This window comes from Schistocerca serialis, chromosome 5, assembly GCF_023864345.2.
Source record: "Schistocerca serialis cubense isolate TAMUIC-IGC-003099 chromosome 5, iqSchSeri2.2, whole genome shotgun sequence".
Taxonomy (NCBI): Eukaryota; Metazoa; Arthropoda; class Insecta; order Orthoptera; family Acrididae; genus Schistocerca; species Schistocerca serialis.
Window position 1 is genome coordinate 189,312,834 of NC_064642.1, and position 72,089 is coordinate 189,384,922.

Genomic DNA, 72,089 nt, shown 5'->3' on the forward strand with positions numbered 1-72,089 from the left:
TTGCATAGTCTCTAATTGATCTGGTCCTCTTGTTGCATATTTCTACATGGTATCTCTCACAAGACTGTCCATATAGTGTACACTTGCAAAGGTTTGACGGTTCGTGGTATGTTGTATTTGCACAAATTTCATGGTGGAATCCATGTACTGTGAGTCTTGTAAGTACGTGCCTCATCTCAAAATTTGCTGCTGTCCAAGTGCAGTCGATCATGGCCCCGAATCCATAGAATTCTGTTGGTACTTCCTCTCTTTTCTTGAGTAGTGATCTTAGTAGGTTCTCTGATGCTGATGTGTTGGGAAGTAAGAACCTTGTCCTTAGATCCTCTATGAGGAAAGATTCTTGGGTGAGAAGGTAGATTAATCTTGATCTTGTGGTTTTTGCTACCCATAATGCTCTTTTGATATAGGTTGCTTTTACTTTTTCCAAGGTTTCTAAGCTATTTTCATTTAGGTGTATCCATATGATTTCTATCTCATAAGCCAGTATCGGTATTATTTTTGATTTGAAGAGTGCCATAGCTGTGTCTAGATTTAATGTTCTGATGGAACTTATTTCGTTTATCACTCTGATGGCCTGTGTCGCTTTCTCTGTTGTGTGTTTAGTGAAGCACTTTGCGGATGGCTGGAGTGTTATCCCTAGATATTTGTAATCTTTTGTGATAGACATTTGCTTTCCTTGTAGTACAATTCTTGTCATTTTTGGGATTTGCCCGCCTGGTCTGAATACCATCATTTCCGTCTTGTCAGTGTTGATTACGAACTTGTGTTTTGTGCAACATTTTTCCACGTCTTCTTAGTCTCCTGTAGTTTCTTTAAGTTTTTTGAGCCTATCACAATGTCGTCCCCATAGGCGTATGCAATATAATGAGAAAAGTATTAAATTTTTTTTCAAACAAGAGTCCAATTGTTATTTTCAGTCCATCATTTATATATAACTCGCTGTCCATTTCACCACTGTAGTTCCTGTTCTCCTAGTTAAGTTTTTCCTCTAATAGCAGGTCCATAGGTATTCCCTTTACATAGTTCCTTTTAGCTGGTGAGTTCTTTATCTACACAGGTAGTTGACCTGAAATTATTATATAGGATTTACTCTTCAGTTCAGTATAAGTTCCTATACAAATATTCAGTGTAATATTCTGTCACCAAGAATGATCAAACACTAGTAGAATGACATAAAAGAAACAATATGAAAGATTATAATAGTCTAACAATCATTCATATTCAATAAAAATTCTATATATTACAACACATATTAAATTTCTCATTTTCTAACATTACTTTAAAAAAAAAATCTTGTTTGTGACATGTCTTAAGCAAGCTTTTATTATCCATAGGCCTTCAACATTCTAATGTGAAAGTAATTGGAATTTTTACTCTACTGTAATATGGCATGATAGTGTATAAATAAATTTGGAAATTGATTTCAAAGTTATTCAACCGGATACAGTTTACTACATTAACATGGAAATTTGTGACAAAGAAAAGTATTACCAGACAGCATTTAAGAAAACAATTTCTTGTTGATCTGTATTGAAGAGCATGAGGACATGGTACAATTATAGACACTGCAACATGGGAGGAGCAATACCTCAAAATATCTTAATGGAAAAGAAAGATAGAAATAGGTACTACTGGAGAGTTCAGTGTAGCCCCCTCTCATCAGCAGACGAAGAAAAATAGAATAGAATCACTGACAGGCAGTAGGATAAGAAATAAAAGTGGAGGGCTCAAAAAATATAACTGAGAGCAGAATATCAACAGCCACCCACCAATATAAAACACAACGCAGACATGGCAGAACGGACGACTGTGATAATCCCCCTACAGTAGCTTAAGAAACCCATCACTGATATATGTTGTCTATCCCAATATTCACCCCCGCAATACACATCCAATCTAACTGTAGCATAAAAACCTACAATATGACATGTACAAAGGAAGAAAAGTGCTCAGAGCTACACTGAGTCTTACAAAAACAGAAGAAATATTATTGTAACAAGTAAGAATAAGATATGTCATATCAAAAGTTTGCATATACTTCTCTTAATTTCATCAACATAATATGCAAAATATCAAAACTAAGAAAAATGAAAATTGTTAGTATCTATGTGTTGCCTCTATAGGCAGACAGAATGGTTCACCAATAATACACAAAAGAATGATCTAATTCCACAGTGTGGAAAGTTCTTCTCAATTTCCCATATGCCAACTGTCAAGTGGCCAAATAGGCAGGCATAGCCTGTCCATAATATTCTAATTTCAGTCTTTTCATAATGTGTCCAAGCACAAACTCCAGTGAGTTCCAACATATAGGCCCAGAAAATGTAATAACAGCAACAAAGTATTTTCAGCATAAATGACATCAGCACATGAAGAAAACAGTCACAAATTTAAGCATGTATACATAATAGGCTCTTCCATAAACATTATGTTACCAAAATGAGTAATTGTTCATGACTCCACTGCTTACCACACATAACGTCCTTAACAAGTCACACTACTAATACTTCAAGAGTATTTTTAAACAATAGTAAGCACAAAATATGAATGTCAAAATGTTCATCAAAATGTCTAATAACTAATGTGAGTAAACTACAACTAAAATAGCACATGTCCTACCACACAAAGAAAATAAAATGCAGAAGCAACCATCAAAATATTTTATTATATCTAGGCATATATTCAATGAATAGTACGTATATTACATGTGTACATGGTTCATAAAGCAAAATCATTTTGCACTTCCTTTCAAAAATAATTAAGCTTCAGTACCATATATAGTTTCCATATCACATGATAGGAAACAAACTTCATAAACAATATAAAATGTGAAAATTTTCCTTGTATTCCATGTTATTGAGATTTGCAAATTTCATTCCAGGTATCAGACTTACGAGGTTTCAATTTAGTTACATTCCTCTAACCAAATAATTTCCTAGACTTTGGATAGATCAATCTGTAATCATTTGGGTGAAGATTTTCTTTCGCCTCAAACAGTCCTATATAAATGGCAAAAAATTTCTTTAATTCTGAAGTAATAAGTTTAGATTTTTCTTTCATTTTAACCAAAACTAAATCACCAATATTAAAGTGCGAAAACCTGCCTTTTGCATCGCGTTTTTTCTTTCTATTATCTGCTTGTTTTTTCATGGTGTCTTTTACAATTTGTTCTCTCTCCTGAGGTGACAAAATCTGACAAACTGGAAAATCTATGTGTTCAGTAATAAAGCTAGTAGGTCTTTTGTTAAACATAATTTCGAATGGTGAAAAGCCAGTGGACGTATGTTGCAAACTGTTCATTATGTCTTCGAAATCATTTACATATTCAATCCAATTTACATGGTGCTTACTACAATATGTTCTGCACAACCTCCCTATCTCTCCCATGTACCTCTCTGCTGGATTACTGGATGGGTGATAAACTGAAATCAAAAAATGTTTTATGTTTGCATTTTCAACAAAATGTTTCCATGCTTTTGATGTAAATTTTGAGCCATTGTCTGACGAGATTGCTTGTGGAGTACCTACCTTATTGAAATAATCACTGGTTAATTTGGATGTAATCTGTTTACTTGTGGCTTTCCTTAATGGATGCAATTTGATGAATTTTGAGAATATGTCAACAATCACAAAGATATAACTGTAACGTCCTTTTGACTTGGGGAGGGGTCTGTAAATGTCGCAAGCTGTCAGCTCTAAATTTTTGCTGGGCAAAATATTTTGCGTCCTCCCTCTGCATGTTTGATTACTCACCCTTACTCTTTGGTATCGGTCACAGGCTGATAATTTTTTCTTCACTCTTCTGGCAATATTATAAAGGTAGATGTTTTCCTGAATCTTTTGTATGCATTTGTCAGAACCACAACGTCCAAAGCTCTCATGTATATACTTAACTAATGTTTCTATGTGCTGCTCAGGCCAACATAATTTCCAGTCATCCAAATCAGGTCTTAATCTTCTGAACAGAATCCCTTTGTGTACCTTATAATAATCATCTACCTTTTGCTTAACTCCCAAATAACTTTTTACCAATTTCCAATTTTCATCATGATTTTGGTGTCTCCTAATACCATTACAAATTTTCAAAATTTCTCCTTCCTCTTTTATCCCCTTCAAATACATAATTTTGAAATTTTTGTCATCAATACCTGTTTCATTATCAAAATTTATCCCAATAGGTGACCTAGAAAGTGCATCAGCAATAACATTTTTCTTCGCCTTAATATATTTAATTTAATAATCAAATTGTTGTAAGAATAAAGCCCATCTGCTGATTCTACTATGATAAAGCCTACACTCCTGTAAGTAACTTAGTGCTTTGTGGTCAGGGTAAACAATCACTTTATGTCCAAGAAGATAATTTTTAAATTTGTTGAAAGCCCAATGTATAGCCAAAAGTTCTTTTTCAGTCACATTGTAAGTCTTTTCATACTTTTGTAATACTCTACTAGCAAATGCAATGGAGTGGTGTTCAATATGTTCTCTTATGACTTTTTCCTGAAATAAGTGTGTTCCTAATACTGTATCACTGCTGTCAGTCATCAAACAGAAGGGTAAAGACATGTCAGGCCTATATAAAATTCTGCTCTGTGAAAGTTGTTTCTTTATCTCATCAAATGTTTTTTGACAGTCAGATGACCAATCCCAGACAGTATTTGTCTTTAATAGATCACATAAACAAGAAGTGTTCATAGCTTGAGTACTGACATACTTTCTGTAAAATCCAGCAAGACAAAAAAAAAAAAAAAAGATTTTATTTGTTTTTTTATTCTTAGGAAGAGGAAAATTCTCTATAGCTTCAATTTTTTCTCTGTCAGGTTCAAACCCCTTTTCCAAAATAATGTCTCCCAAAAATTTTAATTCACTTATCCCAAATTTACATTTTTCTAACTTTAAGGTCATACCCGCTTCCCTAAATTTTGTACACACATGTGTTAGCAATTAAAAATGTTTTTCCAGAAATCAAAATATCATCTGCATATACAGTAAGTTTAGACAGTAGTTCATCCCCCAAAACAAGATCTAATGCTCTAATAAAATCAGCAACAGAAACAGTTAGTCCAAATGGTACAACACAGTAATGATAACTTTTTCCCCCATACAAAAATGCAATGTATTTTCTAGAATTCATTTCTAAAGAAATTTGGTGAAAGCCTGAAGTTAAGTCTAAGCTGCTCATGAATTTCACACATTCAAATTTATGTAACAGTTCATCTATGTTTCCTGGATGATCATTTTCTCTTTTCAAAAATTTTTTAAGGTGCCTAAAATCAAGTACAAGTTTAACACACCCTCCACATTTGGAAACCACCACCAAAGGATTATTATAGTCACTGTTACTTCTTTCGATTATACCCCATGCTTCCATTTTTTTGTACCTCACTCTCTACTTCTTTTCTTTTTGCAAAAGGAATACTATAAGGCTTGAGGAAAAAAGTTTCATGATTTTTAAGGTGTAAAGTGCATTGATAATTTCTGGCTCTTCCAGGTTTTTCATTGAAAACATCTTGAAATTCCCACAATAAATTTTCCAACTGTCTCTTTTGATCACTGTCCAAATTAATTGCTTCCTCTGCTTTGCTTTTAACTAGGTTTTCATAATTTTGACCAGAAAAATTTAGCTCAGGCTTGTCATCATAACAGTACAAATTCTCTTCATAGTCTATGATTTTCCTGACATGATTGCAACCTTCTCCACAGTGTGTACACACAGTAATATTGCTTTTGGGTTCACACACAATTAACTTCATCTCACTCCAGCTAAATGCAGCACTTACCTTTAACACCCAGTCCATGCCAAACAATGTGTTCTTTTCTAAACTTGGAATAACAAGACAACCCTGCTCAAATTTTACATCTTCTATTTCAAATGATAAAAATACTTGACTTTTAATGACTTTACTGTGTTTGCCTGTAGCTCCTATTATCTTTACCCCCATCACAGGGGCCTCAACAAAATCAACACTGTCTTTAATTTTATTTCTAAATTTTTCTGAAATGGCTGCAATAGGACTCTCTGTATCAATGAGACATTTACCCTCCCAGTTGTTTACTTTAGCTTTTATGTATGGACACCCTAATTCACATTCTTCTACTTTTTCTTTTAATGGTTCATGTAACAGGTCATTTTAAATTTCTCTAAAATTACCCTCATTATTTTCCTGATCAGTTTTTAATAGCTTCACACACACATTGACACTTTCATTAACATCATCTATGGATACAACAAGTTGAGTATACAACAGATATTCATTACATTTTACACTTTTCCACCAGTGAGGATATAACCTTCTACAAATTTTAGGTAAATAGTTCCAAAACTCTTCCCTATCTGTTTTGTAATTGCAAATGCTCCATAATAGTTTTAAAAATTTTTCACCTTCTCCTACAGAACTTGTATGTGGGTTTAAATACTTCATACTTTTAACTGGCACAACATTACAGTCCTCTGCTACATTAGATTGGTTACACTGACTTAACTTTACCTGTTCTTCAGATGCATGAGTGTCCTCTTCCTCATTACTAACCACACTTACCTCATCATAATGCTCACAATTATCAACTTCATTATCATATAGCTTCACTACTTCACTTGAAATAATCTTGACGAATACCTGATACTCACCCACAGCATTAACCTCACCATTACTTACCTCTGTACAACTCTCAGCAACATCATTAGCTTCCATATTTTCATCAAAATCAAAACTTTCCTCATCATGTATCCTATCCACAGTCACATTAAGTTCCATCTCTCTCTCTTCACATAACTTTTCATTTTCATTAAATAACTTATTCAAATCAGAGCTGTAATGTTTGTATGATACTTCAGAATTACGTAGGTTATCATTCTATACCCAATTATAAAATTATGGCACAATTGCAATTTCCTCATCTGGCTTGTCCTCTGAAGTAGTAACCTTATTGCTTTCAACATGATTATTTTCTCTTACTGTATCCCAAAATTTCCGATCAAAATTTAAAGTATTAATATGGTGTTGAACATGAGTGCCTGTTATTTGTGGTGTGTATTTGTTCATCTACATCTACATCTACATTTATACTCCGCAAGCCACCCAACAGTGTGTGGCGGAGGGCACTTTACGTGCCACTGTCATTACCTCCCTTTCCTGTTCCAGTCGCGTATGGTTCGCGGGAAGAACGACTGTCTGAAAGCCTCTGTGCGCGCTCTAATCTCTCTAATTTTACATTCGTGATCTCCTCGAGAGGTATAAGTAGGGGGAAGCAATATATTCGATACCTCATCCAGAAACGCACTCTCTCGAAACCTGGCGAGCAAGCTACACCGCGATGCAGAGCGCCTCTCTTGCAGAGTCTGCCACTTGAGTTCGTTAAATATCTCCGTAACGCTATCACGGTTACCAAATAACCCTGTGACGAAACGTGCCACTCTTCTTTGGATCTTCTCTATCTCCTCCGTCAACCCGATCTGGTACGGATCCCACACTGATGAGCAATATTCAAGTATAGGTCGAACGAGTGTTTTGTAAGCCACCTCCTTTGTTGATGGACTACATTTTCTAAGGACTCTCCCAATGAATCTCAACCTGGTACCCGCCTTACCAACAATTAATTTTATATGATCATTCCACTTCAAATCGTTCCGCACGCATACTCCCAGATATTTTACAGAAGTAACTGCTACCAATGTTTGTTCTGCTACCATATAATCATACAATAAAGGATCCTTCTTTCTATGTATTCGCAATACATTACATTTGTCTATGTTAGGGGTCAGTTGCCACTCCCTGCACCAAGTGCCTATCCACTGCAGATTTTCCTGCATTTCGCTACAATTTTCTAATGCTGCAACTTCTCTGTATACTACAGCATCATCCGCAAAAAGCCGCATGGGACTTCCGACACTATCTACTAGGTCATTTATATATATTGTGAAAAGCAATGGTCCCATAACACTCCCCTGTGGCACGCCAGAGGTTACTTTAACGTCTGTAGACGTCTCTCCATTGATAACAACATGCTGTGTTCTGCTTGCTAAAAACTCTTCAATCCAGCCACACAGCTGGTCTGATATTCCGTAGGCTCTTACTTTGTTTATCAGGCGACAGTGCGGAACTGTATCGAACGCCTTCCGGAAGTCAAGAAAAATAGCATCTACCTGGGAGCCTGTATCTAATATTTTCTGGGTCTCATGAACAAATAAAGTGAGTTGGGTCTCACATGATCGCTGTTTCCGGAATCCATGTTGATTCCTACATAGTAGATTCTGGGTTTCCAAAAGCAACATGATACTCGAGCAAAAAACATGTTCTAAAATTCTACAACAGATTGACGTCAGAGGTATAGGTCTATAGTTTTGCGCATCTGCTCGATGACCCTTCTTGAAGACTGGGACTACCTGTGCTCTTTTCCAATCATTTGGAACCTTCCGTTCCTCTAGAGACTTGCGGTACACGGCTGTTAGAAGGGGGGCAAGTTCTTTCGCATACTCTGTGTAGAATCGAATTGGTATCCCGTCAGGTCCAGTGGACTTTCCTCTGTTGAATGATTCCAGTTGCTTTTCTATTCCTTGGACACTTATTTCGATGTCAGCCATTTTTTTGTTTGTGCGAGGATTTAGAGAAGGAACTGCAGTGCGGTCTTCCTCTGTGAAACAGCTTTGGAAAAAGGTGTTTAGTATTTCAGCTTTACGCGTGTCATCCTCTGTTTCAATGCCATCATCATCCCGGAGTGCCTGGATATGCTGTTTCGAGCCACTTACTGATTTAACGTAAGACCAGAACTTCCTAGGATTTTCTGTCAAGTCGGTACATAGAATTTTACTTTCGAATTCACTGAACGCTTCACGCATAGCCCTCCTTACGCTAACTTTGACATCGTTTAGCTTCTGTTTGTATGAGAGGTTTTGGCTGCATTTATACTTAGAGTGAAGCTCTCTTTGCTTTCGCAGTAGTTCCCTAACTTTGTTATTGTACCATGGTGGGTTTTTCCCGTCCCTCACAGTTTTACTCGGCACGTACCTGTCTAAAACACATTTTACGATTGCCTTGAACTTTTTCCATAAACACTCAACATTGTCAGTGTCGGAACAGAAATTTTTGTTTTGATCTGTTAGGTAGTCTGAAATCTGCCTTCTATTACTCTTGCTAAACAGATAAACCTTCCTCCTTTTTTTTATATTCCTAGTAACTTCCATATTCAGGGATGCTGCAACGGCCTTATGATCACTGATTCCCTGTTCTGTACATACAGAGTCGAAAAGTTCGGGTCTGTTTGTTATCAGTAGGTCCAAGATGTTATCTCCACGAGTCGGTTCTCTGATTAATTGCTCAAGGTAATTTTCGGATAGTGCACTCAGTATAATGTCGCTCGATGCTCTGTCCCTACCACCCGTCCTAAACATCTGAGTGTCCCAGTCTATATCTGGTAAATTGAAATCTCCACCTAAGACTATAACATGCTGAGAAAATTTATGTGAAATGTATTCCAAATTTTCTCTCAGTTGTTCTGCCACTAATGCTGCTGAGTCGGGAGGTCGGTAAAAGGAGCCAATTATTAACCTAGCTCGGTTGTTGAGTGTAACCTCCACCCATAATAATTCACAGGAACTATCCACTTCTATTTCACTACAGGATAAACTATTACTAACAGCGACGAACACTCCACCACCGGTTGCATGCAATCTATCCTTTCTAAACACCGTCTGTACCTTTGTAAAAATTTGTCTTTCACTGGTTTTATTATAAGAATAAGTTACATTTCTCCTTCTTCCACTGTCTGTAAATTCCCAGTTGTTATTGTAGGTCCTATTGTGATTAAATTTTCTCACCCCAAAACTGCGGACCCTCATTGAGGGGGTCCAGAGTTTTCCTGCCTGTTTTCTCTGTTTGATCTCCAATTTTGTTCCCCCCTGTTTCTGTCATCCCACCTGTTCCTATTTCCAAAATTTCTATCCCTATTGTTTCCCCTGTGTTGTTTATATCTATTGTCTCTGTATTCTCTCCTCTCTCCATACCCCCCCCCCCCCCCCCCTGTTGGTGTTCACCATTGTTAAAATTTTGCACATTCCATCTTTCTAATGCCCTATCCAATTTATCCATATATTTTAAAAAAATTTCCAAAGAATCATCAGACCCATGAACTAAATCCCATTGCAATTTTTCAGGTAGCCTTCTTTTCAGCGCATCTATTTGTGTCATTTCATCAAAAGGTTTATCTAAATGTATTAATTTTCTCAATTGATCTTTACAAAATGCTTTCATGGTGCCCACTCTCCGTCTGAAAATAGGTCCATTTAAAAATTCAGATTTAATCCTCCCCTGTTCAGATTCTGACCAAAATTTGTTTAAGAAGCTTTTCTCAAAATTTGCAAAGGTTTCCCACTGACTGAAATTTTGGTTAGCCCAGGATAGGGCCTCCCCTTCACGAAATTTTTTGACAAATTTAATTTTTGAATTATGAGACATTCCTGGCACAAAATTGTCCTTGCAATGGTGCAAAAAATTAACTGGGTGCAAATTATCACAAGGAAAACTTTTCACTAACAGGTTCGACCATGCTGGTCCATGACTGTACAAATTTTTGTTAACAACATATTCTTCAACTTGATTTATTTTAGTTTTTAATGTATCTGATTTATTGGTAAGATTTGATTCTAAACTATCAACCTTTTTCTCAACACTACTGATTGCATTAACGTTGTTTGCTTTCAAGTCATCTAATTTTGCATCTGGTGATTCATTTTCATTTTGAAGTTCCTGGATTTCCCTGACTCTGTTACTATTTTCAGCAACGAATTCATTTTCAAAAACAATTACTTTTTTCTCCCCATTGTCTACCCTCGATTCTATCACCTTTAAGTTACCTTCCAGTGTATTTTTAACCTCGGTTAACTCAGTTTTTATTACGTTTAATTGCTTATTCAAATTCTCCCCTACCTTTCATCAATTTCAGCCCTCATAAATATTGCATTTTCGGGCAACAACAAAGTTATATTATGCGGCAGGTGTCATTAGAGCACAGTTAATAAAGTCATTTCATGAAATAATGGATAAACTAGACACTCATCTTTTCATGTTTCCCACACTGGTCTCATTGTGAACTCATGGCTCAATCATCAAAAATCTAGGTGGTGATGATTCCAAGCTCAGATGAAAAGAGGCCTAGGTGTTATTCTGAGATATTCAAAAGTTATATAGATGTGTTTTATAAACCATTCTTGAAGATTAAACTTTGGCAAGTTAGCACAATGGTGATGTAAAAAAGTAATCAGCACTCCAAATTTAAGTTACACTTCTTTTTTATTACTTTTGTTGCAATATCACATAACTCACAAAACATCACTTCACAATATAAAATATACTTGAAAATATCTTCCTCACTGTTAAAGTTCACATTTTATAAACTGACTACAATTTGCGTCTTTTCAACATGACGACCAAGACTTGACTTTCTTATAACCGCTTATGCACCCAAAAATCAGAGTTACAAGTACAACAAAGATCATAGCGACAAAAGAAAGAACTCACATAAGAATAATATCATTGCAATATAAACATATCGATGTATCAAAGTACCTCTACAGTAATGAAATCAAATCTGAATGTTGTCTCAGAAACATGTTAACTACTTTACAGAAACACAGTAGAATATTGCTGGTATCGAGAGGTTGAAGTGAGGTTCCGCAATGGTTATGTAGTTCAAGTACCATTACAACTTGTATACTCCATCAGTGAGCAGTCTTTATCCAGTTGTTTTCCATGTATCCCTAACCCATATAAGCTTACGTAACTGGAGAATAATTGTTCACCAAATGTAATGCTGAATATGTAGTACTGATCAAGGTCAACTCAAATTGCTGATGTCCAGCTTTGGATTATTTCCAACAGTTAAATTCCAAAAGAATGTTGAAGGATATAGTGCAACAAACACTGACAATTTCTTTTTTAGAATCTAGAATTTTCAGTTATTTAGAAGTCAGTATTTTTTCCTCATTAACAACCAAATATATGGACCAGTTAAGCACACATCATAGAAAAGACTATTGTATCAAATTGTATATTAAAATTCTAAACAAAGTGTTTTAAAAGCAAAAAATATGTATTTGTCGGACAAAACCAATAATTCAAAGAATAAAATAAAATTTGTCAGGATTGTTATAAAAAGTGAGACAGGTGTTACTTCTCATCACTTCTAATATCATTCTTAACCACAACAATAGTTAAACTGGTGATTAGAAAGAGACTGTGATGATATTGAATGAATACTTCCTATGTGTAAGTGAGCTGATTATATGTCAAATCTGCATGAGGTGATGGATGTTCTGTACCAGAAAGCTGCCAACAATTTTGGTGAAATAATGTTATATCCAGCAACCACCAGCAATCCATTATCTCATTACAAATTAAATCTTCATGTGGCTTTTCCAGTATCTCTGGCAAGTACTAAAATACTTCTCCATTAAAATATGTAGAATACTGAGCCATATACATAACTCAGAAATTTGTCATGGTAATTTCCCAGAGAGAATGAAACATGTCACTATAAAACCTCAGACAAAAGGAGGGGATGCCTCAAAAGTGAATAATGATAGACCAGTTTCAATTCTTACAGTGTTTTCAAAAGAATTTGAAAAGCTGTTCCATGTTAAGAATGTCAAACATCTTGAACAATTCAGAGTTTCAAATAAAACACAATTTGGAATCCAAAACAATATATTGAACTGACAAAATTCATGAGATAGCAATATGCACATATACAGATGGTGGTAGTACTTGTGCACATGAGGTAAAAAGGGCAGTACATTGGCAGAGCTGTTATTTGTACTCAGATGATTCATGTGAGAAGGTTTACTACATGATTATGGCCACACTGTAGGAATTAACAGACTTTGAACACAGAAAAGTAGTTGGAGCTAGAGACATTGAACACCCCATTTTGTAAATCTTTAGGTACTTCAAAATTACAAGATCCACAGTGTTAACAGGGTGCTGAGAATACCAAATTTCAGGCATTACCTGTCACCATGGACAACACAGTTGTCAACGGCATTCACTTAATGACCAAGAGAAGTGGAATTTGTCAGTACGAACAGACAAGAACACTGCATGAATAACTGCAGAAATCTATATCAGACATACACTAAACATTTCTGTTAGGATGTTTGGCAAAATTTGACATTAATGGGATATAACAGCACACAACCAAGTGCCTTTGTTAACAGCATGACATCACCTGCATCACCTCTCCTGGCCTTGTGACCATATCAGTTGGATCCTAGATGACTTTAAAACCATGATCTGGTCAACTGAATCCCAATTTTAGTTGATAATAACTAATGGCAGTGTTTGAGTGTGGTGCAGACTCACAAATGCCATGGATCCAAGTTGTCAACAAGTCACTATGTTAGCTGGTGATGGCTACATAATAGTGTGGGCTGTGTTTACATTGAATGGACTCGATCCTCTGGTCCAACTGAACCAATGATTGACTGTAAATGATTATTTTGTCTACTTGGAGAACATTGGTCCCAAAATATGGTGGAAGATTTATTGGTGACAATGGACCATGTCACTGGGCCACAACTGCTCATCATTGGTTTGGAGAATATTCTGGACAGTTTGAGTGAATGATTTAGGCATCCATATCACCTGAAATGAATCCCATTGAACATTTATAGAACATAATTATGAGGTCAGTTCACTCACAGTATCCTGAACTGGCAACATTTTCACAATTACGGATGGCTTTAGAGGCAGCATGGTTCAGGATTTTTGCAAGGTACTTCCAATGATTTGTTGAGTTCATGCCCTGTCAAGTTGCTGCATTATGCTGGGCAAAAGGAGGACCAACACAACATTAGGAGGTACTGTAATCTACCCATCCCTTCTTATTGTTGCTACTGTCCACTATGGTAAAGTCCTTTAAGAAGATTCAAAAGGAGTAAGATTTACAATAAACTTTTTACTTATCTTTTCTTGCACAGTTGGCTCCAGTTCTTGATGTCTAGGGGCCTGTTTCTTGAAGCTGGAGTTCTCACATTTAAGGTTCTCAAGGTTCAATTGATCTAAATAATTTTGAAAATTGTTGCTGCAAAATTTTTTGTTTCTATGATAAATTATTGTCTTACATTCTACTATATCACACTGTCTTTTGAATTTTCACATTAACAAATCTGAAATTGCATTGTTCATCCAAAATACAAAAATATGTCCTATCGCATCAGAGGCATGCTTGCTACCTCCTTACTCTGCGGTAATAACAATATTCCAAAGGGTTTACAATTTTTCCTGACAAATATATTTCTATTAGTTTATATTATTATTTCATAAATGAATCAAGAAATAAACATAATAAACGGTACTAGGCTGCGTAAATAATAATAGAATTTGTAAGTGTGTCAAATATTTCGTAATTTCAAATGTTTCTAAAAAATATAGTTGTAATTGTACATTCAGACCTAGTACACAACTGTAACAATGAATATACAGTAATCACTTTTCATAAATTTTGGCTTGAAATATAAAATATTGTGTATAAAATTATACGAATTTCTTCAGAAAAACGACTGAGATAACATTGACCTAACCAAAATTCGAAAAATACTGATATTGATTACTACTGTTGAGGAAACGTAATGCTAGAGGAGGATGTCCCTTTAAAATATCTCCCTCACAAAATATGGAAACAATGTGTTTACAATATTTTGTGATCTACTATAAGTTTTGGTGCAAAACGGTGTACAAAATGATGCCAAAAGACAGAATACAAGTGTATAGAAGTATAAATAAACAAATCTGATTCATAACATATTACAGAAAACATAAGAAAAATATCAACTATACAAGTTGTAATTTGTCATATATTGGGATATGGCATTCAGGTTTTCTGATTTGTGGAACATTCTGTCACAAGACAAATGATACAAAGTCAACACTACACTACAACACTAAACTATAGAAACAAGTGCAGAGACAATGTAAATTACTAGAATTACAAATTGCAAGTTTACATCTGTAAATTCGCACCTTCAAAATCATCAAAAGAGAAGAAAAAATTCAGAGCCTAAATGTATGTCGAGTGAGCTGACTCGAAAACTCACAACAATGGATACAGACCAGAAGAATATACTCAGTCACAACTAAGAGTATAGCACAAACTCAATCAGCCACATAAACCAGAGTATCTAAGGACATATTGAATCATGAAAGGAGGAAATAATGAAAAAATATCAGGGCCTAAGCTTATGATGTGCGGACTGACCCATGAATCCAAACCACACCAGGTATACACCAGCAGAAATGTTTTGACACAACAAAATTAATAAAGTTCATAATCATACATCAATAAGTTCAATCATATGTAAAGAGTAACTATAGAAAGCATCTACCCTCAATCAATAGTTGCACACTCTCCTTGAGAAATCAGGATAAATACAGGTAGTCAGAGTCTTAAATAGCTTTCAATGATTATGTAAACAAGAAGCTTCAAAGCAGAAATGTATACATCTTGTTATACAGTCTATAATCATAAATGTCTTCCACACTATTTGCTAATTGTTCATACAAACTAACTGAAATACATAGAAGCCTAGACAATTCATTTACAATTGATACAAAAATAAGAAAATTCATTGAAACAATGACTACTAACCTAATAGTTCTTAATTTTATCAGAGTCTGATAATTATTTACAGCATGGTTCATAGAATGCACTCTTGAACTTTTTAAGTTTTCATGTAACAAATCATCAGTCACAGAATATCAAACTTTCACAGCATTATTTAATGTTACATAATGTATTGGGAATTAATTCCCCTACTTGAAAAACCATATATTTATGTGGAATAACACTGTCTATAGCACTGACGACATTTCTAAAAAAATAGTTCCATGAATTCTTCATATGGGACTGATGTGGTTGACAGATGATTGAGTACATTATCCAACAATGGAAAATCCAGGATGGAATGTAACAATACGAGAGAAGGAAAGTTGCTATTCACCACATAGCAGAGATGCTGAGTTGCAATAGGCATAATAAAAAGATTCACACAATCATAGCTTTTGGCCATTAAGGCCTTCGTCAGCAGTACACACACACACACACACACACACACACACACACACACACACACACACAAAAGTGCAACTTGCACACATGTCTGCAGTCTCAGAGAGCTGAAACTACACTGCCAGCAGCAGCACCAGTGCATGATAGGAGTGGCGACTGGGTGGGGGTAAGGAGGAGGCAGGGGCGGGGTGGGAGAGGGATAGTATGGTGGGAGTGGTGGACAGTGAAGTGTTGTAGTTTAGGTTGTAGTTTAGACAGAGGGCAGGAGAGATGGTGTGGAGGGGGGAGGGGGTAAGTAGCAGAAAGAAGAGAAATAAAAAAAAATAAAAAAATTAAGAGACTGGGTTTGGCGGTGAAGTGAGGGCTGTGTAGTGCTGGAATGGGAACAGGGAGGGGGCTGGATGGGTGAGGACAGTGACTAATGAAGGTTGAGGCCAGGAGGGTTACAGGAACATAGGATGTCTTGCAGTGAAAGTTCCCACCTGCGCAATTCAGAAAAGCTGGTGTTGGTGGGAAGGATCAATATGGCACAGGCTGTGAAGCAGTCATTGAGATGAGAGGTATCATGTTTGGCAGCGTGTTCAGCTACAGGGTGGTCCACTTGTTTTTAGGCCACAGTTTGTCGTTGGCTCTTCATGCAGACAGACAGTTTGTTGGTTGTCATGCCTACATAGAATGCAGCACAGTGGTTGCAGTTTAGCTTGTAAATCACATGACTGGTTTCACTAGTAGCCCTGCCTTTGATGGGATAGGTGATGTTGGTGACCAGACTGGAGTAGGTGGTGGTAGGAGGATGTATGGGACAGGTCTTGCATCTAGGTCTATTACAGAGGTATGAGCCATGATGTAAGAGATTGGGAGCAGGGGTTGTGTAAGGATGGATGAGTATATTGTGTAGGTTTGGTGGACCGTGGAATACCATGGTAGGAGGGGTGGGAAGGATAGTGGGTAGGACATTTCTCCCTTCGGGGCACAACGAGAGGTAATTGAAATCCTGGCGGAGAATGTAATTCAGTTGCTCCAGTCCCTGATGGTACTGAGTTATAAGGGGAATGCTGTGGCCAGACTGTGGGACTTTGGGAGGTTGTGGGAGATTGGAAAGGTAAGGCACGGGAGATTTGTTTTTGTACAAGGATGAGAGGATAATTATGGTCAGTGAAGGCTTCAGTTAGACCCTCGGTATATTTAGAGAGGGACTGCTTGTCACTGCAGATGTGACAACCACAGGTAGCTAGGCTGTGCGGAAGGGACTTCTTTGTATGAAACAGGTGGCAGCTGTTGAAGTGGAGGTATTGCTGGTGGTTAGTAGGTTTGATGTGGACGGAGGTTCTGATGTAGCCATCTCTGAGGTGGAGGTCAGGATCTAGGAAGGTGGCTTGTTGGGTTGAGTAGGACCAGGTGAAGCAAATGGGGGAGAAGTTGTTGAGTTTCTGGAGTAATGTGACAATGCGGGTGCCCATAGCTGTACTGCATATTTGTCTGTAGGTAATGCCTTCAAAGGAGAAGTAATTGAGGGTGAGGATATAGTTAGCCATGGAGACTAGGAAGGAGGTTGTTGGTTTGGAATCCATAGGGCATATGGAAAGGTTGTGTTCAATAGCAGTAAGGCCATGGACATTAGGAATGTTAGTGTACACTGTGCCCCATTGTGGCCGGTTACTGTGCCCCCACTGAGAGAATCTCTGCTCTCGTAGACCAACACCTTCAACCTATTATCCAGAACCTATCTTCCTATATAAAAGATACCAACCATTTCCTCGACCGACTCTCCACAGTTCCCTTCCCTTTACCACACGGTGCCCTGCTCATCACTATTGATGCCACCTCCCTGTACACTAACATTCCTAATGCCCATGGTCTTCTTTTCAGAAGACTCAAGAGGAGTAAGATTTATGATAAAATTTTTACTTATCTTTTCTTGGCTCGAGTTCTTCATGTCTAGGGGCCTGATTCTTGAAGCTTAAATTCTCACATTTTAGGTTCTCATGGTTCAATTGATCTAAATAATTTTGAAGAAGGTTGCAGAATTTTTTGTTTTTACAATAATTTACTGTCTCACATCTTACTATATCACACTTCCTTTTGAATTCTCACATTAACAGAGCTGAAATTATGTTGTTCATCCAAAATACAAAAATTCGAGGGCTGTTTGAAAAGTTCTTGGAACAGAATACAAAAATAGTACTTATATCACTGAAACTTTTTTTATTTTACAATGTCGTCACATTGTATATTAATGCACTTGGTTCAATGAGGTTCCAGTGCCTTCATCCCCACTCGAAAATGAGTTTCCTCCAGGCCTGAAAAATAGTTGTCAACTCTGGCTATCAATTCTTCATTTTAAGTGAATCTTCATCCATCAAGAAAAATTTTCAGTTTTGGAAAGAGATGAAAGTCTGACCAAGTCATATCAGGTGAATAAGGTGGGTGTGGCAACAATTCATACCTTGGTTTGTGTAATTTTGCCATGGCAATGGCACATGTGTGCAGGTGTGCATCAAGAGTTGCGGCACCCATCCTACAGATAATTTTTTGATTTCTAATTCTTCAGTTAAAATGTGATATACCTTTTGAGATGACATCCAGCAAGCATGAGCAATTTCACACACTTTCAATCGGCAATCCTTCATGACCATTTTGTGCACTTTTGCAATGATTTCCGGAATAGTGACACTTCTTGGCCGACCACTGTGCTGATCATCATATAAACTCTACCGACCAAATTTCAATTCATTTGACCACTTGGTAACAGTTGAATATGAAGGAGCAAAGTCCCCCAGTGTATACTGGAAATACATTTCTTTATGAAGTACTTATTCACTGCTCGAATCTCAATTTCTTCCATCTTCACAAATCACAGCGTGAGAACAACATAGGGATTTCACTGCCACAGCTCTCTTCCAAGAGTACTACTGTGGCAACAGTCCAATGATGATCATGTGAACAACTCATTGTGCTAGCACTGACCTCTCATGGTGATTCCGAGAAGTTTTCAAACCACCCTCATATGTTTGATAATGTCAGAGTCATGCTTACTATTCCCTCACACTGTAGTAATAACAATATTCCAAAGAGTTTACAATCTTTCTTGACAAATGAAGTTTTATTAGTTTAGATTACTGTTTTATAAATGAATCCAGAAATGAAAATAATAAACAGTACCTGACTGTGTAATTAATAATAGAATTTTAAGTGTGCCTAATATTTCATAATTTCAGTTGATCCATAACAATAATTTTGACTGTACATTTAGTGCTAGTATATACTGATTGTAACAATGAAAATAAAGTAATTCTTTTTCATAAATTTTAGCTTGAAATATAAAATGTTGCGTAAAAAATTATATAACTTTTTCAGAAAAGCAACTGAGATGATACTGACCTCTCCAAAAGTCAAAAAATATTACTGATATCGACTACTACAGTTGAGGAAAGGTAATGCTAGAGGATGTGAGGACTTACCCTGCTATATCTCTTTGTTGATTGTCCTTGATGTCCATGTACTGGCTGAAAAATAGGGGTTGGATGTGCAGTAGTGTCTATTGTAAATGTTGTAGCCGACAGGAACACATTTGTGTTTCACTGTTGCTTACTTTCACTTTTCACAATGCCCCCCCCCCCCTCCCTCCCCCAATAATATGCACAGTTGTATATGGCCATTGCACTATTGTTCTAACTTCCCATAAGCCTCATTAACAGTTAGCAGGTGAACATCCACAAACTGCTACAATAGTTTACTCTTGAACATCAATGAGCAGTAAAAATATGAACACATAATTCACAGTTCTTTCGGAATAATCAGGTACATAAGCAACAGACACTGCCATTGCTTTAACACATGGCCTACTGGTGTATCACTTATTTCACTGTTAAGTTGATGCATTGTTGTCATTCTAGCCAACACAGTTTCCTCGTCTAAAACTTGGCCATGGTCTTGGAACCAAAAATTGGGCCCTTATATATCCTCACAATAATAGGTGCAGAAACTACACATTGTTCAAAGTTAAATTTACAGAAATTACAATTAAAACTTACTTCATTCAATTAACTGAATACATCAAAAAATTGGTTCATTTCAACAGTTTCTTCTAATGCAGAGGTTAAGCCAAATTATTTGTTTAAATCATGAAATCAACAAATATCATTAAGCAAACAATGTTTTTGACAAAACTGTTAATTACTTTGGAATTAATTAAGGGCTGGCTTTGCTAACATGTTTTCGAATACAGCCAAATAAATACACTCCTGGAAATGGAAAAAAGAACACATTGACACCGGTGTGTCAGACCCACCATACTTGCTCCGGACACTGCGAGAGGGCTGTACAAGCAATGATCACACACACGGCACAGCGGACACACCAGGAACCGCGGTGTTGGCCGTCGAATGGCGCTAGCTGCGCAGCATTTGTGCACCGCCGCCGTCAGTGTCAGCCAGTTTGCCGTGGCATACGGAGCTCCATCGCAGTCTTTAACACTGGTAGCATGCCACGACAGCGTGGACGTGAACTGTATGTGCAGTTGATGGACTTTGAGCGAGGGCGTATAGTGGGCATGCGGGAGGCCGGGTGGACGTACCGCCGAATTGCTCAACACGTGGGGCGTGAGGTCTCCACAGTACATCGATGTTGTCGCCAGTGGTCGGCGGAAGGTGCACGTGCCCGTCGACCTGGGACTGGACCGCAGCGACGCACGGATGCATGCCAAGACCGTAGGATCCTACGCAGTGCCGTAGGGGACCGCACCGCCACTTCCCAGCAAATTAGGGACACTGTTGCTCCTGGGGTATCAGCGAGGACCATTCGCAACCGTCTCCATGAAGCTGGGCTACGGTCCCGCACACCGTTAGGCCGTCTTCCGCTCATGCCCCAACATCGTGCAGCCCGCCTCCAGTGGTGTCGCGACAGGCGTGAATGGAGGGTCGAATGGAGACGTGTCGTCTTCAGCGATGAGAGTCGCTTCTGCCTTGGTGCCAATGATGGTCGTATGCGTGTTTGGCGCCGTGCAGGTGAGCGCCACAATCAGGACTGCATACGACCGAGGCACACAGGGCCAACACCCGGCATCATGGTGTGGGGAGCAATCTCCTACACTGGCCGTACACCACTGGTGATCGTCAAGGGGACACTGAATAGTGCACGGTACATCCAAACCGTCATCGAACCCATCGTTCTACCATTCCTAGACCGGCAAGGGAACTTGCTGTTCCAACAGGACCATGCACGTCCGCATGTATCCTGTGCCACCCAACGTGCTCTAGAAGGTGTAAGTCAACTACCCTGGCCAGCAAGATCTCCGGATCTGTCCCCCATTGAGCATGTTTGGGACTGGATGAAGCGTCGTCTCACGCGGTCTGCACGTCCAGCACGAACACTGGTCCAACTGAGGCGCCAGGTGGAAATGGCATGGCAAGCCGTTCCACAGGACTACATCCAGCATCTCTACGATCGTCTCCATGGGAGAATAGCAGCCTGCATTGCTGCGAAAGGTGGATATACACTGTACTAGTGCCGACATTGTGCATGCTCTGTTGCCTGTGTCTATGTGCCTGTGGTTCTGTCAGTGTGATCATGTGATGTATCTGACCCCAGGAATGTGTCAATAAAGTTTCCCCTTCCTGGGACAATGAATTCACGGTGTTCTTATTTCAATTTCCAGAAGTGTACTTAAAGAATTCTAGTGTTTTGTCTTCCAAACATTTACGATTATTACAGAATTTATATTTGTTTATACGTCAACAATAGAATTTAAGTTATGAAACAATCAGTTATTTCACCCTATAACAAAAGATACTAACTAGGAATAGTCAAAATAAATCAGAAAATCAATTATATACATAAAACTAAGCACAAAATTAGATCTGGTGTTATATTCTTTAAGATTAAGGTACAATCTTTCTCTTTCATGAAAATTCAGATTATACTCACGTATGTTAACAATAATTAATTCAAAAACTAGAAAATGAAATTTATTGAGGCAGATGGCAAAACAAGAGTGGAAGAAAAAATATCCCAGCCTTCTTCACCACAAGGAGGATGTCCCTTTATAGTATCCTATAGTTTTTGTCACTGCAGTGTATATTTGACTGAACAGGCAGTCTAAGAATATATTGACTGGATAGGCAGTCTTCATGTTTGTGGAAGACATCTTAAAATCCTTACACAAGAACAGTTCACCAGTGGATATCTTCTAGACTAGAGCCTTGAATCGTGTGAATGACCAACTACTACCAGAAAAAAAAACAGTAGTATGTCACCAGGGGCACATTTAGGTAACCTGCTAAAATCCTGTCATACTAACAAGAGGCAGAAAGTAATTTTGGAAGCTGTTGATTGCAAATCAGGATAGTATTTGCATCAGACTGGAGTGATATTTGTCTTGGAATTCGACAGGGTTCTCTACTGGGTCCTTCATTGTTTGTGGTTTATATTAATCATCTGCCAGCAGTTGTGGATAGTATTGACAAATGTAACATATCTACATCTGACACCATTGACACTCAATACCCACAGCATTTAGAGAGAGTTGACAGCTCCTGGTTATTCACTAACTCTTCAAACTTTGCTGGGAACATCACATTTTTTTAGCTGTGAAGAGATAAAACTTAGCTGTGTTTGCATTAAGAATTCTCTTACATAGCAGCTTACTTTCTTATGTACACATCATGCTGAATTATCTTCTGGGGGAACCCTCCTTCATAGCCTAGAAGAGAGCAATCAGAGTTATATTTAAACTACATCCACAACCTTCTGTCACAAATTACTTAGGAATTCTTAAGACTGCTTGTCAATACATTTGTCTCTAATGTGTTTTGTGGTAAAGAACCCCATATTTTTTGTAAACAGCTCAGCAGTTCATAGGCTTTACATTAGAAATACAAATGACATACACCACTAATTAAAAATCTGTCCCTGGTGCAGAGAGATGATAGGCATGTTGACCCAATATTTTCTGCATTTTTCCCACATATCTTAAGAATTTAAGGCAAACTCATTGCTATATGAATCCATGGAACATACCATAAATGTGTAAATGAACAAATAAAAAATATAAACAGTGACTTGACCATAATGTTTAGCTATGAAGAGATTTATAAAGCAGACATGGTAAGTAGGAAATTTAACTTTCTTAAAAATATTCATACAGCTCTCAGAAAAATGTTTCAAACTGATCAGCAGCATGTATGAGGGATGGATAACTCCTGAGATTAAAATATCTTGTACTAGCATCAGAAGCTCTTTCTGTTCAGAGAACAAGTGGTAGTCCAAAGTTGAAATTCCTTTACTGCCTGTATTGTAAAATCTTTCAGTCTGCTACTAAAAAAGCAAAACGTACACACAGTGTTAATACACTCCTGGAAATTGAAATAAGAACACCGTGAATTCATTGTCCCAGGAAGGGGAAACTTTATTGACACATTCCTGGGGTCAGATACATCACATGATCACACTGACAGAACCACAGGCACATAGACACAGGCAACAGAGCATGCACAATGTCGGCACTAGTACAGTGTATATCCACCTTTCGCAGCAATGCAGGCTGCTATTCTCCCATGGAGACGATCGTAGAGATGCTGGATGTAGTCCTGTGGAACAGCTTGCCATGCCATTTCCACCTGGCGCCTCAGTTGGACCAGCGTTCGTGCTGGATGTGCAGACCGCGTGAGACGACGCTTCATCCAGTCCCAAACATGCTCAATGGGGGACAGGTCCGGAGATCTTGTTGGCCAGGGTAGTTGACTTACACCTTCTAGAGCACGTTGGGTGGCACGGGATACATGCGGACGTGCATTGTCCTGTTGGAACAGCAAGTTCCCTTGCCGGTCTAGGAATGGTAGAACGATGGGTTCGATGACGGTTTGGATGTACCGTGCACTATTCAGTGTCCCCTCGACGATCACCAGTGGTGTACGGCCAGTGTAGGAGATCGCTCCCCACACCATGATGCTGGGTGTTGGCCCTGTGTGCCTCGGTCGTATGCAGTCCTGATTGTGGCGCTCACCTGCACGGCGCCAAACACGCATACGACCATCATTGGCACCAAGGCAGAAGTGACTCTCATCGCTGAAGACGACACGTCTCCATTCGTCCCTCCATTCACGCCTGTCGCGACACCACTGGAGGCGGGCTGCACGATGTTGGGGCATGAGCGGAAGACGGCCTAACGGTGTGCGGGACCGTAGCCCAGCTTCATGGAGATGGTTGCGAATGGTCCTCGCCGATACCCCAGGAGCAACAGTGTCCCTAATTTGCTGGGAAGTGGCGGTGCGGTCCCCTACGGCACTGCGTAGGATCCTACGGTCTTGGCGTGCATCCGTGCGTCGCTGCGCTCCGGTCCCAGGTCGACGGGCACGTGCACCTTTCGCCGACCACTGGCGACAACATCGATGTACTGTGGAGACCTCACGCCCCACGTGTTGAGCAATTCGGCGGTACGTCCACCCGGCCTCCCGCATGCCCACTATACGCCCTCGCTCAAACTCCGTCAACTGCACATACGGTTCACGTCCACGCTGTCGCGGCATGCTACCAGTGTTGAAGACTGCGATGGAGCTCCGTATGCCATGGCAAACTGGCTGACACTGACGGCGGCGGTGCACAAATGCTGCGCAGCTAGCGCCATTCGACGGCCAACACCGCGGTTCCTGGTGTGTCTGCTGTGCCGTGCGTGTGATCATTGCTTGTACAGCCCTCTCGCAGTGTCCGGAGCAAGTATGGTGGGTCTGACACACCGGTGTCAATGTGTTCTTTTTTCCATTTCCAGGAGTGTACAATATAACACTCCAAGAATAATGAAAAAAATGTTTGGAAAACCATTAAACAAGAAACAAATAAAATATAATAATAGCTACATGATGTACATAAAGCTTATTGTATCTCAAATGTTACATAGTTATCCGGAAAATATTTTGTTGAAGGTAGATTACTGCAATACCATGAAGGTCAACATATCTCACTAGTACATTCAAAATATATATTTTTATATTGTTAATGTGGATGCTTATTTAGGAAAACAAAAACAATCATCAAAATGGTTGGTTGAACCACCTAGGACTCAACCAAATTGGTATTCATCTACCTGGTTTTGTACACTGTTGTCTGGATGGGGAAATTAACCTGCAGAACTCATAACTCTGTGGTGGTATGTTGCACAAGTCTCAGCCCGTATAGTTTAAGGGGAGATGGAATGCCCTGTATTGACAATGTTAAATTTGGTTTCTTGGCTTCCCTCAATTTCAGCAATGAATATGAAACATTTATGGAACAGTAAACATTATGTTCATAGTTTACTGAACTATAATCACTGCATTTCAGCCAGTGGTTTGAGAACTACAATTTTTTAACACACAGTTAAAATGTTGTATAATTTTTTGGACTTTCTCCAAAATAACTTCAATTGTGCTTAAAATTATGTTTTTATTTTAGAAAAGGAGATACTATATATCTATGTGGCAATTTCCTGAAAATCTGAATACTACTCAAAGTGGTTCCTGTTTATGTGCACCTGAAAATGTAAATTATATCTAAAAACAAAGATGATGTGATTTACCAAACGAAAGCACTGGCACGTCGATAGACACACAAACAAACACAAACATACACACAAAATTCAAGCTTTCGCAACAAACTGTTGCCTCATCAGGAAAGAGGGAAGGAGAGGGAAAGACGAAAGGATGTGGGTTTTAAGGGAGAGGGTAAGGAGTCATTCCAATCCCGGGAGCGGAAAGACTTACCTTAGGGGGAAAAAAGGACGGGTATACACTCGCACACACACACATATCCATCCACACATATACAGACACAAGCAGACATATTTAAATATGTCTGCCCGTGTCTGCACATGCACGGATGGACACGTGCGCGTGTGCGAGTGAATCAATGCTAAGCTTGTCCATCCATTGAAGTTCTCTGGTGTAGTTTAATCCAGGAATAATTGCTCTATGCTGTAACACTTTCGCCTAACCATTATTTGCACCATTAAAAGCAATAACAGTATCATAGAACCCCCCTCCCCCAAACCATTTCAGTGGCTTCTCCCAATAAAAACATTTTTTGGTGTGCAAATCTATGAGATTTTGAAAGACTCATTTGGATTCTGAGTCTGCCCATGAAGATACATCTTCAACAAGCCAGAATGTGCCAGGTCTCTGACTTTATAATTTCCAAGACTGTTGCTGGGATTGAATGCTTTTGACTGTGTGAAGTGTTCAAGTACTGGGCATTGTGATTCTTGCACCATAAAGTTGGTCTGGGAGAGCTAAGCTGATGTGATGATTTGTCATCTGCTGATATGTTGTGCCTCATTCTCAAATCACCAGTTGTTATTCCTAACAGCCATCCCATGGTAGTGTTGTAATTCCTCAATAATTTCATCCGCTGGAATACCTCTTACACGTCAACCATAGAAAGTTGCTTTTTTCTCAAACTTAGTTTCAGCTTCCTCAGCTTGGTGTCCAACCTCTTCTAGATACTATCCACATATTCCAGTTTTGTGATAATCTTATTACTATAAGGCTGAGATGTTACTATACTGTTGTAGGCTTCTGAGTTCCCATCACTTAAGAACTTAAGAGTAATGTACACCTATTTCATTCATGGACCAACTGAAAATTCCAATAGCTATAGAGGGCTCCATTCCACCACCTGTACCTTCATAGTTCCCATCATAGATATGCTTGGTCCACTGATTTATATTTACGACTTTATTTTGCCAGAATCTCATTGTCTATCTTAATAGAATTTCATTTCATTTATTATCATCCTTTGCATCATTTACATGATATAGGAACTGTCATAATACTGTCCAGAACATGCACAGCAGAATTTTACAAATTTCTATCAAACACATAAAATTAACATAATGTTGAAAATTAAAACATTGAATTAAAACACATAAAATTAACATTATATAATATGTTGAAAATTAAAACATTGAATTAATGAGTTGTTCTTTCCCATGCTCTTTTAACATGTGCCGTATGTGATAGATTTATTAATATTTAGTACATTTTGGTAAACACATATTACACATAATTTAGAGTTAAAAGAGTATAAATGAAACATAAAACTGACAATGAGAACAACATGATATTGACAATACAACTATCAGTTAATGATTTAAGGATTCAAAATATTCCTCTATGGTATAAAAACATTTATTTATCAGAAACATGAACAAGGGCTTGCAGTGTGTTTGTGGAGAGCTGTGTGTAATAATCCTAATGGCCCTTTTCTGTTATTTAAAAACCTCTCTCAATTGACATTTAGTTGTACCCCAGAATGTTATTTCATAGGATACAATAGAATTGAAATAAGCCATATACACTAATCTTGTACACTCTGCACTGCAAACTCTAGAAATTATTCCCAGTGCAAAACATGCTGAATTGAGTTTTTTGGATATGTATGTGACATGGTCTTCCCAGTTCAAGTGCTGATCAACTTACATGTCAATAAATTTTGTAGACCAGACTTCCTCTATTTCATGCTCACCGTAGCACACAATGTGGCTACTACACGGCTGTAGACAGTGCTACCAAAACAAACAACATAATTTTGCCTTTTTAAAACTGCAATTCACAGCCTTCTTTGCAAACATTTACTGACTTTATTTGATCTTGAAGTAATACATGTACAATTTTTAACATTTTAAACAGGCACAGGCAGTATTAAACAAGTATATAATAAAATGAATGCTTCCCATGCAAATTTGTGAGTGATTTGCATACAATTTTATTAAAAAATTACAAATTTTGTAATGAGATAAAAATCCAAAAACGTAAAAAAAAAAAAAAATACATTCTAATTCACCTCAGAACCATATAGCTTAAAAAGATTGAAACAATTTTTTGACACAAATATTTCACCATGTTTTCTTCACCTTGAGCACAGATATTTGTATATTATCTGTATCTGGGCCCACAGGTGAGTTATAGGTTAATACTACTACAGTGTATCATGACCATGTCCTTAATACTCTCCTACAATTGCTCTACAAAGTAAACCTGAAAGACATCCCAGCAAGCCTGAACAGGTCAAGTGAAACATACCGGTCAGATTAAGATATTAAGATGAGCGCAAGTGAAACTGCTGGTCTTGAGGGGATTGGGGGTGTGTGTCATGTAGGTATAGTGCATCAGTCTTTTTGTCCCTTTTTGTAGCTCATTAAGGGATGCCCTAGGAAGTATCAAATAAAAGATTGAGTACTCTATTTAGACAATGTTTTGTAAAGTATCACATCTCCCAAGATTGCAAAACAATGCTGAAACTACAATCACAAGTAAATGGTAAAATTTCTTGTGAACAACCTGATAACCAAACAATGTAGTATTTACTAAAGCCACTGCATTATCCCTTGCATGTATTTGAGTAGAATTAGAGAAGACCACTTCTAGAAATGAGTGCTAATTTTTAAATTAAATTTAATTATTGTGGAAGATAATTAGTTTTGGTAATTTAAAATACACTACAGGAAAGTGAGAATGCTTAAACTTTGGATGATGTAAGCAACATTTCCCAACTATCTTGATTAGCTTATAAAGTTTTGTATGCATCAAACTATGTTACAGGAATCAGTTAGTTATTAAGAGTGCCCTAAGGGAAACTAAATATACCAATGGTATAAGAACAGGCAAAATAATTATCCAAATAACATATTATAGTAAGTGCTTCAGTCTAAATAAGAACCTGAGATTTGTATGTAATTTTTACTTAGCAATAGATAAATGTTTTGAAAGTAACATAAAAATTAGTGAAAAACTTTAGATTATTTTTGAAAGTACAAAAACATAACAAATGCAAAGAATCCCCCAGCTGTCTCACAATTCCCTTCTAACTGCTGCTTCTCTTTCATCCTTTTGACCTTCATAGCTACCACCAAGTTTTGTATAAATTGTATACGACTTTTTGCTCCCTGTGTTTTACCACTGCTAATTTTAGAATTTCAAAGAATACATTCCAGTTAACATTGTCAAAAGCTTTCTCTAAGTCTACAAGTGGTATAAACATAGGTTTGCCTTACCTTAACCTATCTCCCTAAGATGTAGATAATTATTGTCTTTGAAAAATACCCATGTAATTAAGTAAACATTAAGCTACCAATAACAGATAAACAACATCTATTTAATACAATGAAGGAAGCAGCAGTATTTTTCAAATTATATAGTTTATGTCTAATTTACTAGGTGAAATTTAGCATGTGTAAGCATAAATAGCATTAAGAAGCATAGAGAGATTTCATTGTTAATACAGCTTATTGAATAAGTTTCTAAAATTTCCTTATCTTTTGTTAATGTGTACTTCAACTTTTTACACATCCTTGAAAGATCTCCTTCATGGGATCTACAAAACATGATGAATGAATTTCAATGAATCATGTTCTCAGTTACAGGAAGAAGTCTTTGAGCTTCGAAATAATTTCATTGTAACTCTGAGTGAATTTCAGAGACGAAAAGAATTAAAAAATGGAGTCTTAGAAAAGAAGATACAAAATATTAGAGAGAAATTAGAAGAAACAGAGACTGACATCAAGGATATGCTAGTTACAAGTAAACTGGACCCAGCTACTATGGCAGCTGTTACTGCGAAACTAGAAGTAGGTACCAAAGATATTTTTAATTGTACATTATAAAACATTCATTATCATTACTGGGAAATAGAAACAGACATGCACTACATATAAAAAGCATAAAAATTTCCATAGCAAACTGTAACAGGTAAAATGATTTGAATTCAACAGGGAACTATGACGTATATTTTCAAGAATTTATACTCCATTTTTTAAAAATTTATGACAGAAAATGATGTGGTAATAGTCTGATCTGTACCCACTGAAACACTGACATTTTTTGACACTATTATATTTCAATTTTCCAATGCAAATCTTCTATAGTTTTTCGTTTGATGGTCAGCAACCAATCTACTGATGACTGGTGATCTACCACCATGTATGTAATTATATTCTATCAATTTAATCAAAAGATATGTTATGTAATAACTTGATACAACTTAGTTTGACTGTTTGTGAATTCAAATTTGAAGATTTGTCTGAATGTGAATGATATTTTAGATTATAACACTGACCTAGAGAAGACATTTTCTAAAAATACTAGTCACATATTTGCCAAAGAAGTCAATCTTGATGAAAACTTCCTTGAAAAGTCCACTTTCATTACAATAACCTACCAATTTTTTTAGCTCTCTGTGTGAAAATATCATTGATAATTAACAATTATTTTTGTAAGTTCATGATCAGGTTGTTGTTTTTGTTGTCTTCAGTCTGAAGACCAGTTTAAAGCATGTCTCTGGGCAAGTCTATTGTGTGCAAACCCCTTCATCCCCAAATAACCACTGTAAACTATATCTATTTGAACCCACATACCGTATTCACACCTTTTCTCCTTCTACAAAATTCAACCCCCACACTTCCCTCCATTACCAAATTGATGGTAACTTGATTCCTTAAAGCTGCATCCTATAAACCAGTCCCTTAGTCAAATTGCGGCATAAATTACTTTTTTCCCTAGTTTGATTCAGCAACTCTTCATTAGTTCCTTGATCTACCCATCTGATCTTCAGCAGCCTTCTGTAGCACCACATTTCAAAAGCTACTATTTACTTCTTCCAGTAATGGAAACTCCAGGCATGAATATTAAGAATATAGGACAAGATATAATGCTACTTACTGTAGAGATGACATACTAAGTTGCAGACAGGCACATTTAAAAGACACTTACACTTGAGCTTTTGGCCACAGCCTTTGTTGGAAAATGAGAAACACATACCATTCACTCACATAAGCAAGCAAACCTTGAGCAAACATGATCACCAACTCTAGCATGTGTGAGGAATGCTAGCTTGTGTGAATGAATGGTGTGTGTTTCACTTTTTCTGATGAAGGTTGTGGCCAAAATCTTATGTGTAAGTGTCTTTTAATTGTGCCTCTCTGCACCTTAGTGTGTCATCTTTATGGCAAATAGTAATCAATCTTTTCCTCTATTTACTCCTCTACTACTGTTTATCATCTATGTTTCATTTCCACACAAGGCTACACTCCAAATATATATCTTCAAGAAAAGACTATGCAACATTTACATTTACATTAGATATTAACAAATTTCTCATTTTCAGAAATTTGTTTCTGGTTACAGCTAGTCTGCATTTTAAATAGTACATTCTACTTTGGCCATTATCAGTTATTTTGCTGCCCAATTACCAAAACCAATGTGATGAATTTGTACAAGTCATACAGTGATTTAAAATAATGTAACTAATCTATTTAATTCAAGCTATGAATTATGATCACACACACTATTTTTCACATAGGACACAGGCCTTCCTATTAGTCCAGGGTCATCTAATTGTCTTACTGATGAAGGCAGCAATTTGTTTCTCTTCAGAAGTTTGTTGATTTTAATTCCTGTTTCTCTTCATTTGTGGATGAACATTTCACTTGTAAAAATAAAGTTTATTTGTGTATGATTTGTCTTAAATATGAATAAATATATGATAAAGATATTTATATCTGAATTTGTCTTTTAGATTTGCATATCACAAATGTTGCTTCTTCACTGTAATGAATGAAAGATTCACATAAAATTATGATTATAAATACTTGCCTCATTGAACATTTATGTAATACTTATAACAAGAGTATATACGTAGAGAGTAATCCATTCATTCAGACTTCATGTTCTGTAAATCCCATCATGAATAAGAGACTCCAAGGATGTAGAATAACTGTAGTCACACATTAACAGTCAGAAGCAACTACCACAGAAAACTTCTGTAAATTATGCTAGCAACAAAGAATGGATACCATCTTAGTATACATATAGTTAAGGCTCACCGGCCACTTGACCATCTTCTTCTTCTGTGAGAATGCACAAACAGTGCCTGAACTCTTACAGGAATCGACAACGTGCCATGAGTAATGAGTATAATGGGTGGGGGCACTAAAAATGTAGTGCGGGACAATACATTGAGAATATGGGTTTCACAGGAGGCGTGCCAGAGATAAATCCCTGAAGTTGCACTATCCTCTGTGTCCTCAGCAGCTGAGATGGATAGAGCATCTGCCATGTAAACAGAAGATCCTTGGTTCGAGTCCCAGTCGGAGACATTTTCATCTGTCTCCGTTGACGTATGTCAACACCTGTAAGAAGCTAAGGGCTTTCATTTCATTGAAATTTCATACAAATACTTGTCTGGCACTACAAATATTTAAACTGAATGGTGCCTTCATAATAAAATAACGACTTACTTTGCAGTTGTTATAAACATCTTTATGACATAATTCTACTATGAAACATTTTGATTGAAGTACACCAGCCCAACATTATTTCTGCTGCTGTGCTTTAAATTTAAATTGTGAACTACTTGGAAGAGCTCAATATTATCCCCCCTTACCTTACATACCCTCACGTAGCACATATCCCTCATTACCTTACATATCCCCACAATACTTTAATCATAACTATAATGGCACCAAAACATGTAGAACATTGTTATAATGGTGAACTGATCAGCATAAGTACTGCCATCAGAAAACATATAAACATTATTTGACAATGTATCCAACTGAAATATACAAATAGTCTCATATTGAGTCTGATTGGACTGGCAAAATGCAAAGAAATTTATATTATACAAATGCCCATGTTAGTCTACATGTAGGCTGCACACTTACTGCACATTAACACTGCCACTTTTTACACAGTTGTTTCTGTAGTTGCATGAGGTTGTTGTAACTAGATCCTTGTGTTCACAGTTTTATGCATTGGAATGCAGGCTTTACATACTTGCTAGCCAGCAGTACTGTGCTTCCTCTCTTTGGGCAAGCCATCCAATCAAAAATTATTCAAATCCTCATAAATCTTGCCTAGACATGCAAACCCACATTTCCCAGGGGTCAGGCTATCCAAACCCTCACTGGAACATCCTGTGTTCACTAATCAGCTCTTATTGAGATTTATACAAATGAAAAACATGCACACAAATCAAACACAAACATGGCATAGTTAGATATATATTTCCTCAAATGTTCCCAAAGAATTTATTCCCAGATGCAGATTTTTATATTTTTAAGCACCGATACAGCTATATCACTGTACATAAATAAACTCCAAATGAACTCCATGAATTCCTACATCATTTTTTTCACATAATATTTGATGATATCTTGAAACCCTTTCTTTTCTGCCATCTCCATGGCTAACTAGATTCAATCATAAATGGCAAATAAACTTACTAAGGTCATAAGACTTTTACATGCATCCACTTAACCTTTAGTGTTCTTTCCCTTACTTGCCTCATTAACATCTTATAATAAGCAAGTTAATTATTTCCTATACCAGTATACCTCTACATTTTGCATATTTAATAAGTGCCCTATGTGACTATCCCAGCAACAATCCTACCTCCCTGCACCAGTATCAACTCCAGGTGCCACAGATACATTAGAAATTTTAATAAAATCTCAACTATTTTAAACAAAGTATTTGCAGATTGCCTCCCTGCTTCTATATTCTCCACACTTATTTATACATAAATAGAGACTATATATACAGTAAGTTTCAGTTCCCATATGACTTTTTCCAACAAGGCTTCTATCACACCCATACCAGTTGTGCAAATTCATTGGACAACAGATTCACTTAATGCAAATACACAGAATAATGAAGTTTGTTGACCACCAAACAATGGCATTGCAACATACACAGTAACACAAATAATCATCCAATTATAAATACACATATACATAGCACCCAATAATTTTTTTATAGAGGTGCATATAATAGTCATATTACAGACCATAATTTTTTTTAACTAGACAATAGTGTACATGGGAATCTCTTACTTCCTTACTCTTTATTCTTTCACCACATAATTTTTCAACTCCGTTACATTTCTCAGTCAAAATAGCTTTTTGGACACTGGATATACCAACCTATATGCATTAGGGTGTGGACAACCAGTTATCTAGAAGGGTCCATGGTACAATTCAAATAACTTTTTGATTTTGCCATCAATGTCACTTGATTTTTTCTTGTTTCTCACCAGCACCTTATCTCCCTCCTTGAACCTGTTTGTCTTATACCTTTCTCCATGCCTTCTCCATCTCTCATATCCTTTCTTTAACATTTGTTGTCTGGCCAGCTGCATCTTCTCTTGACTTGTCAAGCCTTGAGATGGAGGAAAATCTACGTGTTCTGCTATTAGATTGTCTGGCTTGATATCTTTCATGAACTCATAGGGTGAGAATCCTGTCACACAACTCTTCCGTGTGTTCATAAGATTCTCTAACACAGTTATATATTCTGCCCAAGTGCTATGCTTTTTAATGTAATATGTCCTACATAGCCTACCCAGCTCCCTCATGTACCTCTCAACCGGGTTTCCTGCAGGGAGATACACTGAAATCCTTATATGCTTTATCCCAGATCTTTGCATAAATTTCCCCCACATACTAGATACAAATTGTGCTCCATTATCAGACAGAACATACTCTGGTTTTATAACATTCACAAAGTAATCTTTCTCTAGCATGTTAATTATATTCTGGCTAGTGACCTTTTTCAGTGTATACATCTTTACAAACTTGGAGAATACGTCAACAGCTAAAAGAACATACTTCACAGCCCCTTGACCTGTTGGCAGCCTCGCAAACAAATCAATAGCCAGAAGTTCACCATTTCTTTTTGGATCAATATTCTGCATCTCTCCTTGTACTGCAATAGTATTATACTTCACTTTTTGACATTTGTCACAAGAAGCCAACCAACTCTTTACTCTCCTGGCCATGTTGTTAAAACTAACATAGTATTTCCAAACATTTCTGAGCCCCACAATGCCCATGACTAAGGTGGATGTAATTGATTAATGCTTCCACATGCTCATCTGGAAAACATACCTTCCACTCCTCTTTGTTCAAACTTCTTCACCTAAATAAAATCCCCTTATAAATTCTATAATATTAAGCAATTTTTTTTATATTCTTTACTTCCAAAATTTGTTTTGATAAACTTCAAGGTTGGTCCCCATTCTGAAGTCTCCTTGTGTCCTTACAGATGGATTTGATTTCCTTCTCTCCACCCACTCCTTTCACATAGAGTATCTGTACTTCTTTCTTGTCTCTGTTCTCTTCATGTTCTTCTCCAGTGAAAGGTAACCTTGACAAGGCATCAGCCACATTGTTGTCTGTGCCTTTAACATATCTTATCTCATAGTTAAATTGCTGCAGAAACATGGCACATCTCATGAGTCTATTATTTAACAGCTTACATTCTTGCAAATAGCTCAGAGCCGAATGGTCTGTGTAAACAATCATTTGCCTACCTTCCACATATATCCTGAACTTCTTAAATCCAAAACTATGGCTAAAAGTTCCTTCTCTGAGGTACCATACAGTAATTCATGTTTGGACAGCATTGTGCTTGCAAAAGCGATTGCCCTGTGCTATGTCTTCCCATCTACTACCCTCTCCTCAAGTAGCACTGCCCCTATCCCGTAATCTGAGCTGCCTGCCCCAATACAGAAAGGCAAAGACAAATCTAGGTAGTACAAAATTTTGCTATTTTTAAGCTATTCTTTATGGCTTTAAATTCCCTGTCACACTCAGATGTCCAGCACCAGGTTACACTTTTATTTAATAGTCTTTATAAGCTAGGTGAATTCAGGCTATAATCACTTACATACTTCCTATAGAATGAACATAGTCCTATAAATGATTTCAGTTGTTTCATGTTTGTTGGCACCTTGCAGTCAACAATAACCTTGATTTTCTCTTTATTGGGCAAAATGCCATCAGGAGCTAGCTGATGACTGAGAAATAGTAATGTTGCTTGAAAAAATTCACATTTACTTAACTGATGTGTCATTCCCCCTTTAGATATAGCCTTGAATACATCCTCCAACAGCTGACAGTGCTCATGCCAATTGCTACTCGTGATCAAAATGTCATTTACATACACTGTCAATTTTCTCGTTAGTTCATCACCCAACACATGACTTAAAGCCCTCACTAAAACTGCTACAGATATTGATAAACCAAATGGCACAACTGTAAACATGTAATTCCTTCCTTCAAATAAGAAAGCAGTGTACTTTCTGCTCCCTTAAGCCAACTGCACCTGCCAAAACCCTGAAGTCAAATCTACACAGGACAGAATTTTAGCATTATAAAAATTCTGCAACAGCTGATTCATGTTCTCTGGCTGATCATTTTCCTTTACTATTATTTTATTTATCTTTCTTGCATCCAATACTATTCTTATAGAACCATCTCTCTTTTTCACCACTACCATTAGATTACAACACTCACTCCTCCCCATTTCCAGTACGCCCCACTTCAACATCTTCTGTATCCTGGCCCTTACAGCCTCTTTATCAGCTATTGCTATAGAATAAGGTTGGGCCCTTATTACTTCATGTGGCAATGCCCTCAAAACATAATTGAAAGCTACAACTTTTCCAGGTCTGTCAGAGAACACACGCTTATGTTTACACAATAAACCAGTAAGCTGCACCTCTTGTTCCTCATTTTAATTTCCAATTTCATTTACTTTGTCATATATCTGCTGCCAGTACACATTTCATCACCAACCTCATCTATCCTTTGTAAATGAGTCATTGTCTCACCCCCTTTTAATTCCCCCTTTAAATTTTATTCTTCGTCTGTTTCCACCAGCATCAAATTCTACCACTCTGTCCTTTTCAAAAATGCTACGCTCATATTGGTACAAGAAGTCCATAAACAAAATTACATTCAATGCCAAACCCTTCATCACAAAGCAACTAATATCAAAACAATAATCACTACTATTAAATTCCAGTGATACATCACTGCTGATAGGCTTACTACATATCCCAGTTGCTGTCTTAATTTTGACTCCCATAACTGGTAGTTCTATTAATCCAAAACATTTAATTTGTTGCCAGAAAGGTTCAGAAATTGCAGATAAACTTGAGCCAGAGTCTAATAATGCTATATCTGTAATTCCTCCCACATTGATATCAATTATTGGCTGTATCACCACTATTTTTACGCTGTTCAGCCCTGATTTCTGTAATAAATCACTTTCTATTTCACTCCTGCTTTCCTCTTGCATAATGAAAATATCTTTAGATCTTTCTCCAAAACATGTGTCAATATTCCCTTCAAACAGATCCTTAATAGCAAACTCAACATTCTCTTCTTCACTTAATTCTTCCAATTCTCTGGCAAATTTAAATTTTATTTTACCCCTTTCTTCAGGCAACAAAGCTTTATGTAATTTTGCATAGAACACCCAATCACTCAAATCATAATCAGCCTCGTCCTTTCCTAACCATCTATAATTAACATCTTTTAGGCTTGTATCCTCATCAGTTAAGAAAACATAGGTTTCAATTTTATCTTCAGAGCAACCTACAGCAACATTCTGCATGTCATTACACATTTCCATATCCACATTGAACTCATTATCACTACCACAGTTATCACCTGCATCCACAAGTACAGTAACATTATCAGTAGGTAATTTACCAGTATTTTCCACATTGTCAAATACACTGCTCATATTAACCTTCACATCACAATGAGTAATCCTTTCCTCACCTTTTCCATAATTCTCCACACTATTTCTGATAGACATTTCTACCCATTCATCACATCCATTATTACTGTGAACATTGCCCCTTAGTTCCATATCCACTTCTGTATCCCCTTTTGATGAAACTACATCTGTCTCTGATCTTTCAATGAATTTTGCTGCACAGAAACCAATATTTTCCTCCTCTGCTTGTAAGTTCTCTTCCTTCGTAAACATGTCATCAATGTTAAAGTCACACTGTTCATTCCTTAAATTAGCCTTGTTCCATTTTTTCCTGTTATACCTTTTATCTCTATTTCTGTAATTGTTAAAACCTCCCCACAGATTTTCATTTCCGAAGACATCCAGTTTCCCCATTTTCCTTGCTGACTTTATTACTCATCCCATCATGTCCTTGTCTGGCCCTGTTCACAAAATTACCAGCCCCCCTGTGGACCTTAAGAGAGGCATCAATTACTTTTTTGACTGCCTACCCTGTCCATTTGTATCTGGCATTCCCACTATTCTCACACCTTCTCTATCACTCCTCCTCCGATCAAAATTCTCTCTTCTCCCCCCCCCCCCCCTCCCCCCTCCACCCAAATTTCTGTTATATCTTTGTGGCCTGCTTCTCCAATCTTTATTCTGATTATTCTGATCATTTATATCTTCTCTCCACCTGTTTTGATTATTACTGTACTCATAATTTATACTGTTTCCCCTTTCATGATACCTTCCACTCTCCCTCTGTTCCATGTATTTAGGTCTGTAACATAATGCCATGTCCATATTACCCACAAAATTAAGAAATTCTTCCACTCAATCTGTTGTGCTGTGAGTCAAATCCCATTGCAAATGCTCTGGTAATCTTCTCTTTAGTGTTGATATTTCTGTTAATATACCCAGTGGCCTATCCAGGTGATTTAAGTTATTCAGTTCTCTAACACAGAACTCTTTCATAGTTTCCTTTCCACTCTTGTAACTGTGCCCATTCAAAAAATCATTTTGAGTCTTAATTGTTTTGCCTGGCCCCAGTATTTGTTCAAGAACAGGTTATAAGGTTTTAAAATCACAAAATTTATCATCATTTTGGTTAGCCCATGTTTGAGCTCCCCCTTGCAACTGCCTCTTAACATTTTAATTTTTGCCTACTCACTCATCTCTATCACAAAGTTATCTTTACACACAGCTAAAAAGTCAACTGCATGGTTTTTATTCTCCCCACTAAAAGGTTTTGATTGAAATCCATGCCCCAGAGGATACCCCAACAACAAATTTCCATTCCCTGCTGCTACAGTATTAACTGTTTCCCTCAAGACATTTATTACCCCTTCTAATTCCTTCTTATTGTCAGTACTCCCCTTATGACAGTCCAGCTCTTCTCTCTTAATGGATTCAATGTCTGCCTCAGTTTGTTTCTGAAACAATGTGCATTTCTCTTCCTGTGCTTGAATCTGCCCCACAAGATTACTTTGCACTGTGTCCACCTTGGCTACTAGTTCTTTTTCAACCTCATCAACTCTCTCAATAATTCCCTCAACAATTTTAACTATATTTTCGACTTTATATATAATTTGAGTGGATTTGAGATCTAGTTGAACAAATTTTTCACTCACTATCTTTATTTTATCACTAAGCCTCAATTCCATATCCCCTATTTTTGAATCCATTTCTCCAACCATTTCAGTTTTTATATTCCCTATTTTGACTCTATTTCTCCTAATTTACTAGTAAGTTTTACAAAAAATACACTCAGGTCACTTCCTGGTATCCAGCCTACTTCTTTTGGCATGGTAGGGTTATTACATTACTCCTAACATCCACTGATTTGCCTTCACTTTGAGATTCACGCATCTCATTGGCCATGGCTAATGAAAGACCACAATTTTGCAATGTAGCTGCTGGCTGTACTACTTTTTATATCCTCGTGTGACGCGGTGTCTGCAGTCAGCACCGGCTGCACAGCTGTGCAGTAAATCATAGTCGGCGGCATGGACATGTAGCAAACTCAATCAAGAGTGAGAAAACATTGCGTGAGCCCCTGTCAGCATGTAGATATGTTGGTCAGTGGCATGGACAACGGTGTTGATCATTGGCAGCACGTGGATACAGCTTCGACTGCTTTACCCACAGCAACACATGGACATGGCATGGATGGTGGTTTTACCCACGGCAACACATGGACATGGCACGGATGATGGTTTTACCCATGGCAACACGTGAACACAGCATGAACAGTGGTTTTACCCATGGCACAGAAGACTGCACATGTTCGGATCCCATGATAGCACATAGTTAACTCACCAGGCTGTGTAAATGACTGCCTCACAATTGTGGTGGCCTCATCTTGGGGTAACCAAGGGGCAGCGCGTATCTTGTCCAGTACAAACACGCCACTACTGCTAATGCACCGATTTAGTTCAGAGGCCCCATACTGACTGTTCAAAAGCCTAAACATCAGACAGACAGCTGATTCTGAAATATTGTGGAATTGAGAAGAAAGTCCTATCCCAGTCAAGCCCCCAATTGCAACTGTACTCGGGCTCATTCACTACCTGTTTTACACGTGGCTCATCTGCAAATGGGGTTGGTAGTGAACGGTTGCATTTGCACCTGTAATACTGAGTCATATATGGCTAGCCTTTGAACACCAGTGAATTGAACACACAATTGTCCATACCACAACCTTGCACAAAATGAGGTACACTAAACAACTACACAATTTCAGATTGAAAAGTTCACAAATAAATCCGATCTTTACTGTCTCACACCTACACACTTTCATGTTGTTCCTTCACAGTTTATTCACATACACTGGTGTCCATGCTTACACTTGCAGCACTTTGCCGCTCCAAACTTATCACCGCAATGGACAATGGACAAAGACCAAAGACCTGATTTTCCCGCTCATATCCCCAGTCCTGAGTCAGGTCACGTGACACTACATTAATCAAAATAATTTCTAAACATGGCCACAATTCGTTTACAATTTTTATAAGATTTAAATACTTAAACCTAAATACATTATATAATTTTACACACACTTATCATCACATAATTTTATAATTCATCGCAATTAAAAAAACAAAACAGTATGCAACGGAACTATGACATTCATCATAACACGTAACAAGTATTTTCATGTCCATTTTCCATTACACTATTTTCGCTCTGCATTTAATACTTAATTTTATTCTTAAGCACAAAAAATTAAAATCAGGACTAATTTATGACATGCTATCAGATTTACATAATTAGGAATAATGCCATGTTTTGGCACAGTTTAACCTTCTCCCTTCATTTAATGACATCTTTTTGTGAAATATGAGACATACAAATACTTGTCTGGCACTACAAAGATCATAACTGAATGGTGTCTTCATAATAAAATAATGACTTACTTTGCAGTTGTTCTAAACATCTTCATGACTTAATTCTACTATGAAACATTTTGATTGAAGTACACCAGCCCAACATTATTTCTGCTGCTGTGCTTTAAATTTAAATTATGAACTATTTGGAAGAGCTCCATATTATCCCCCATTACCTTACATTAAAGCAAATACTCACAATTGCCTTCCTTTCACCTAATACGATCTCATGTATAGAATTTTGACAATAGCTAATAGTTTTAGTATTACTACAATACCTATTTCATTTGAGTTAAAAGAGAAAATATTAATATAAATGCTTTTTCATGTAATATCAAGGTCAAGAACAAATATAAATATATTTTTAAGAAACAGTTTTGTCAGTTATACAATTTTTCTTGCTAAATTTTGTAAAATAGAACCCTTCAACAATTAAACTGCAAATATGCAAGTTTTTATCAAAAACAAATGAATGTTCTGATTGGTTATAATAATGTAGACTTCATGCCAAATATTTCACATTCTACAGAAATAAAGATGTTGCTGTGTGTACTGTATACAGTGAATATTTTTTTGCATAATGATCACATTTTTGTGTCATTATATAAAATTCTAACATGCCTTATTCTGTAGATCAATTATTATTCTGAGAATCATGATCAAATGAATAGTGTAAGTTGAAAATCAAAATTGGTACATCATATACTTTGATTGGTGAATCACTGTCTCTTGCATTACAGTATCATATCGAGCAAATTTAATTTAACAATAAGATGATGCATCTTGCAGTCATTTGTGAAGCTGTAAGAGAGTCTCATATATTCTTTTACATCAGAAACAACATTCACATTAACATCTTTCAGAACACCAGATTAATATTACAATTGTCTGAATAGACAATGTTCCCTATGTGACAGATCATCACCCACAGTCCATATCAATCCCATTTCATATATCCACACAGAGAAGAAGACAGTCATCCATTGTCATTCATGGCTCTATTCCACAGGCTGATTTCATCTCTGGCACAGCACCAACATGTAGTAAGTATCCCCACATCACAGCAGTTCGTTATGTTTTAATATCAATACTGCTCCCCAGACATACAGCTTCTATGGATTACCTCATCTCTGAAGGGAATTTCCCAAATTTCCTACACAGTGGGCTGTCTGTTCTCTTTGACCAACTTACACATTAGCTCTCTCTCTCTCAGATTTGAACACTTGTTCATAGATGGAACTCAATATAACATTAGGTTATGGCTCCCTTTCAAGATAGATGCACGATGTAACATTAATCCATGGCAATGCACCTGCCTGGTCTTTGGTGAAAAGAATCATGCGCTCTTTAAAACACAATTATTCATGAAGTACCATCTATTAAAATCACTGTGCACTGACTCCAGGATCTATGTGCATTAAACGTAACACATGTTCCTCCATCTCAGGTGTGTGGATTGTAGCTGAGCTTCCACTGCATACCTTTTGAGGTGCTAGAAAATCTGTGTTTCTAAGACACTGGGAAAGTTGATCAAACAGCTAATCAGATAGTACTCTGTTACATAGATATTTTCCTGAGTAGGGTACTTCTATCTGTGAAACCATAACAGACTTCCATACTCACTATGTCACTTAGGAAGTATCTCAAAATCCTCATTGCTGGGTATTTGGATTCCTATTCTGCATTAAGGCTATCAGACTTTGGTGGAAAGTGATTGAAGCTCAACCTCATCACAGAAAATATCTCTGCTGATGCTAAGACTTTAGGGCTAGAACTATTAATTTGTCTCATTTCTGTCATATTTGCCATTAATTAATAAAAACCTTTATACAATCACCTTGTTTATGAGAACTATGATAACTGGTTTTTCACAATATTAATATATCATCTGACACTAAAATGTAAAGAAGAGTCAGTCTGCTACAACAACCAAAATGCCAACAAGGGATATATTAGTCAGTAAGTATCTTTATTTGTCCACAAAAACCATCTAACTGAGAAATTCTTAAACATCATTGCAAAATACTATTATCATATCTGATGGCTTGCTTAGTATCACTGGATAAACATTTATCAATTGAAAAAGATTTGCTGTCTAGGAATGTTGCAAGCAGTAGTGAAAATGAGGAAAGAAAATATACTAAACCATTTATACACATAAACAGTACAATAACAGCACAGAAAAAATTTATGTCACTTGAATAAGAAGATAGGCCACCATATACAGAGTTGCACGCAATTAACCCTAAAATAACACACACTAACAACATTGAAACTGGAATATCACACACCTGAGTGCAGACTATTTGATCCTAAGATAAATCCATACATAGAGTGCTAGAAAGACACCCAGACACACTACTGATCCTGTTTATGGAGAGCCAATGCAGTAATTGTGCTCACATCCACAACCAAGAATCCTTCAGTCCCTTATATGAGCAAATCTTCAAATCACACAAAGTATGCTTAACTGGATCCATATTTATCAGATTTATTTTTCTCTGTTTTGATGAGTATATACAATGTCCATAACAAGTAGGTTGTTTAAAACTGTCAGAATAGCATACTAGAATATAGCAGTGAGTTTCCAAATTTTAAAAAAAACCTTCATTTTCAGTTTACACTGGACATTAAAAACAAGACAATTGCACGGCTGCAGTATAAATTATGTAAGGCTAGTAAAGCCCATGATGATTTATTGGAACTATATGAAAGAAAACTCCAACAGCTAGGAATTCCAAAGGAGGAACTGGGTCTAGTTCCACTGAGAACAAATGTTATGAGCCATGCACCAGCTGGCCTAGTGACACGTAACCATTAATATATAATTGTGAAATTGTTGTGCCAAATTTATTTGTGTATAGGCAAATAAAATGTGTTTGTTTAGAAAATTAACTTTTTATAATACTTGGTCATTCAATAAAAGATGTACAAAGGAAATTCACTTCTTTGTTGCAATGTACATGTAATAAAAAAAGACTGATATTAGACCAGTGATCAACTCAGCCTGTTTATCAAGTACTACTGCAGTCAACAGAAATTTTCTGTTCACATTTATTGCTATATTCTGCAGCATCGGCAGTGTTTTCATTGCGGGCACCTAGTGTGCTGCATAACACTCACAGGTACACAAGACATAGCACTTTTGAATATCCTGCTGATGCACTGCTGGTGAGCTCATTGTTTCTGTGCCTCCCATTCTCTGAGGAGTGTGTAATCTCCCCCCTCCTTTCTTCTTCCATTTATTGTCTACATTAAACAATGCCCAGTCCAAGGAATTAAATAATTAACAAGCAAAGACTCGTTTGAAGACATGAGAGGAGCAAAGATTAGAATAAACTTCCAAGTTTACTTAGCTCGTGTTGGGGATATGTGAACAAACATTTTCCATTGTGCATAGTGGAGCACAAGATATGATGTGCACAGTGCATTAGACTCTGTGGAATATACATGTTCCGTGTTTGTTGATGGGCAACGTAATATATTTGCGTAGCCAAATGTATTAATACGTGTTGCACGAATAAAGCAAAAGTTTATTTTGTCCCTTAAATAGTTGTTAGTTGTCATTTATCTGCATAAACTACAACAGGTTATGAGTCCAGCTACTGGATTAAAGCAAAATAATAAGCTTTAAGGTGATGTGTATTTGCACAAAAGGTGCGTGGAAGTTCGTATAAAGTTGGATTGTGTACGCTATAAGAAGAAGAAAAATAACTGTAAAATGAGTACAACACAGATACCAAAAATAGAGTGGCTTGTAGGGTGCAAAAATTATGCGACCTGGAAATTTGTTGTTGAGGTGTATTTGCACTTGGATTACTTATGGGACGTCATAAACGGTAAATTGGAACCTACGGAATCAAATATTGCTACTAAGGACCAGAAAGTGAAATCAAAACTAATCCTTTTGATTGATCCAGTGAATTATGTTCACATATAAAAGGCTACATCAGCAAAAGAGGTATGGGACAAACTGAAAAACGCATTTGAAGATGATGGTTTAACCAGAAAACTATGATTACTTTGTGAGCTGATAACCACAAGACTGAATAAGTGTAAAAGCATGGATGAATATGTGAATAAAATAATTTTAATCTCTGAGGAATATTGGTTTTGAAATTGCAGATGAATGGATTGGAACTTTATTGTTAGCTGGACTACTAGAGAAATATTCACCAATGATTATCCATTACAGCGGATAGTGTTAAAGTATAGATTTTATAGGACATGAAGAATGAAACAGGTTCTAATGCTTCAGAAAAAGACACAGCATCAGCTTTATACTCTAAAGTACAAGAAGAAGAAGCCAATAAGATGTTTCAGATGTCAGGCAATTGAACATATTGCTTCACAGTGTAACGAAAAGTTAAGTATAAAAGAAAATAAGTATGTTAACTCTAGTAGTCCTGAGAGAAATACTACCCATAAAGGTAAGGAATTTTCTGTTTTTTACTCTTTCAATGGAGAGAGTGACGATCATGCAGAATGGTTCCTAGATTCAGGAGCATCTGTGCACATTACCAAAGCTCCGTCAGGTTTGTTTGATGTTCAGTCAAGGACTGACATTGGAACTTCCACAGTTGACGGATCCAAGTTAAGGTGTGAACTCACAGGAAAAGTGGAATTAATTTGCCTGTGAATGGGGAAAAGGAAATTGTTGCTGCCCATGATGTACATTATGTAAAGAATATTGCAACTAATTTGTTGTCAGTAAGCGAAATAGTAAAGAAGGGTAATAAGGCTATCTTTGATATAGAGTGCTCTTGTGGTAATATTGTAGCTACTGTAAGTAATGTAAGAGGTATTTACAAAGTAAATACAGTTCAAAATACTGCTGAAACAGGAAATCACTCTGTTTATGCTGCAAAATGTTTCTTGTGGCATAGGAGACTTGGACATTTGAATAGGAAAAGTATGACTTTACTGAAGAACATGACAACTGGGATGGAAAATTATAGAATGAATAATGTCCAATGTGAGGTGTGTCTGCAAGGGAAGCAGGCTAGATTGCCATTTAAATCAAGTCAGAGTAGATCTACCGAAGTCTTGCAACTCATACGTTCAGATCTCTGTGGACCTATGGAGGACCTTAGGAGGTAGCTTCTAATTCCTGACATTCGTAAATGATTTTTCTATATACATGTATGTTTATTTTATAAGTAGCAAGCATCAAGTGAATGATGTGTTTGTTGTTTATTGCAAAATGGTTGAAAGACAAACTGGGAAGAAAATTAATATTATTAGATCAGACAATGGTTCAGAATATGTAAACAGACGGTTTAAGGAACAGTTGAATGGAATGGGTATTAGACATCAAATTACCATTTGCTACGAATGTAAAATTAGAGAGATTTGAGCGCGCACGGAAGCTTTCAGACAGTCGTTCTTCCCGTGAACCATACGCGACTGGAACAGAAAAAGGAGGTGATGACAGTGGAACGTAAAGTGCCCTCCGCCACACACCATTGGGTGGCTTACGGAGTATAAATGTAGATGTAGATATATATGTAGATGTACAGTCCTTCTCAGAATGGAGTTGCAGAACAAGCCAACAGAACCATTGTAGAAAAGACAAGAAGTAGGTTAAGCGAAGCTGAGCTACCTAAGTGATTTTGGGCAGAGGTTGTGTCAACAGCAGTGTATTTAATTAACAGATCACCTACCAAAGCTGTGAGACGCAAGACACCTTATGAAGTATGGACTGGGAAGAAACTGCATCTAAAGCACTTAAAAGTCTTTGGATATGAAGCCATGGTTCAGATTCCAAAACCATTAAGAGGAAAATGGGATTAAAAATCTCAAAATACATTTTTGTTGGCTACTGTGAGAATTCAAAAGGCTACAGATTTTACAATCCTGTAAATAAGAAGATAATAAGTAGGAGATATGGAGTATTTTTAGAGGATTATAGACCTAAAATAAAGGAAAGTAGTCAAAATGATACAGTAATGCAACCAAGCATAATGTGTGATAGTGCTGAAACAGAGATGGAAACTGAAACAGAGGAAGACAAGAATAAAGAGGAAGCTGATTTGCTACCTAAGAATCAAATTGAGGAAGAAGATTCAACAGAGGAAGTCAGTTTAAGGCAGTCTTCTGGTATAGCAAAACCAAAAGAATATCCAGAGTATGAAATGTATGCTACCCAAACAATCAACAATGAAACAATCACAGTTGATGAAGCTTTAGCAAGTTCAAATGCTCAAGATTGGAAAAAGGCTATTGAAAAGGAACTGCAATCTTTTGTGGATAATAATACGTATTAATGGGTTGACATACTGAAATTCAAAGCCAGATTGGTAGATAAAGGATCTTACCAGAAAGAAGGAATAGATTACAATGATACTTTCTCACCAGAGGTGAAGTATTCATCATTAAGATACTTTTAGCTCTTGCAGTAAGGGAAGACTTATTAATTCATCAAATGGACATGGAAGCAGCCTACCTGAAAGGAAGGCTGGAAGAGGAAATACATGTGATTCCACCTGATGAAGTTAAGCGACCTTATCAAGGAAAAAGGAGAATTTGGCATTTGAAGAAAGGCATGTATGGATTAAGGCAATGTGGCCATTGCTGGAATAAGTGTTTGCATAAAACTTTGATAAAACTAGGCATGTTACAGTCAAAGGCAGATCCAAGTATATCTCAAAAAGGAGCAGTGAAGAAATTGCAATCATGGCCATATGGGTAGATGATTTTTTTTATTTTAACCAATAGTGAAAGCCAGATGGACTTTTTGTAAAAAAAAAAAAAAAAAAAAGTTATGGTCAGAAATTAACTTAGGCATGAAGATTCTAAGAAGTGCCAAAACAAAAGAATTATGGACTGATCAATCTCTGTACACAAGGAAAATCTTAGAAAAGTTCAGTATGGAAAATTGTAAACCTATTTCTACTCCTATGGAAAAAAACGTAAAACTGCTAATAACTGATGATGACAAGAAATGTAGGGAAAGTGTACACTATTTGGAAGCTGTAGGAAGTCTACTATACTTATCACAGACTTCCAGCCCAGACATTGCATTTGCGACAAATGCAGTAAGCAAGTTTTGCAGGGATGCACTGGATGGCAGTCAAGAGAATATTCAGATATTTAAATGGAACTGCTGATTATAAGTTAAAATATTCTAAAACTGGAAATGTAAATTTAGAAGGATACAGTGATGCAGACTGGGGAAATGAGCTGGAAAGCAGACACTCCCTCACTGGAAGTTGTTTTAGACTAATGGGAGGATTGATGTTATGGCCATGTAAGAGATAAAGAACTGTTGCTTTGAGTACTATAGAAGCTGAATATATGGCGTTGTCCTCCACTATCCAAGAAGCTCTTTGGATCCATATACTGATGAGTCAAATAGAATCTCCTCCAACATTAAAGCCAGCTGTGGTATTTTGGGACAATATGGGAGCTATTATACTTGAAAAAAATAATGTCACCAGTGTAAGATCCAAACATATTGACATAAGGCATCATTTTATAAGACATCATATGGAACAGGGAAATAAAATCTTCAGTTATCTGTGCACAGACGAAATGTTATCTGATCTCCTAACCAAGCCTCTCAGTAAGGACAAATTTCAGAAGCTGGTAAAACATTATGGTTTAACCAAGGGTGTATAGTGTTGAGTGTCTGAAAAATATTTGTTCAAGGGGGAGTGTTGGGGATATGTGAACAAACATTTTCTAGCATGCATAGTGGCATGCACAATATGATGTGCAGAGTGCATTAGACTTTGTGGAATATACATGTTCCATGTTTGTTGATCAGCAATGTAATATATTTGCATAGCCAGATGTATTAATATGTATTGTGTGAATAAAGCAAAAGTTTATTTTGTCCCTTAAATAGTTGTTACTTGTCATTTAGCTGTGTTAATCTGCATAAACTACAACAGCTTGTCATGTTGAGGTGGCTCCAGTTATTCTTGTCTAGGGATCTGATTCTTAAATGCGGTATTTTGATTTTTCACATTAACAAAGGACCACATAACTGACAGAAAGTTAAACCCTAACTTTTCTGTCATTATTTAGTTCTGCAAATGAATATCAGTTGGTCAGTTGAAGTTTCTCACAGTTTTATTATATCTGTCCACCTTTTACATTTTCAGCTACAGGGTAAATGAAATCTAGCTCTGCCGCTATTCTTTATTCCTTGCTACAAGTTTTCTGTTGCTGTTTATTGCCTGGAAAATCTCAGGTTCCAGGTAAGGTGTCACTCCGTCTGCAATTATTTGTTGATTATGACCTTAAACTCTGATCATCATTTGATTTTACATTGCTTAGAGACCTTCTTAGTTTAGGTGAAGTCAGTCACATATAATAATTATCACTTTGTTTAGTTATCTGCATGTGTCATGGATCATATTTGTAATATCCCAGTATGATTTGGGGCATGCAATAAGTTTGAACATATAATATGGTTTATCTGCAAAAATAACACTGGATGTTGACCATTAATGGAATGGATTTTTCATTAATCATAATTTAAATATAATAATTAGGTGTGTCTATAATTTCATCTACTTATTAGAAGGAGCTGTTTAGTGAATATGTATTCAGTTTGTTTTTACAAATGTGGTCATTTTCTTTTCCTATCTTTGAGTAAGAAAGTTATTGTTTATATCTAAAAACAAAGATGATATCAATATAATGGAAGGAAACATTCCACGTGGGAAAAATTATATATAAAAACAAAGATGAGGTGACTTACCGAACAAAAGCGCTGGCAGGTCGATAGATACACAAACAAACACAAACATACACACAAAATTCAAGCTTTCGCAACAAACTGTTGCCTCATCAGGAAAGAGGGAAGGAGAGGGGAAGACGGAAGGAAGTGGGTTTTAAGGGAGAGGGTAAGGAGTCATTCCAATCCCGGGAGCGGAAAGACTTACCTTAGGGGAAAAAAGGACAGGTATACACTAGCACACACGCACATAGCCATCCACACATACAGACACAAGCAGACATATTGTGTGAATAAAGCAAAAGTTTATTTTGTCCCTTAAATAGCTGCTTGTGTCTGTATGTGTGGATGGCTATGTGCGTGTGTGCTAGTGTATACCTGTCCTTTTTTCCCCTAAGGTAAGTCTTTCCGCTCCCGGGATTGGAATGACTCCTTACCCTCTCCCTTAAAACCCACTTCCTTCCGTCTTCCCCTCTCCTTCCCTCTTTCCTGATGAGGCAACAGTTTGTTGCGAAAGCTTGAATTTTGTGTGTATGTTTGTGTTTGTTTGTGTATCTATCGACCTGCCAGCGCTTTTGTTCGGTAAGTCACCTCATCTTTGTTTTTATATATAAAAACAAAGATGATGTGACTTACCAAACGAAAGTGCTGGCAGGTCAATAGACACACAAACAAACACAAACATACACACAAAATTCAAGCTTTCGCAACAAACGGTTGCTTCATCAGGAAAGAGGGAAGGGGAGGGAAAGACGAAAGGATGTGGGTTTTAAGGGAGAGGGTAAGGAGTCATTCCAATCCCAGGAGCAGAAAGACTTACCTTAGGAGGAAAAAAGGACAGGTATACACTCGCACACACACACATATCCATCAATACATACACAGACACAAGCAGACATTTGTAAAGGCAAAGAGTTTGGGCAGAGATGTCAGTTGAGGCGGAAGTACAGAGGCAAAGATGTTGTTGAAAGACAGGTGAGGTATGAGCGGCGGCAAATTGAAATTAGCGGAGATTGAGCCCTGGCAGATAATGAGAAGAGAGGATATACTGAAGAGCAAGTTCACATCTCCGGAGTTCTGACAGGTTGGTGTTAGTGGGAAGTACCCAGATAACCCGGACGGTGTAACACTCTGCCAAGATGTGCTGGCCGTGCACCAAAGCATGTTTAGCCACAGGGTGATCCTCATTACCAACAAACACTGTCTGCCTGTGTCCGTTCATGTGAATGGACAGTTTGTTGCTGGTCATTCCCACATAGAAAGCTTCACAGTGTAGGCAGGTCAGTTGGTAAATCACGTGGGTGCTTTCAAATGTGGCTCTGCCTTTGATCGTGTACACCTTCCGGGTTACAGGACTGGAGTAGGTGGTGGTGCGAGGGTGCATGGGACAGGTTTTACACCGGGGCCGGTTACAAGGGTAGGAGCCAGAGGGTAGAGAAGGTGGTTTGGGGATTTCATAGGGATGAACTAAGAGGTTACGAAGGTTAGGTGGATGGCGGAAAGACACTCTTGGTGGAGTGGGGAGGATTTCATGAAGGATGGATCTCATTTCAGGGCAGGATTTGAGGAAGTCGTATCCCTGCTGGAGAGCCACATTCAGAGTCTGATCCAGTCCCGGATAGTATCCTGTCCCAAGTGGGGCACTTTTGGGGTTCTTCTGTGGGAGGTTCTGGGTTTGAGGAGATGAGGAAGTGGCTCTGGTTATTTGCTTCTGTACCAGGTCGGGAGGGTAGTTGCGGGATGCGAAAGCTGTTTTCAGGTTATTGGTGTAGTGGTTCAGGGATTCCGGACTGGAGCAGATTCGTTTGCCACAAAGACCTTGACTGAAGGGAAGCTACCGTTTGATGTGGAATGGGTGGCAGCTGTCATAATGGAGGTACTGTTGCTTGTTGGTGGGTTTGATGTGGACGGACGTGTGAAGCTGGCCATTGGACAGGTGGAGGTCAACGTCAAGGAAAGTGGCATGGGATTTGGAGTAGGACCAGGTGAATCTGATGGAACCAAAGGAGTTGAGGTTGGAGAGGAAATTCTGGAGTTCTTCTTCACTGTGAGTCCAGATCATGAAGATGTCATCAATAAATCTGTACCAAACTTTGGGTTGGCAGGCCTGGGTAACCAAGAAGGCTTCCTCTAAGTGACCCATGAATAGGTTGGCGTACGAGGGGGCCATCCTGGTACCCATGGCTGTTCCCTTTAATTGTTGGTATGTCTGGCCTTCGAAAGTGAAGAAGTTGTGGGTCAGGATGAAGCTGGCTAAGGTAATGAGGAAAGAGGTTTTAGGTAGGGTGGCAGGTGATCGGCATGAAAGGAAGTGCTCCATCGCAGCAAGGCCCTGGACGTGCGGAATATTTGTGTATAAGGAAGTGGCATCAACGGTTACAAGGATGGTTTCTGGGGGTAACAGACTGGGTAAGGATTCCAGGCGTTCGAGAAAGTGGTTGGTGTCTTTGATGAAGGATGGGAGACTGCATGTAATGGGTTGAAGGTGTTGATCTACGTAGGCAGAGATACATTCAGTGGGGGCTTGGTAACCAGCTACAATGGGACGACTAGGATGATTGGGTTTATGAATTTTAGGAAGAAGGTAGAAGGTAGGGGTGCGGGGTGTTGGTGGGGTCAGTAGGTTGATGGAGTCAGGTGAAAGGTTTTGTAGGGGGCCTAAGGTTCTGAGGATTCCTTGAAGCTCCGCAGGACATCAGGAATGGGATTACCTTGGCAAACTTTGCATGTAGTGTTGTCTGAAAGCTGACACAGCCCCTCAGCCACATACTCCCGACGATCAAGTACCACGGTCGTGGAACCCTTGTCCGCCGGAAGAATGACGATGGATCGGTCTGCCTTCAGGTCACGGATAGCCTGGGCTTCAGCAGTGGTGATGTTGGGAGTAGGATTAAGATTTTTTAAGAAGGATTGAGAGGCAAGGCTGGAAGTCAGAAATTCCTGGAAAGTTTGGAGAGGGTGATTTTGAGGAAGAGGAGGTGGGTCCTGCTGTGATGGAGGACGGAACTGTTCAGGGCAGGGTTCAATTTGGATAGTGTCTTGGGGAGTTGGATCATTAGGAGTAGGATTAGGATCATTTTTCTTCATGGCAAAGTGATATTTCCAGCAGAGAGTACGGATGTAGGACAGTAAATCTTTGACAAGGGCTGTTTGGTTGAATCTAGGAGTGGGGCTGAAGGTGAGGCCTTTGGATAGGACAGAGGTTTCGGATTGGGAGAGAGGTTTGGAGGAAAGGTTAACTACTGAATTAGGGTGTTGTGGTTCCAGATTGTGTTGATTGGAATTTTGAGGTTTTGGGGGGACTGAAGCTGGAAGTGGGAGATTGAGTAGATGGGAGAGACTGGGTCTGTGTGCAATGAGAGGAGGTTGGGGTTTGCTGGAAAGGTTGTGAAGGGTGAGTGAGTTGCCTTTCCGGAGGTGGGAAACCAGGAGATTGGATAGTTTTTTGAGGTGGAGGGTGGCATGCTGTACTAATTTGCGGTTGGCCTGTAGGAGGATGCTCTGAACAGCCGGTGTGGATGTGGGAGAGGAAAGATTGATGACTTTTATTAAGGATATGAGTTGACGGGTGTGTTCATTGGCTGAGTTGATGTGTAGGTGAAGGATTAGGTGGGTGAAGGCAATGGATTGTTCAGTTTGGAACTGGTATGGGAATGATGGAAAGAAGGGTTACAGCCAGAGATGGGAACTTTAAGTGTGAGGCCTTTGGGGGTAATGCCAAATGTCAGACAAGCCTGAGAAAATAAAATATGGGAGTGTAATCTGGCTATGGTGAAGGCACGTTTGCGGAGGGAATGTAAATAAAACTTAATGGGGTCGTTGTGGGGATGTTGTGAGGGTGACATGGTATTAGAAGGTGGAAAGTGTAACATGAGGCTGAAATGAAAATAAAAATATATGGGGAGAGATAAAGGTGAACTAGAAAGCAACTGGAGATCTGGTGTGAAAAAAGGCGAAAAAGTGTTGGTTATAGCTGGGCTATGTTGAACCTGTGGTGAACTTGGGTTGGTAGACAACTATGTGCACAAAGATCAGGTGGTTGTGTTGCCACCAAAACACGTTAGAGGGTGGAGCAATTCGGGAAAATTTCGAAAAAACTGCGTGTAAATGTATTAAAAGGAGTGGTTTTGTGGTGGCAAATTGTGAAAATGAGGCTAACAATTGTCTGATGAAGAAATAATGACGTTAAAACCTGTGGGAAGCAGCTAAAAAAGATCAGTGATGTGGGAAAAACGGAAATGGAAAAAAGCGAAAGTTATTAGAACTAGCCGAAATGGCTGTTTAATAGCTGAAAGGAACTGTTTGTGAACTGGAAGTGGTGGATTTTATAGCAGCGATAGTGCTAAAAGCGGAAAAAATTTTTTTGGTTATGGTTTGGAAGTGGGTTACGTATTATTGAGTATATATAGCCGGGATAAAATGGTATGGTAGATTCGGTAAAGAGGAGAAGGTGTATACAAAGTGAAACTACTTGCAAAAACAGAAAGGGAAAATAAGATGACAGGAAAGATTTCGAAATGCAACAGTGACAATAACAAACGTAATTGTTGGGTTCAGATTAACGATATGAGTATAATAGAGGGAAACATTCCACGTGGTAAAAATATATCTAAAAACAAAGATGATGTGACTTACCAAACGAAAGTGCTGGCAGGTCAATAGACACACAAACAAACACAAACATACACACAAAATTCAAGCTTTCGCAACAAACGGTTGCTTCATCAGGAAAGAGGGAAGGAGAGGGAAAGACGAAAGGATGTGGGTTTTAAGGAAGAGGGTAAGGAGTCATTCCAATCCCGGGAGCGGAAAGACTTACCTTAGGGGGAAAAAAGGACAAGTATACACTGACACACACACACATATCCATCCGTACATACACAGACACAAGCAGACATTTGTAAAGGCAAAGAGTTTGGGCAGAGATGTCAGTTGAGGTGGAAGTACAGAGGCAAAGATGTTGTTGAAAGACAGGTGAGGTATGAGCGGCGGCAAATTGAAATTAGCGGAGATTGAGCCCTGGCGGATAACAAGAAGAGAGGATATACTGAAGGGCAAGTTCCCATCTCCGGAGTTCTGACAGGTTGGTGTTAGTGGGAAGTATCCAGATAACCCGGATGGTGTAACACTGTGCCAAGATGTGCTGGCCATGCACCAAGGCATGTTTAGCCACAGGGTGATCCTCATTACCAACAAACACTGTCTGCCTGTGTCCATTCATGTGAATGGACAGTTTGTTGCTGGTCATTCCCACATAGAAAGCTTCACAGTGTAGGCAGGTCAGTTGGTAAATCACGTGGGTGCTTTCATACGTGGCTCTGCCTTTGATCATGTACACCTTCCAGGTTACAGGGCTGGAGTAGGTGGTGGTGGGAGGGTGCATGGGACAGGTTTTACACCGGGGCCGGTTACAAGGGTAGGAGCCAGAGGGTAGAGAAGGTGGTTTGGGGATTTCATAGGGATGAACTAAGAGGCTATGAAGGTTAGGTGGATGGCGGAAAGACACTTTTGGTGGACGGGGAGGATTTCATGAAGGATGGATCTCATTTCAGGGCAGGATTTGAGGAAGTCGTATCCCTGCTGGAGAGCCACATTCAGAGTCTGATCCAGTCGCGGAAAGTATCCTGTCACAAGTGGGGCACTTTTGGGGTTCTTCTGTGGGAGGTTCTGGGTTTGAGGATATGAGGAAGTGGCTCTGGTTATTTGCTTCTGTACCAGGTCGGGAGGGTAGTTGCGGGATGCGAAAGCTGTTTTCAGGTTGTTGGTGTAATGGTTCAGGGATTCCGGACTGGAGCAGATTCATTTGCCACAAAGACCTAGGCTGAAGGGAAGGGACCGTTTGATGTGGAATGGGTGGCAGCTGTCATAATGGAGGTACTGTTGCCATTGGACAGGTGGAGGTCAACGTCAAGGAAAGTGGCATGGGATTTGGAGTAGGACCAGGTGAATCTGATGGAACCAAAGGAGTTGAGGTTGGAGAGGAAATTCAGGAGTTCTTCTTCACTGTGAGTCCAGATCATGAAGATGTCATCAATAAATCTGTACCAAACTTTGGGTTGGCAGGCCTGGGTATTGTTTAAATGTATTTGTGTTTGCTCCCTTTATGCATAACAGTAAAAGATTAAGTTGTGAACAGTTGAGGTGCTCATATTAGGCTAATATAATTGCCTCTTTATTTTGACAGGACTCCTAGATTTAAGGCCCAATGAAAAGCACATTGTGTATCTACTTTCAATATGATGGTTATTTTCAAAACTGTCTTAACACAATATGGATGCAAACATGTCTCTCCTCTCTCACAATTTCTCTTCAACACAGCCAGCCGGGATGGCCGAGCGGTTCTAGGCACTACAGTCTGGAACCACGCGACCGCTACGGTCGCATGTTCAAATCCTGCCTCGGGCATGGATGTGTGTGATGATCTTAGGTTATTTAGGTTTAAGTAGTTCTAAGTTCTAGGGGAATGAGACACTTAAAGTAGTAAAGGAGTTTTGCTATTTAGGGAGTAAAATAACTGATGATGGTCGAAGTAGAGAGGATATAAAATGTAGACTGGCAATGGCAAGGAAATCGTTTCTGAAGAAGAGAAATTTGTTAACATCGAGTATAGATTTAAGTGTCAGGAAGTCGTTTCTGAAAGTATTTGTATGGAGTGTAGCCATGTATGGAAGTGAAACATGGACGATAACCAGTTTGGACAAGAAGAGAATAGAAGCTTTCGAAATGTGGTGCTACAGAAGAATGCTGAAGATAAGGTGGGTAGATCACGTAACTAATGAGGAGGTATTGAATAGGATTGGGGAGAAGAGAAGTTTGTGGCACAACTTGACTAGAAGAAGGGATCGGTTGGTAGGACATGTTTTGAGGCATCAAGGGATCACAAATTTAGCATTGGAGGGCAGCGTGGAGGGTAAAAAACGTAGAGGGAGACCAAGAGATGAGTACACTAAGCAGATTCAGAAGGATGTAGGTTGCAGTAGGTACTGGGAGATGAAGAAGCTTGCACAGGATAGAGTAGCATGGAGAGCTGCATCAAACCAGTCTCAGGACTGAAGACCACAACAACAACAACAACAACAACAACAAGTACTAGGGGACTGATGACCTCAGATGTTAAGTCCCATAGTGCTCAGAGCCATTTGAACCATTTTTTTTTCTGTCCAACACAAGGTGTCAAATGAAAGAGGCTGAAATTAACATAATATATTAAGCTACAAATTATGTAAATCAAAGTGTACGGTTGTAGCTCTAAAGAATGGTATACAAATTGACAAACTGGAATAATTATGTTTTATGCAAAACAGATACATATAGTGTAAAAGTAGAAGTATGTGGGAATTAATATGTTAATTCATCATCCTACCTATTCCTTTTGTCCACATGTATAAATACTTTTATTTTATCAAATTGTAGCTAAATTAACAAGCAGTGGCTGCAAAATTGTAATACTTGATTAGTGGTGCACACAAAAAGAGTTGACTACAATGATGAGAAAAGCATAAAAATTTATGTCAGGTTCTATGCTATAATTTTCTTTATCATTAGTTTAAACTGAGATATTGTCCTTTTTATCATGGTGTGCAATACTTAAAAATGCTCATTAAATCTGTTTATTAAATAAATTATTATTTGGTATCAAAATGACAAGCACAAAAGAGCCACATTTTATTACTACTGTAACCTGATGCCAATGACTGTAAATTTATATGGTGGTCATTTTTATTCATTGTAACAATGGCTGAAAGGTAAGTCAATGATATGGGTTTGTGTACATTTTCTACAAATGTGGTCATTTATTTAGGTCACTCTGGATGCATACTCCTAGATATTTTATATTTGTTACTGCTTCCAGCATCAAACCAGTCAAACCAGCACGGTAACTGAATCATAATGTGCCTTTCTGCCTGTTGTGAATAAAATGTCCCAGAAGACATCATCAAATGTCAGTTTAGCTTCACACACATGCATACCACCAGCAGTTAAGCAAATGATTAGGGTTCAATTATCTGTGACAGGTGGAAAGGTCACCCCATCGGTTTGATGTTTTTCATGTTTAGTGTTGCTTCCAGGTCTGATAGAGTATATAAGGGGTGTGAACAGTGTCAGATGTTGAGTGATCAAGAAAATGGCATGAAGATGTTGTGTACTCATGTGAGACAGCATTATTAGCACTTGATGGAGTTTGAAAGATGCCTCATTGTGGGTTTCCATTTGACCAGTGGTCGAATTGTGCAATATGTAGATTTAAGGGGCATTCAGATGTGACAGTGACCTGATGTTGCACTGCATGGCAGTGTGAGAGTGAGAATACTCATCAATAAAGACCATATTATATGCATCATAAAAACCTTAAAATATACATGTAAATATGCAAGAAAAATGCTTAAAAATACATGAAAATTGTCAAAATATATAGGATCAAATGATAAAAAAACATGATAGTTACTGCATGCATTGTATTTTGAAGCTGAACATGTGCATATCTATTATGAGGAAGAGCATCGGTCAGGCGAAAAATTAGTACATTTAGAATGCTGGTATCGTTTTGTGAATACTAATCGGTAGAGGTTAATAGGGGGCCTTTCTGGGATTATTCTTTAAAAAACTGCAAAATAGGGATGCATACTGTGTCTCAAGAATTTTTCCTTCTTTGCTATTGTTTTCAGTAATGAGTGGATCCGGCATGGGTGAGTTGTAGCGAAACAGTCAATATGTACAGGACCAACTTCAAGATATATCGCCCACAGAGTGGCATGCCCAAAAACTCTGTAATATTTTGTTTCAAAAAACAACACATGGTCATGAATTTTTTTTAACAGTATTACCTTTTAATTAATTCTATTGGATCAAAGCATCATTTACAATTTATTTGACTTTTTCTACTATTGTAAAAATAAAAGAACCAAGTACTGTTCCAAATGTTCGGTAGTAAAATTGTGTCTTTGATCACTCAAAACATTTTTATAAGCAGGAAAGCAACATTCTACATCAACTGAGGTAACTTGGCAGTATTTGAATATGGGCGCTATGTTGACACATATTGTTTCTTGTAAAAGTTCAGCCAACCCATTAATAAAACTACTAATTTGGCAGAAAACCTAGATTATTGTTTAAAATGTTTTCAAACTTTTCTTTAAGTTTTCTTTGAGATACTTCCAGCAACAAGTTCACTAGCATAATTTTATTCATTAACTGAATAGATTCATTCAACGCCAAACCTTGAGTTTCAGGCTATTTACTACTTGCAGGTAAATGGCAAAAATGAGTGCTAATCACAGCAATGTCTTTTTTAATACCAGAAATATTAAATGCTTCCTTGCACTGGCAAACTGCCAAAGGCTCTGCACTATCAAAGTTGTTTACTACCCCTCTAGTGGCCTCGAAATGCTCACTGTCTTTCATAGAGTTGTGGCGACGATCCACAGATCGGTAAGCCAGAACATCACATGTGTATTATGTCTTCGAGTTGACCATTGTTTTGTATACCTCTGGGACCTGAGTCCCCGCCTAGTCTTTGACCTGTACGTTTGTCGTGTAATAAAAGTATTGATGATTAGAAGAGAGAAGTGTAGTCATTACCTTACCACCTTGATATCTCCTTCAGTGGTGACCCTGAAGTTCGAATAATCTGTCGAACTGAGTAAAAAGTGACTGCGTTCTGCATGGACCTTTGTCCGCTACACAATGGCCTTCTACAACATGCCGCCGCCGCCCAGTTTTCACCAGCAACAGCAACTAAATTATACCAGCTGTAGTCGGTGCCCAACATGAATTTCCGCAGTCCTATAGCCTCGAGAACCCAGGGACCTCGTCAGGTGCAATGGTTTTGAACATGATACGAGCGGTCTCCGACTCTGGCTTTGTTAGCCCCAAAGTGCTTCAGGTTTTGCCGCTCAGCAGTACAAGAAACCACTACACACTGATACCGAACTTTAATGCAAGTACTGTAAATAGTGGGGAGCATAGTTTTCATAATGCGCCACAACAGGATGCATTTTTGAATGTGCAAGCTCCAAGTGTGTATCACTCTGTGCCGGTTGCACACTACGTGAATGACATTCGCCAGCCTGTTACTCCAAGTGTTCATCAGTGCAGTAATTTGAGCGTGTCAGGTTCCACCAGGCTCATCAGTGGCTTTGTGATGGACAATTTCGCTGCAGATGTGGAGGACCAATTGCATAATAACCTGTTGAGCAACCTCAGTGACCACTTTGACCTTCCGCTGCAACAACCGGTCCCGCTTTGCTCCATGCCGGGCTTCCTGCTAACAGATCTCGCTTCCCCTCCAGCTACTATGAACACAGCTGACACGTCTGCTTACTCTCTACCACCCTCACGACGCAGAGTTATCTTTGACTTGCCTACTCCTGCATCCGCAAGTGGCTGCCTGAATTCTTCGACTGCCAGTTCATCGAATCTACCGAAACTTCGGCATTCAAATCTGCTCACCCGGAATTCTGGTTCAACCTGGTTGAGCAAACTTTCAGTGTCTGTGCACTTGATGACAATGCCCGTTTCACATGCCTCATGAACCACCTCCACGACCATGTTGACTTAATTTATGACCTGGTTAAGTCACCTCCTCCGAACAAGAAGTATGCTACAGCTAAACAAGCAATACTGGAACGTGTCTCCAAGGCAAGAAGATAAAACGTGCAACAGCTCGTCTATGAATAATGCCTCGGCGACAGATCTCCATCCCAGCTGTGGAGATGCCTTCGACTTCTTGTCGGTGAATGCGACATGCCAGATGCCATGCTCACCAAGATTTGGATGGAAAAGCTGCCTCTGTCTGTCCAAACGGCCATCTCCACCTACAAAGATAGACCAAATAGTGAACACCTGCACGCCGCTGACCGAGCTTACTCGACTCTACAACGTGAAAGCCTTTCCCAGCAGCTATGCCAGTTTCCAATCACAACCAGGGCCCCAACGTGGACGCCCCATTAAACCTAAGTCTGTCAAGCTCGCCGCACTACCGGCACCTTCACATCCACACAACAACAGCACATCTGACTCCACGGAAGATTCTGGGCCACCACCGTCTGACCACTCGCAGGAGCAGATGTCTGCCCATAAATACTGTTTCTTCCATGCAAAATTCGGGGTACAAGCATGCAATTGTAAACCGCCGTGCTCCTACCCAAACTTCAACTGTAAGTAGACAGTGGTGCCACCTCCTGCAATGTAAACAACAAACACCGTTCCACTCTCCATTCTCTGTCCAATATTAATGCTTCGAAAGGACGAGTCTACATCCACAACTTGAACTCTGGCGCAAACTTTCTCATTGACACAGGCGCAGATGTTTCCCTACTTCCATCTGTTCTTGCTACCGAAAAGATACGACTACACAAAACTGTCCTACGTGCTGTAAACACATCTAGTTTGTCATGCTTAGTTTCTACTTCATATGCAGTGTTCCTCTCGCCTGAGTGCAACCTGAAGTGGTCCTTCCTGGTGGCTGACATCGACGATCCCATTTTGGGCATCGACTTTCTATGACACCACAAACTGTGGCCTGACCTTGTCAAGAATAGTGTTCTACCACCCTACACAGGAACACATCCTGTGCTCTTCGTCGAGTGTCAATAGTACTGCTAAACAGGTCCACCTGGCTAGGAAGTGTAATAACCCCTCCTCCGAGCTCTTGTCATGGACCAATAAGTAGCTCACGGAGCGTGTCGAGTCTACATGCCTGCGCTTGGAACAACTTGAGCTATGCCGTCGCCTCAACGACTTAAGTAATGAGTTATCTTTGGCACGCCAGCAGCTTGCAGCAGACAACGCCTCAGCAACACATAAGGTTAGTCGGTGTTCTCGCGCCTGACTGCATTTGTGACCATGTGCCACATAAACTGTACAGTGTCCGCACTCCCGCAAGCTCTAACTGTGTTAATTCGAGCGCACATTCATCCCCCTCCTCGTTTGGGCAGCAAACTTCACATGTGCAGGTTAATGTTTTTGATTTACTTCCATCAGCTGTTCATTTGTGCCACCAAGCTCGACAGCGGCAGCTTCGGTTACTAATAAACAGTGTACCAACCTTGCTTCATGTAGCTCACATGTTTGTCACTCCCAGTCACCCAACAGTTGGCACTTATACAAACTATCGCCGTCCGCACCACAACCCAGCCTAGCGGCCGCCGCGCACACTGTACCACAGACAGTCGCCTCGTGTACTGCGTCACGCATTTCCATGGTTACAGACGGCACCACCCACAAACTTCGCTTGCAAGACGGACCGCCTATCTCTTGCCGACCACGCCATCTCAAGCCAGAACTCATGAAAATGGCTCGTGAACAAATAGACGATCTTTTAACAGCCGGCGTCATTGAACCATCTACCGGATGCTGGGCCTTGCCTATCCACTTCGTCACAAAAAGCGACAGCACCTGGCGTATGGTTGGCGACTATACTAAGTTGAACTCTCGTGCTATCATAGACAAGTACCCGGTTCCTAATGTCGCAGATTTTAACCACGCTCTTGCAGGAACCAAATATTTCTCGGTAGTGGGCCTATCATCAAATTCCGATGGCACCAGAGGATATTGAAAAGACAGCTGTTACAACACCTTTCGGCCTTTTCCAGTACTGGTTCATGCCCTTTGGCCTCCGCAATACTGCACAAACTTGGCAGAGATTCATAAACAAGGTGTTGTTTCATCTGGATTTTTGTTTCGTTTACTTAGACGACATTCTTATTTTCAGTCCTACTTTGCAACTGAACAAGGAACATTTGCAGATTGTTAAAGATACTCTTACCACTGCTGGTGTTGAACTGAATAATAAGAAGCTCCAGTTGCACCAGACTTCGGTAAGATTCTTAGGCTACATCGTGTCAGCTAAGGGCCTCACTCCTCCCAAGGATAAAATCAAACAGGTTTTGGATTTGCCACGCCCTCACTTGTTTAAGGAGCTGCACAGGTTCATTGGAATAGTTAACTATTATAGGAAGCACTTGCCTGCTGCAGCTGAGGTTCAGGCTCCGCTAACAGACACCCTTGCTGGCAAAAATATGACCGGTATCCACCCGGTCCCCTGGACCCCCTGCCATGAAACAAGCTTTTAACAAACTGAAGCACCTACTAGCAAACGCAGTGACTGTTGCCCACCCGCATCCGGACACAACATTTTTTATTACCACGGATGCCAGTGATGCCGCAGTAGGTGCTGTCCTCAGCCAAACCATCGGAGATACAACCTCTCCTTTGCAGTTCTTTTCTAAGAAGCTCAACGGCACTCAAAAAAAGTGCTCAGCCTTTGATAGGGAGCTCTTGGCAGTTTATGAGGCTGTGAAACACTTTCGCGCTGAGGTTGAGGGTAGGGACTTCTACATTTTAATTGACCACAAACATTTGGTTGCTGCTGTAAAGAACCCCCCGAATGACTCTCCACCTAGACGCTTCTGTCATTTGGACTTTATACTGCAATTTACCTCTGACATATGATACATCAAGGGTGCAGGTGATGTGGTTGCAGATTTTTTGTCTCATGTCGGCACTCTCACAACTCTGATAGACCTAACTTGCCTCAGCTGCAGTCTGCCGACATGGACACTATGGACCTTATTTCCAATCACAGCTCGTCACTCAAACCTGTGCGATCTACCTTTCCCAGTGTCATAGATGAGGTTTGGCATGACGAATCAACTGGTACGCTGCATCACTTCATACCCAAATCTCTACAGAGAGAAGTGTTCGACAAATTACACAACCTAGCTCATCCAGGTGTGAGAGCCTCTACCAGACATATTTCACAGTGCTTTGTCTGGTGCGACATGCGTTGCGACTCCCAAGTCTGGGCCCGTGCCTGCATTCCATTCCAACAAAATAAAGTTTCGCGGCACACATCGCCCCCACTAGGCAGCTTCACCGCTTCTCCCAGTCACTTCCAGCACGTTCACATCAACTTGGTGGGCCCCTCACCGCCTCCAAGTGTTACAGATATGTGCTATCTATTATAAACTGAACCTCTCATTGGGTGGAAGCTGCCCCGGTACCCAATATTACATCCAAATCAGTGGCACGATCCTTCATAGACACTTGGATTTCACGCTTTGGCTGCCCTGTTTACTTGACAACCGACCAAGGCCATCAATTTGAGTCTACCTTGTTTTCTGAACTATGTAGGCTGTGCAGCATCAAGAAAATTTATTCAACAGCATACCATCCCCAAAGCAACAGCCTCGTGGAACGTTGGCATAGGACGCTTAAGATGGCCCTATGTTGCCATGGCCTCCTTTGGACGGAAGCCCTGCCATTCGTCTTACTCGGTTTGCGGACCACTTTCAAGGAAGACCTTAAAGATTCAGTGGCCGAGTTCGTCTACGGCCATTCCCTTACACGGCCAGGTGAACTTGTTGCTCCTACTCCAGTCGCCACACTGTCCGAACTGCCGTCGTTGGTAGAACGGGTGAGGTTACACTGTAACAAGCTTCAACCCCCACCCGCTTCCAGCCACACTCCACTGCACACGTAAGTTCCCAAGGTGCTCAAAACTTGCAAATTTGTGTTCCTTCACGATGACACTGTAAAAGTCCCGTTATAGCCCCCTTACACAGGCTTGTACAGAGTTGGCAAATGAACCAGTAACACAATGGACATTGTAATTAAGGGTTCAGTAACTACTGTTTCCCTCAACAGGGTTAAACCCGCTCATGTAGTGTTTCCCCCTACCTCACCCACCGTTGAAGAGTAAACTCACGCCAACGCCTGCTCCGTCAATGAGCCCACACTCATTCCAGAGTTTTCCGTCTCCCGGCTCCCATAGCAGAGGCCCCAGTGCCCAGGGCTCTAATATAACAGTTCCATCTTCATGCGACAGCACACCACACCACTCTTCTAACTTGTACAGCCCGCAGGTTCCTGCCACGCCCAGTCAGACCTCACCATCTGACACTCACCCCTCTACTCGCAGCTCACCGCCCTCACCGTGCTACGGTTTCCCCACCCCACTGGCTCAGCATACCTCTCCATTAGCAGGCACCACTTATGAGCTCTCTACCCACATTAATCCTAATGACATTTGTGGTTTATCTGTCATCGTTAGTGGTGATACCGCATTAGTGCTGCTTGCGTGTGACGATTCGTGTGACTCGCTAGGTGGTGTGTCGCAACGTGTAGTGAAATCTCTCAAAGTGCTACATGTGGCAACCTACGTGCTTACATTAGGCCAAGTGGGAAGGTGATCATTCATTAGGTTCCATGCCGACAACACCCTTCCACACCAGCACTCCCGCACCGGCCGACGACTACGACCGCCGGTGTCACTTCAAGACTTCAGCATCAGCATTCCAGGATTTGCTCCACGCTCTCCTCCCACATGGCCCGTGCCGTTAGATGTGGAGGAACTCACTGTAACACACTTAAACTCTCGCCAACCCCCCCCCCCCCCCCCACATTCGGATATGTACTCCATACTGCAGGGGAGGGGGGGCTATGTGGCGTCGATCCATGGATCGATAGGCCAGAACATCATGTGTGTATTATGTCTTTGAGTTGATCTTTGTTTTGTATAGTTCTGGGACCTCAGTTCCTGCCTAGTCTTCAACCTATACGTTTGTCATGTAATAAAAGTATCGATGATTAGAAGAGAGAACCGTGGTCATTACCTTACCACCTTGATATCTCCTTCAGAATGATTTACTTTTTCAAGTTATTTGCAGGCTGCTAAATAGGAAGAAGGAGGCTCTTCTTTTAAGGCACCAACAATTAAATTTGCAATGAAATGGTCACAAGTATCTGCAGTTTCATCAACTGAAATCCAAATAATGCTGTCCTTGAGTTAATTGTGAATTTCTTCCAGGAGCATTTACATAAATTGTCAGCGTGTAATTTTTACACAATGTTGATTCATATGGTATATTTTGATTTAAGCAATATTTGCGCAGGAAGCCTTCCAGGATAGGGTTTGTAAGTTTTTGAAGAGGAATATTGCTTGCAATGAATGCTTCACATAGACCCATGTTAAATCGACTTGGTTACCTTTGCACAAATCCCCGCTACTGCAACTTGCTGTTGTCAGAAGTTGTCACCATAGTCCTTTCTTCTGCGTTCCTGCAATATGAAGACTTGTCTTGACATGCTGCTCTATTTGAAACTTTTTTTCATGAAATGTTTTTCTCGCAAACTCAACAATACAAAACAATTCCATCATGTGTAAATTTTCCAGGATGGTCAGCGATCCACAAAATGATGTTTCTTTTTTCAGGCGGCTTGGTGCACAACACATTACACACTACACATCATAAACATGGTCAACTGTGTACAAGTAAATAGAAAGCTAAACTGAAACATTGGATGTTGCAACTAAAAGCTTTTGTAGTTTAATTTAACCATTGCCGATGTGTATGGTGGGACAGCGTAGGGGTCAACTGGGGTCATGGGCATAGGAGCATTGACTCTGTATGCCTGTTCCTGTACCTCTTCTGTAATGATTTTGCTTGGCAGTGACTTCTCAGTTAGCGACTGCACACAGTTCTAGGTTGTGGTCAATCTGTCAGCCATCAAAACTTGATCGAGCTAGAGACCACCCGTCTAAATTTTTGAAACATTGTAAATATAGAGCAAAAAGATGCATTGTCTCTAGTTTTTAGTTAAAATATGCAATAACTGGTGAAAAGGAGCCAAATATGCAAATGCATATGCAACATGCAAATGCATTTAACCCAGTCTCTATTCATCAAGCTTCCAGTCAAACATGTCAGACCAACACAAGGGAGTATCACCATATTGTGCACCCAGCACATTATAACACCTTCACATCTATGCCAGTCATTTTAACTGAAATTATATCTTATGAAGCGTTTGATCTCATTTTTCATATTTACTATTTGATCCACGTTCTTATGTAATTCATGATACTTTCAGTGAAATTCAAGTGTTTTCTTTATCTGAATTGTAATGCATTCCACAGAAGCAGTTCTTTTATGTTATTAAAGTATATAGCAAATAGGTGTGGCGTTTCATAACCAAGGTCTGATATTTCAGTAATTACTTACTCAAAAATGAAAGTATATATCTGAGATATTTTTTAAGAAATTTGTAAGTGCTTCGTATTGAAAGTTTCTGTAAAGTACTTTATATTATTCACAGCAAGTCACCCACACATACATGAAATTTCATTCATGTTAATTAAAATGTGCATTTTACTAATTTATAGTGCAAATTGGAGGTTTTGGTTTCTGTAGCAGAACTAAACTGTTATTTTGTAATAAAATATATCATTAACTGAAAAAACAGAAAAATCACAATGCAAACAAACATAGAAAGTTCAAGAACAAACTTCTTAAATTGAAATTAGCTCCTGTTTTAAAAATATATAACTTCACTGTACATTATGTTCTTGAGCACATAGCAACATTGTATAAGGTTGTGCAAAGCATGCCACTGGCAGTTCTTTAAGCCAGTGCATGTGAGGGTAGTTCTTCTAGTGAATTATTTTTATTAGTTCTTCTTGATTAGCTCTTTGTGAGCCATTTTGTACAATGAAATTAGTTCAGCAACAATTTATTCTTGGACCACAGAAATGTATCATGGGCTAATGTATACCTTTCATAAAGTTTTCTCTACCCATCTTCAAGCCAAGTTAAACCAGGTCAGTGCACTGTGTAGCAGTCAGAATGACAAACAGGCAGATCACCAATACTGCTAGCTCCACATATAGAAAAATGTAAGTTAATGCAGATGAGTACGAAAGAAAACAGTATTAGTAGTGTACCGCATGACACAGTCATGCCAATTATGTGACTTGACATAAAGCTGCAAAGCAGTATGAAATGGAATGAGCATGTAAGGATTGTAGTAGCAAAGACAAATGGTTGACTTCAGTTTAATGAGAGAAATTAAAAAAAAGTTGTGGTTAATCTGTAAAGGAAACTGCATATTGAATACTAATGTGACCCACTGTTGAGTACTGTTTGAGCATTTGGGATCTGCATCAAGTCAGATTAAAGGAAGACATTGAAGAAATTCAGAGGTCAGTTGCTAGATTTCTTACCAGTAGGTTCGAACAACAAGCAAGTATTATGAAGATGCATCAGGAACTCAATTGGGAACCACTGGAAGGAAGGCCACCAACACACATTTCGTGTAAGGATCATGAAGATAAGAATAGACAGATTAGAGTTCATATGGAGACATATAGACAGTCATTTTTCCCTTGCATTATTTGTGATTGGAACAGAAAAGGAAATGACTAGTAGTGGTACAGGGTACCACCCACCACACACCATATGGGGGCTTGTGGAGTATGTATGTGGGTGCAGATGTAGACGGCAATAATATGGCACACACTGGCAGCTTCTGCTTCATCTTGCTTAAGTGAGAAACTGAATCATTAATTCAGCAACATGACCTCACTGAGGAGTGATCAATATGTTATTCTGACAGCATAAAATAGAGAACAAGGCAATAGAAAAGGATGAGAAAAAATAGGATGCTTAGTGGGAGGAAAATGCTGGTAGTGTTAGTCCAGCAGGAAAACAAGCTATCATTATTGATACATATCTATTGAATGCCACAAGAACTAGAGAATGTTCCATAAGAACACTTATTATCTTGCTGATATAGTGGAAGAGCACCAAGCTGAAAGCCAATGTGTGGCAAAGAATACCGTTGAGCCCAGAAAATGAGGACAAACGTGGTCATTCTCAGCCAGACACATTGTCATTGCCTCAGACAGACAATAATACATACTAAGGCTCCCACGCCAATACTGTATTCGGTTACAGTGAGCCATCTATGATGCTAACCCTGCAATATACTACCTACCATTCACCAGATGACTTCTAGCTTTGAGACTGCTACTTGCTTGGTCTACCAAATCTGATTGGTGTTAGCTGTTGATGTCACATCCATTGATGTGAAGTCTTCAGAACTTATGCCTCCGGTTTGCTGATAGTCGAACTGATGATATTTGGTGCACTACCAAGATGTCATGGTGTCTGGGAGGTGTGCTAAAATCTGTTGCCCTGCAACTCACATCTGTGAGCAGACACCAGCACTCAAGGACTACTTCTGGTGGAGGGGTGTGCTGTAACTCTGCACTACCTGTGCCTACTGCCTGTTGAAACATCCCCTTAGAAAAATTATAAATGACTGTGCTTAAACTGACACACAATATTTTTAGCGCAACGCAATCTGACTTTTAATAATCCCTACAAAAGAATGGCCCTGACTAACAATAACCTATACCTTTCATGAATCACTTACCTCACAAAAATCTTCGTTACTCAAACTACTGCAATACAGTAGCCAGCTAAATAAAAGATTCTAACTACTGAAGGGACTAACTATTGATAGGCATAGTTAGCAAATGAAAGATTTTGATACAGAACAAACAATGTATTTACCTTAATAGTGTTCAAAAGATATATATATGTTCATGACATCCAGTCGTACAAATTTACTGTCTCTGATGGACACACGTCCAGATCATCCGCTCTCAAAACTCCGCCATCTCTCTCCCCACATCCACCACTGCTGGCGGCTCACCTCCAACTGCGCAACACTACGTGCTGTTAACAGCCAACTGCCCAACACTACAATAGCAAATTCCAACAATGCAAACCAGCCACAGACTGCACACAGCACAGTCAGTGATTGTCATATAGAGCGCTACATGGTGTTACCAACATAAAAACCTAAACAGCCTACTTACACTGCCACTTGCACAACATTGTGGTGTTGCATGAGCTACCACAATGGAGACAATGGCCTTGAGAATATGCTGAGCTGTACGAGCCAATGCATTCTACACAGTGTTCTGTGTGTGCAACCTTTCTTGCTACATCCATGGAGGAGATGGTTCAATTGTAATACTTAACTGAAAAAAATATTTCTTGCTGCTGTTATTTCATTAGTGCACAGAGCACCAACTGACATTCAGAACTGTACTCCACACTTTGCTATCTAGTATCTTTTTGAGGCTCAACGCCAGCCTATAAAAATTGGTGTCAGACTTGCTTCTGTCAGCTGCCACAGCATTGTTTTGTGTTGTTCTTTATTGTCGGCTTTTGTATAACTGTTAATGGCCCAAGAATGCCATTGCCAGTTCCACAGCAGGCTACCCTGGAGGAAACTTTTGAGATTTTTATCAGCTGCAGTAACTCATTTACAGGAGGGAAGAACACAGCAACTCATAAGCACTAAGAATATGCTTAAAATAATAAATGCACCCAATGCAGCTTTAGAGAATGAGGCACTAGAGAAGGAAGAGAATAAACAGGATACTTAGTGGGAGGAAAACGCTAATAGTGTTAGTCCAGCAGTAAAACAAGCTATCATTATTGATACATATCTATTGATTCCTCTCCACAGTTGAGCTCTAGTGCAAAGATATCCATTGCTGTTCTGGGGAAGAGGGGGTGTGCCACAGCCGAAAGGGGGATATTAAACAGGGTGCAGTTGTGGAATGAGAGAAATGGAGTTTCAATTTCAACCTGGTATGCTGGGAATTTTCCTCATGTCAGGGTCACATGAGTGCCACACACCTAATACAGCTAGGCAGCAAGAGTAGAGTCTTGGACCCAGTGCCCCGACTGCAGCACACACTGAAGAGAGAGAGAGAGAGAGAGAGAGAGAGAGAGAGAGAGAGAGAGAGAGAGAGAGAGCAGCCAGTGACTATGTTAGCCTATTGGTCATGGTATGGGGCATTGATGCAGAGCTGTGCCAAAGCTGTGCGCTGAGTTTCCGTTCTGGTATTTAATCGATGATGAGCATTCACCAAACTTCTTTTAGGAGTATATTTTCCTACTACTCATTGATGCTGGTGGTATTCCACTTACTGTGTCTTGGATTTGAATTGTAGTGGGGATGAAACATTGCATTTGTTAGAAGTATTAGCTCCAGCATGCTCTCAGCTTAACAGTAATCTGTAAAACTGTTTCCAGTGGCGTTTACTGGATGTCAAAAGGAACAGTCTCTTCTTTAATTGTTCTAATTCATTATTTTTTCCTGGTTTCCAGGTTATGTCTATTTTGAGAAGTCAGAGACATATGTGTGTGTGTCATAATCTATAAACTGATTATGCTTCTCTATCTGTTATAGAATCCTGCACATTACTGTGTACTCTAGAGATTATTTTGGGCAGGGTGTGGATGCACTGTTGGTTGGGGACAACAGCAACCTGAAAATGTTGACACTAAAGCTTAATGACTGTATTCGTATCCCATGCAGTTGTCTTGTTTGGTGATGTTATTGTTTTGTAAGTTCTGTTTTATCATATGTGGTTTCCATAAACAATTCAAGTTGTACATAAAAGCTCATTGTCTTGAAATTTTTGTTAACAAATGCCATTTATTCCATTAGTTCTGGTAGCCAGATTCTGATTTACTGTAAATTGCATGAAGTCTGACATGTAGCTCTTTAAGATATTACACTACTGGCCATTAAAATTGCTACACCACGAAGATGATGTGCTACAGATGCGAAATTTAACCGAAAGGAAGAAGATGCTGTGATATGCAAATGATTAGCTTTTCAGAGCATTCACACAAGGTTGACGCTGGTGGCAACACCTACAGTGTGCTGACATGAGGAAAGTTCCCAACCGATTTCTCATACACAAAAAGCATTTGACCAATGTTGCCCAGTAAAACGTTGTTGTGATGCCTCATGCAAGGAGGAGAAGTGCGTACCATCATGTTTCTGACTTTGAAAAAGTTCGGACTGTAACCTATCATGATTGCGGTTTATCGTATCGTAACATTGCTGATCGCGTTGGTCGAGATCCAATGAGAGTTAGCAGATTATGGAATCGGTGGGTTCAGGAGGGTAATACGGAACACCGTGCTGGATCCCAATGGCCTTGTATCACTAGCAGTCGAGATGATAGGCATCTTATCTGCATGGCTGTAACAGATCATGCAGCCATGTCTCGATCCCTGAGTCAACAGATGGGGATGTTTGCAAGACAACAACCATCTGCACGAACAGTTCGATGACATTTGCAGCAGCAAGGACTATCAACTCAGAGACCGTGGCTGCGGTTACCCTTGATGCTGCATCTCAGACAGGAGCACCTGCGATGGTGTACTCAATGACGAACCTGGGTGCACAAATGGCAAAACGTCATTTTTTCGGATGAATCCAGGTTCTGTTTACAGCATCATGATGGTTGCATCCGTGTTTGGTGACATCATGGTGAACACACATTGGAAGCATGTATTTGTCATCGCCATACTGGCGTATCACCCAGCGTGATGGTATGGGGTGACAATGGTTACACATCTCAGTCACCTCTTGTTCGCATTGATGGCACTTTGAACAGTGGACGTTTCATTTCAGATGTGTTATGACCCGTGGCTCTACCCTTCATTCAATCCCCGCGAAACTCTACATTTCAACAGGATAATGCATGACCACATGCTGCAGGTCCTGTACGGGCCTTTCTGGACACAGAAAATG